Source organism: Lissotriton helveticus, chromosome 10 (genome assembly GCF_964261635.1).
Source record: "Lissotriton helveticus chromosome 10, aLisHel1.1, whole genome shotgun sequence".
In the NCBI taxonomy this organism is placed as follows: Eukaryota; Metazoa; Chordata; class Amphibia; order Caudata; family Salamandridae; genus Lissotriton; species Lissotriton helveticus.
The window spans coordinates 329,307,328-329,379,416 of record NC_136071.1 but is presented as its reverse complement, the minus strand read 5'-3'; positions in this window follow the sequence as shown (position 1 = coordinate 329,379,416).

Here is a 72,089-nt window from a genome sequence, read left to right as displayed (position 1 = left end):
TGAACATCGAGAAAAAGATAGAGAGGCTGATTTTGGGAACTATGCTGTCCTAATCCCGATTTCCTTTACCAAGAAGATTGGTAATATGTCTTTGACTTATTATATTTCTGAACTATTCTGCTAATAAATGTAAGCTGTTTGAATTATTTTTCTCTTTCCTTAAGGTGATTAATAAAATGTTTAACTGAATTCTGAATAAAGAATTTAATAAAAGTAAGGTCATGCTAGGAGATCCTAAACGAAAAATAAAAATTAAAGAAATGGAGAATTAAGCTGGTCTTGTTGTCCATTAGCTAACTTTTACTAGCTGATCCATTGACCAAACAGTGGGGTGTCTTAAATGTTTTCTCGAGAGTTAAAACCATGGTAAGATCTAATAAAATGCATATCTATATAAATGTATAGGATCACTGAAAGAATATCGACTACCAAAATATCGACTACCCAAAATATCGAGGAAAAAATATCTACAGCAAAAATATCGAGTTTGTATGTACAAACAGGTAAGTACAAAAATATCGAGTACAAAATATCGTTTACAAAAATATAGTTGTAAAAAATATCGTATTTACTAAAAACAGTGTTAAATTAAATCAATATTAATAATTAATTACTAAAATATCCTTAAAATTACTTAAAATAACTTATAATAATTAAATAATTAATGAAAGTTAAATAAATATTTTTTTTGTTCATATTTATTAAACATATATATATAGTAATAAAATATAATAAAATAATACCCAAAGACTGAAAACTGACCCTGAACCCTAAAAATACCCCTTTACCCAAAAACAGAAAACTGACTCTGAACCCTAATAATACCCCTTTACCCAAAAACTGAAAACTGACCCTGAACCCTAAAAATACCCCTTTACCCAAAAACTGAAAACTGACCCTGAACCCTAAAAATACCCCTTTACCCAAAAACTGAAAACTGACCCTGAACCCTAAAAATACCCCTTTACCCAAAAACCCAAAACTGACCCTGAACCCTAAAAATACCCCTTTACCCAAAAACCCAAAACTGACCCTGAACCCTAAAAATAAAAACAATTTATTTTACTATCTATAGTATATACTTACATATTTTCACTTTCTATATTATTTACAGTCGATATTACTGCACTTACCTTAAAAACGATATTTTGGCTGTCGATATTCTGTCCTGTCGATATTTTGTCCAAACGATATTTTTTCCTCGATATTCTGTCCAAACGATATTTTGGAGTCGATATTATGTCTGTGCACCAAATGTATACAATGTATATTAAATAGATGAAATAGGACACTCCGCTATCCCAGCAGCTCGTCCTCTGGCTTTCACTGATCTTGGGAACAGTGTGATTTGTGTGAATGAGTGACTCGCGGTGTTATGGGCCCCACCATTGAGTAAAGTGTGATAGCTCCTGGGACATACAGTCATGGTTTGGAGGGTTGGTTTTGAGCAGCCCTGGATCAGTTTTTCATGGTAGCAGGAGTCTGGTTGCTATAGGTTAGCTTGGATAAGCAATGTATAGATTTAGCAGAGTTAATGTATAGAGTTTTGATGTACAGAAATTATGACTAACATTATATGTTGAGTCTGTATTACGTTATGTGTAGTCCGAATTTTGAGGCTTCTGGGAGGTAGGAAGCTTGTTACTCTGTCTGCAGGCAAAAGAAGTGTGGCAAGTGATGTCGCACATTACATAGTCTGTTTCAAAATAGTAATATCGTCGTGTATTACAAGTTATGGACTTTTCCGTATGAAAGTGGTGAATGATAGCGAAGGACACCTGTAAAATCTTGGCTCTAAGGACAGGAGTCGAATGTACTCAAATTAAAATTTAGCCCCAAGAGAGTAGCAGAGTTGTTACCGGAGCGTGAGAGAACGGTAAGGTAGAGGGAAGTACTACTTTATCAGCAAAACTAAAATTCTGTGGAAGAGAAGAGGTAAGCGCTCTTTACTGGAAATACAGAATTTTTGTGAAATTGAGGAAACTATCACTTTGGTCCTAGGAAACAGACGAATGGAAATGTTTTATGTGGTTCCTTACTGGTTTTAGTTGTATTAAGGTGTAAATTCAGTGTGCCGATACATTTTGTAAAGGAGGGGTCAGCCGAAGCTGCAGAAGCCGGAGCAGGGCTGATGTCAGAGGTGTCGTGCTGGGATTGGTCCGCGTGACTAAAATGTAGTGAGCACTGATTGGTGCGTTAGCAAAAGCAGTGTAAGCATTGGTTGAAAGTGATTGTGATGTATTCTATTCTGGTTGGTGCGTTAGTGTGAACTGCGCTGGGATAGGTTGGTGTAGCGAAGCAGTTTGCGGAAGAGTGCAATATTGTTTGAAAGTCAGAAATCAATCGAAAAATTGAGTTATATTATAGAGAAGAAAGGGAAAAACCTACATGGTTTAAGAAATGTAAGAACCTGTTTAAAAAGTTACAAGAGAGGGAAAATTGCTTCCTCTGCCTAAAACGCCTGCATCATACACAATGACAAAATATGGCTATCACACATGCAGATAGTTAGAGAATTGGTGTCAGAAGCTTCCAGCGTCTTCGCAGGAGCAGTATGGATGCTAGTCCCAAATGCCCACCCACCAGTGCACCCGCTTCAAGAGCAGAGTCACCAGTCGGGGGGAAAAGGGGAAGTGGACAGAGAAGAGAAAAACTCCTTGTGAATGGCTGGCTCCCTCTGTGTAGTTGCAAGCTGAAATGGATTCTTCTGCTTACTTTCTTCAGGTAGCCTAATGCACAGAACAGGGAAACATAAGAACACTAATCTCTCTACTCCAATTACTCTATGAAATAATTAAAGCTGGTCCTACCATAACTTCACAAGGAAATGCTTCTCTTCTATTGAGTGAATGCCCTACAGAAAGCAGTGACTGAAATTGAGAAAAGAGTATTTAATATCCAACCAATTTCTCTACCTGACTCTTCTTATTGGTGAATAAGCCTCCTATCTTTACCTGTTGCTCTCCTGCAGGTAACCTTGTAACTGGGGTCTGGTTGCAATTACAGTTCAAGCGCAGTGACGCTGTCCTGGCTCTGGTATCCTCATGTAGCGCGCAAAAAGGTACAGGGAAGGAGAAGAGGGGAAGGAAAGGCAAGGAAAAGCGCAAAGGAAGAGTCAAAGTCAAGGGGACTGAACACTGCACTAACTCGAATGAGACTGTCCTTACTGTCTGCGCTGAAGAATTCTGCGCGCTCGAATATTCTCCTTGGAGTCTGTACTTCACTTTCCTCAGAAGGCTTCCTCTGTGGCTGGCGGTAACTGCGCTCACCGACAGTATTGACTGCTGCCTTTCAAGGTATTGCTCAAGGAACTGCGTGGAGACTGAGTGGAATTCTATCTCACAATTCTCCACACTGAACTCTGGATATACGTGATACTCTGACTGAGCTCACTCGGAAACACCCGTTGCTAACTAACCTACTCTGGAACCAAGTTCGACAATTCCGTTTCCTCCCGTCACGAATTCTTGACGCGGAGAAACGAGAAACTGCGACTCTCCTCAACACGGAACGTTATTGAAGTGCGCAGATAACAACGCGCGAACGTTCCAAGTACGCTAGGCTGCTCTACCTTCTTCTGGAAACAAGACGGCGACAGCGGCGGCCATCTTTGGAGGAATTCTTCAACTGTGAACAGGGGAACCAAATACCTACGCTATGTGGCTTGAACAAAGGACGTCTTCGAGCAGCTAATGTAGGCACGCTAATAGTAGCGATACTAAGGTTCCTGACAGTACCCCCTCTCAAAGACCGATTTATCGGTCCTGGTTTGAGTGGTTTCTGTACATGAAATCGTTTTATCAGCTGCGGGGCATGAATATTAGACACTGGTTCCCAAGATCTCTCCTCAGGTCCATATCCCTTCCAGTCAACTAAATAGAATAGTTTCCCTTTCTTTAACTTAGAATCCAGAATCTCCCTGACCTCATATTCAGTGTGACCTTGGATTTCTAGGGGATCTGGAGGTCTAGTCAATCTCATGTGTGGTTTCGCCTTCTTTATTAAAGACACGTGAAAGACTGGGTGGATACCTATGTTAGCTGGTAATTTTAACTTCACCGTGACTGGCCCCAACACCTTCTCAATGGAATATGGACCCACAAATCTTGGTTGAAACTTTCTATTGCCTTTTAAATGTAGATTCTTAGTGGATAACCACACCTGTTCTCCCACCTGATAAGATGGAGCAGGACGTCGGTGTCTGTCAGCACTCGCTTTATACACTCCCTTTGCTTTAAGTAAGTTTTGCTCTGCGACCTTATGAAGAGAGGCTAACTCAGTCATCAAATTTTGCACTGCAGGCACTTTCAACTCTTCCTGAGTAACGAAGAGGTTAGGATGACGACCGAAGTTCAAGTAAAATGGAGAGTAGCCTGTGGAAACACTCTTAGCATTATTACAAGCAAACTCTGCCATCCATAATCTATCTACCCATTCTCCACCCTGATCAATTAGAAATAAACGGAGGTACTGTTCTAATTCCTGATTAATCCTCTCCGTTTGGCCATCTGATTCTGGGTGATAGCTAGTTGAAAGTCTACTCTCAGCTCCCAACCCTTTTAGGTAAGCCTGCCAAAACTGAGAAATAAACTGAGGGCCTCTATCGGATACCACCACCTTGGGCACTCCATGAATTCTCACTATGTTTTCCCCAAACACTCGTGCTAACTCAGAAGCTGTTGGTGTGCCTGCCAAAGGAATAAAATGACTCATTTTGGTGAATGTATCCACCACTACCAGGATAGTGTCAAAACCTTTACTCAGGGGCAGATCTACAATTAAATCCATAGAAATAGTATGCCATGGATGAGTTGGGGTAGGAAGTGGCTGTAACTAAGCATGGGCGGATTTTGCGGATCCACGATTCGCGGATTAAGCGGATCCACGGATCGTGGATCCGCAAAATCCGCGGATTTAGCGGATTTGCGGATTTGGGGGCGGGGCTTCATCGAGTGTGTGGGCGGGGCCAAACGGACGGGGCTTCCACGCGAGCGCACATGCCTCTTGTGTGTCTAAAAGGTCAGAGACCGATCAGAGCAGCATCACAGCAGACTATCGATGGTATATTTGGGAAGAAGGCACATCTGCCCAGCCTCCCAACGCTCACGATTTTTTTTGGGCTGATGAATGAGTCACTGCATTTGCGCTTCAACTAGTTCCAGCGACCAAGTGTGTGTTACTATGCAATCGCGCCGAAGTGCGCAGGGGTCCCTTGAGTGAAATGTCCATCATAGTGGGTAAATGGCGGGAAGACGGTGCACACCTCGAGTGTGTGGGCGGGGCCAAACGGACGGGGCGTCCATGCGAGCATGCCTCTTGTGTGTATAAAAGGGCAGAGACCGATCAGAGCAGCAGATTAATTTTTGGGCTGATGAATGAGTCACTGAATTTAAGCTTCAACTAGGGCACATGCTTTATTGATATCTGCAAGTGTTTCCTGTTGAGGTTTATTTTTTTGTGCCAGGACCGTCGTGCCCGAATGAACCCTGCCCTTCATATTTATTCAAGAAGAGTAAAGACACCACCGTTGAAATAATTTACGATGGCGCCGGCAAGCTGCCAGCGCCATCCTGCAATAGTTACTTAATTAGCTTCAACAGGAAGCTCCAACTGTTAAAATAAAGCAGGCGCTCGAGCCCCTGCTGTATCTTATCTATTAGAGCTTCCTGTTGAAGCTAATTAAGTAACTATTGCAGGATGGCGCTGGCAGCTTGCCGGCGCCATCGTTAATTAGGCTCGCCTGAACTTTTGACCGCAAAATCCGCTCCGATCGCGGATTGCGGATTTTCGGTAAATCCGCGAGAGTTCGCGGATCGCGGATTCACAGAAAATCCGCAAAATCCGCGATCGGAGCGGATTTTGCACTCATGCTTAGCTGTAACAATCCCTGAGGGGCTTGTCTGGTAGGTTTACTTTTAGCACATAACTCACAAGATTGTACATATTGTTTGACATGAGCAGACAACCCAGGCCACCAAAAATAACGTTGCACCAGATCCAAGGTTTTAGTGATTCCTTTATGTCCGGCCAAGGGATGATCATGACAACTCTTTAAGGCCTTCTGCTGGAGGGTTGAGTTTGGAAGGTACAGGGCTTCCTTGTAGTAAGGTAATTGCTGATGAGTATGTCTCTCTTCACCTTGAAGTACCCACTGCTGGATGTCTTCCTTTGACAAACTCTTCCGAACTTCTTCTTGAAAATTATCTAGAGAGATGGTACAGATAATTTTTTCCTCCGGAATTATAGGTTGCGGATCCACCGTATGTTCAGAATCTTCTGTGTACAGGCGGGATAAAGCATCAGCTTTGCCATTCTTGGTGCCAGGACGATACGTGATTACAAAATTAAAATCTGCAAAATAAAGAGACCATCGTAACTGACGAGGAGTAAGAGTCTTGGCTGACTTTAGAAACTGAAGATTCTTGTGATCTGTGAAAACAGTGACTGTGTGTTTCGCACCCAATAGGTAATGCCTCCAAACTTCAAATGCATCCTTTACAGCCAAAAGTTCCTTTTCGGCAATGGTGTAGTTCAATTCCGCTGCATTCAGTTTCCTGGAATGATAGGCCACCGGATGGAGTTGACCAGTCTTGCCATGCCTCTGTGAAAGAACCCCCCCGATGGCTTGATCGGAAGCATCCGCCTCCACAAACAAAGGTTCCTCGGGGTCAGCATGCAACAAAATGGGCGCTGTCACAAATTGCTCCTTGAGGACGCAAAAGGCTTGTTCCGCCCCTGTAGACCATTCGAACTTAACTCCCTTTTTCAGTAGACGTGTAATTGGTGTAATCAATTGCGAAAACCCTTGGATAAAACGTCGGTAAAAGTTGGCAAATCCCAGGAATCTCTGAATTTCTTTGACATTCTGGGGAGATGGCCAGGTCCTCACTGCTTGCACCTTTCCCGGATCCATGGTGAAACCATTAGGGGAAAGAACAAACCCCAAGAATTCAACAGTAGTTGCATGGAAGACGCACTTTTCCAATTTTACAAACAAGCGATGGGTCTGTAATCTCTCCAACACTTCCCTTACATGCCTGGAATGATCTTGCACATCCTTGGAATAAATTAAGATGTCATCCAGATAGATGATTGCAATCTTGTCAAGCAGGTCGCCCATCACATCATTTATAAAGTGTTGAAACACTGCCGGTGCATTACATAGACCGAATGGCATCACACAATATTCGAAGAGTCCAAACTTTGTGCGGAAGGCGGTCTTCCATTCGTGCCCTTCTTTCATACGGATAAGATGGTAAGCACCACGCAAATCGAGCTTGGTAAAGACTTGAGCTTCCTTAATCTGATCTAATAAAACTGAAATCAAGGGTAGTGGGTACCGGTTCTTGATGGTTGCTTGATTCAATGCACGGTAATCGATACAAGTTCTTAAACTTCCTTCCTGCTTCTTAGGAATAAAAAAGAGTGGCGAAGAGACAGGTGATTGCGAAGGTCGAATGAACCCGTTAGCCAAATAACGGTCCAGATACTCTTTTAAATGCTCATTCTCCGCCTCTGTCAATGCATAAATTCGACTGCACGGAAGGACTGCTCCCGGCTCCAGATCTATTGTAAAATCATAAGCTCGATGGGGTGGCAACACCTCTGCCTCTTGTTCACTGAAAACGGTCGCAAAGTCTTTATATTCTTTAGGAATCTCTCCAGAATGAATGACACCAATTGATTGTCCTCCGAAGGATAACAAAGACGCAACAGAAGGTTCGGATGTATTTCCTTCAAGATGATAGCAATGTTCTCGACAGTAACTGGATTGCATCTTCACTGTCCGATTTTCCCAGTCAATTGTAGGGTTGTGGGTGGCTAACCAAGGCAGTCCCAGAATTAACTGGAACTGTGGCGCATCAATCAAATTAAATTGCAACACCTCTCTGTGACCATCAACTTGAAGCAATTCCAATTGCTCGGTATGACTAGTGATAGGTCCCGATGACAGATTAGTACCGTCCACAGCACGAACCGGCTCTTTCTTTTCCTTACGAATGGCTTGTATGCCCAGTCGATGAGCATATTTTATGTCACAAAAATTGCCGGTAGCTCCGGAATCCAGCATAATGGCAACTCCAGCAATTTGATACTCTCGAAACTTGATGGTCATATGTAAAATCACATGGGGAGTTCGAGTTTGTAAAGTATTCAAGATTAAATGAGGTTCAGGAGCCGTTTTCTCATCCTTCACCACCAGAGCGACTCGGCCTACTGATGGCTCGAATCGTTTCCCTTAAACGGAGTTTTCGGACGTTTGGGACATTCCTTCACAAAATGACCAGAGTCCCCACAATATAGACATAACTTCTTGAGACGTCTTTGTTCCTTCTCCTCCTTACTTAATGGGCCCCTCACCGCTCCAATTTGCATGGGTTCCACATCATTATTGCCTCCCGTACCCTTTTCACTTCTCATCCTGTCAAAGCTAGGAAAATTTATTCTCCAATCTTTTTTCTTTTCTCCTTTACGTTCCGAATTTCTAAAATCCAACTCCAACACCAGATCCACCAATGCTGTCAACTCAGTAGGGCGATTCGGAACTTGTGCTAAAACATCTTTGATTTCATCCCTCAATCCGCGATAAAACAGAGCGGTCCTCTTCTCCTCTTCTCCTCTGGCCAGTTGGTCTCTAAGATGAGTTTGTTGAACTGAGTAAGGTAAGTAATTAAATCTTTTGAACCTTGGCGCAATTCTAATAGCTCATTGTCGGTAGCCTGGGAAATCCTTCTCCTGTCAAAAATCCTAAGGAATTCACTCTTGAATTTAGCAAAATCACAGAGTAAAGGATCATCCCTACTGACCAAGGGCATAGCCCAATTAGCTGCATCTCCACTTAGGTAAGAGAGAATAAAGGCCACTCTAGATTGTGCATCTGGGAAAAGGGTAGGACGGCACATAAAATGGAGGGAACACTGTGTCAAAAAAATCTGTGCCTTCTGAGGGTCTCCTGAAAATCTTTCTGGGGCTGCTAAGGGAATTAACGGAGAAACAGAATGAATAACCTGCGTCACTGCCTTTGGGTCTGTGATTGGGAGACTAGTACTGGGGACTGTGGAATCCTTGACTGGGTTTCCCATAGCTAAATTATCTACCTTCTGGGCTAGCGCTCTTGCCTCTAGACGAGAAGCCACCAACTCTTGTTGAACATTTTTATTTTCATCCCTAACTGCAACTATCTCCCTTTGAATTCCTTCTAAAATCGGACCTAAGGACTTTAAATCCATTCCCTCAGCCATACTACCCAGGCGAAGAATTTAACGTGGGCACTTCAATCTGTCAGAAGCTTCCAGGGTCTTCGCAGGAGCAGTATGGATGCTAGTCCCAAATGCCCACCCACCAGTGCACCCGCTTCAAGAGCAGAGTCACCAGTCGGGGGGAAAAGGAGAAGTGGACAGAGAAGAGAAAAACTCCTTGTGAATGGCTGGCTCCCTCTGTGTAGTTGCAAGCTGAAATGGATTCTTCTGCTTACTTTCTTCAGGTAGCCTAATGCACAGAACAGGGAAACATAAGAACACTAATCTCTCTACTCCAATTACTCTATAAAATAATTAAAGCTGGTCCTACCATAACTTCACAAGGAAATGCTTCTCTTCTATTGAGTGAATGCCCTACAGGAAGCAGTGACTGAAATTGAGAAAAGAGTATTTAATATCCAACCAATTTCTCTACCTGACTCTTCTTATTGGTGAATAAGCCTCCTATCTTTACCTGTTGCTCTCCTGCAGGTAACCTTGTAACTGGGGTCTGGTTGCAATTACAGTTCAAGCGCAGTGACGCTGTCCTGGCTCTGGTATCCTCATGTAGCGCGCAAAAAGGTACAGGGAAGGAGAAGAGGGGAAGGAAAGGCAAGGAAAAGCGCAAAGGAAGAGTCAAAGTCAAGGGGACAGAACACTGCACTAACTCGAATGAGACTGTCCTTACTGTCTGCGCTGAAGAATTCTGCTCGCTCGAATATTCTCCTTGGAGTCTGTACTTCACTTTCCACAGCAGGCTTCCTCTGTGGCTGGCGGTAACTGCGCTCACCAACAGTATTGACTGCTGCATTTCAAGGTATTGCTCAAGGAACTGCGTGGAGACTGAGTGGAATTCTATCTCACAATTCTCCACACTGAACTCTGGATATACGTGATACTCTGACTGAGCTCACTCGGAAACACCCGTTGCTAACTAACCTACTCTAGAACCAAGTTCGACAATTCCGTTTCCTCCCGTCACGAATTCTTGACGCGGAGAAACGAGAAACTGCGACTCTCCTCAACACGGAACGTTATTGAAGTGCGCAGATAACAACGCGCGAACGTTCCAAGTACGCTAGGCTGCTCTACCTTCTTCTGGAAACAAGACGGCCACAGCGGCGGCCATCTTTGGAGGAATTCTTCAACTGTGAACAGGGGAACCAAATACCTACGCTATGTGGCTTGAACAAAGGACGTCTTCGAGCAGCTAATGTAGGCACGCTAATAGTAGCGATACTAAGGTTCCTGACAATTGGGCTAGATACACTAAGAATGATGGAGTGTTGGCATTTCCAGAAGTAGGTTCATTTAGTACCGCTGTATTACGAAATTTGAGAGGGAAAATGATAAAGCTTGAACTGAGACCTAGACCAACTCAATTTGAAGCATTAACAGAGTGGGAAGATGAGATGCATGAATTGGAGCAAGAAAGATTTGTGGAATTCAGAGAACCTAGAGGTAAATTGAGAGGTTTGTGGGGAACGACTCGTGAGAGTAGAATGCGGAGATGGAGAAATGCTGATATGTGTGATGGAATGTATCTGGTAAGAACAGTTGATGAAATGGTAGGACGGAAGTGTACGGAAAAGAGGAATAATGTGGAGCCAGAGAGGAAAAGTTATGGGATCTGTGAGACAGAGGATGAAGTGTTGGAGGAGATAGTAAGTAGAAGACCCCCTACATATAAACCGAGTCTTGTAACAGTGACTCCAAATGTCCCACCAATGGAGACCAGATTTACTGGTACTCCAAGACGATTTTCTGAGAGTAAAGGTAGTACCGAAAGAGAGGAACTGAGATATGATTTGAATGCCCCATCAATGGAGACCAGGCTTACTGGTGCTCCGAGATGAATTTCGGAAAATGAAAGTAATGTTGAGAGAGAAGAATTAAGGTATGACTCGGGGGGCGTGGCTAGCCGGACTGCAAAATGGCCGCCATCTGAGCGAGCTCCGCCGGCCATGGCAGCAAATCCTTGAATAATCCTACAATGAGGCGCCCCTGTGAGCTGAAAACCGGCGCCAACTAATCCTGATACCTTGGGGACTGCAGCGGGCGATTATCGGCTCCCCGGCTGCCCGTGCTGATGAACATTTGGCGGCAGTGGGGACTGACCCGGGACGAGGCCCGCGCTGGAGACCGAGGTGGTGAGCTCCTCCTCCCCGCATAGCCGGAAATATAGCTTGCGGCCTTCTGGGCCCTGCGCCGATCCGGCGGTGAGGTTCGGAGACGACTGGCAGCTCCGCGGGCCTGAGGCGGATGGTGCTAGGGGAGGCCCATATTGCAGCGGTACCAGAGGCGGAGTGGACGGGAGACGCGGTGAGTGCCGGCGGTGATCTGGGACGGCAAGGGGCGCCATCTTTGGTCTTCCGACCTCCGCCCCAAGTGAGACGACGGACCTGATTGTGTTTAAACTCCGCTGGCCGCGATCTGCGAGGACCGTGCTGAACTCGCTGAGCTGCTGCTGCCATTACATGCAGAGGGCCAGAACACACTGACACTGAGAAGCCCGCTCATCAAGACGGCGGTGCATACTCTGCGGGAGAGGTGAACCATGCCGCCATTACAGGTGTCATACAGTCTAAAGTCTAACGATGCCTCTGGTCTGGTTCTCAAAATCTATTTATGAAAGAGCAATATAAATTATCTCCTTCAGCATGCCATTAATCATTTCCAAGAAACTGAATTTTGCCTCATTTATGTACCCATACCCTGTTCCAACTCAAAACACCAATTTCCAACTTCTGCTTTATTTTTGTATTTGATTTGAAAAATTAGAACAATTATGCACCACAACGACTTATTAATTTTCCAAACAATATTTAGGTACAATCACACAATCAACATATATATAAACACAATATTTCAATACAAATATATATATACACATCTATTTTTTCAAAGCATGTTAGCCCACCTATTTTTGAAAATAAAGGATGCTACAAACATGTATAACTAAGCATTCTTGTGCATTAAGATCTAACCAGAAATCAACAAAAGAGCAGACGCGATCTATATTCTTTTGACCTATCTTCTTATTGTACTCTTTTGAAATATATATTTTCACAAAGTAAACTATTTTTAATACTGGTGTCTTTTCATGGGTGTCGACGCGTTTCAGCCCATTCACTACGGGCCTCATCAGGACAAGGGCTAATAATGATCCATCGTAATGAGTGAACTCCAACCGAAATGAAGGCAACACACGGTGCAGTTCCCTTCTCAGTGCACTATTCCAACACTCGAGAAAAAACGGGGGTAGGGGGCTTCTTTATTCCAAAAAGTATGTCCTGTCCGAATATCCTCTACCGTTGTTATAAAGGCCGCTCCCTAGTATATGCTGACCCAACTCCAAATAAATCCGAGGGGGCAATCACTTCTTTTTTCTATTTTCCACGGGTTTTTAGTTATTCCGTCGCTGCTCATTAGTCCAAGTTAGTTCGACATCTCCTCAATCCACCGCCATGGTCGATCTGTGGCCATTACAGGTGTCAGCCCCTGGACCCAGCGTGGAGACTCCCCTCCAGGCGCACCCTACCAGCCCCTGCAAATAATGCTACCGCCCTACGGGAAACACCGCCGCCCTGCCTAGGGACATCAGGGGGCTGAGTGCGATAGGGAGGGGTGAGTGATAATACTGCCTGGGAGCAGTAGGCCATTGACGTCAGGAATCCTCTGCCCCTGCAGACAGCCCGGGTGGGATAACACTGCCGTACGCACCGGACGCAGATGGTGGGAAGCAGACAGACGGTGAGAGGCGCACCGATCCCGCCCTTACTGGATTCGGATCGTCTTTGTGCCGGGCGCTGGGCTGCACTGCTCCCACGTGGGGTGCCGGGTGGTGATCCATACTGTTGGTACTGCCGACGGGTGCACTCATTTGGTGGTCGTCATGGGGAGAAACGACGCTAGGCAGGCAAAAATATCATTTGACAACGCCCGACCCGCGAAGCCCAAAGATACACCGCCGACGGGGACTGGTGCGGCCGGAGGCGAGGATAATGGGACAGACCGGGAGGAGGATCTTCACACCCTGATGCTGGACGTGCGCTCCAGCCTACGAAATATTGATGCGAAGCTGGACATGCTGACCACTCAGATGGACCAGGTGAAATCGCAAGTAGCAACTCACGAAACCAGACTTGATGGGTTGGAAAACCGGCACACTGAGTGCGTGGAATTTCAACGCGAAAGAAGGGAACAACTCCTACACAAGGACAAGCTGTTAATGGTAATCAAAGCAAAGAACGATGATTTGGAGGCGCATTCCCGAAGGAACACCCTCCGCATCATGGGGATTCCAGAAACAACTAACATAGGGAAGATGGAGGTATTTATTACAGACCTGCTCCGTGAACTCTTTAACCCAGACTTGTCCCCAGTGTTTGCGGTGGAGCACGCACACCGAGCGCTAGGCCCGAAACTGCCAGTGGGTGGAAGGCCGAGGCCCATTCTCGCGAAGATCCTCAATTACCAAGATGGAGACCTGATTCTAAAGCTGGCACGCGAGAAGGGCCAAATAAACCACAAAGGAAATAACTCCTTCTACCCAGATTTTTCGCCTACGGTACAAGCGGCGAGACGGGAGTTCTTACCTGCAAAACGGCTGTTACTGCAAGCACAAGTGCCATACGCGCTCCTATTCCCAGCCAAACTGAAGGTCACACATGAAGGGTCGGCTCATTTCTTTGTGGACGCAAAGTCTGCCTTAAAATTCGCTAAACATCTGTCTGTGGCACGAAAAGGAAAACCCCGAGCTCGCAGCATGGCACAGGAGTGGATAAGCTAAGTGATAATGATTGACTTAGTTTGCTGTGTTGAAGCTATAGCATGTGGGGGTTGGCTCCGGGGTTGGCCGGGGAGGATTGGACAATTTGGACGAAGCTGGGAGTATACCTTTGTAGTTCAATGCTGCCTAGTTGCCATATGTTAAATGATTTCCTTAAGCTGGAAGAACTTTTCTAGGGGAAAAGATATAAGTATTTAAACTGCTGGTGGGCGCCGGGGGGGAGACACAGGTGACGCCTACATGGACTCCATGGCCACCCTGTGTGAACAGGGTAGTATGTCCGGCGATCCTCGCCCTCCTGGGGTGCATCCCAATGTTCAGTTACTCACACGCTTTGCGTGTCGATGGGGGATTATCACACAACCTGATGGGGGGGTTGGAGTGGGTGGGGGGAGGGGAGGGGTAGTTGAGGGTTTGTTTAATTTGGTTTGGAATAGGTTGCTGAATTGCCGAGTTTTATTCACATTGCACATACATGTGTCTGGCAGTCCAAGGGAGTATGTACGAGTGATGTTGTTACAAGCACCATGGGTGCGCCTAAGGAAGTAATTAACATTATCACATGGAACATTAGGGGAGTGAATGATGGCAGAAAGGCGTGGCTGATGCATGCTTACCTACAGAGACACAAGGTCGATATCTGCCTTTTGCAGGAAACTCATTTACATTCACAGACTTCGGTGAGGCTGAAACACAGCAGGTGGGGCATAATTCACTCCGCGATATATTCAAACTATGCCTGGGGGGTTGCCATATTGATTAGGAGGGGACTGGACTGAAGGGGGTATGCGTGCATACTGACCCGGGGGGGAGATACATCGTGGCTCAAGGCCAGCTGTGTGGCAGTATAGTGGTGCTGGTTAATGTCTATGGCCCGAACACAGATACACCTGACTTTTTCAGAGAGGTCTGGGCCCGAGTCGCAGCTGCGGGGTGTTCCACAGTCATCTGGGGGGGGACTTCAATGTGGTATTGAATGACTCACTTGATCACAAGGGGATATCTAAACAACTGCACCCTCATGCAAACCTTGCATTCCGAGACATTATGGCCGAAGGGAACTTGATAGACGTCTGGAGAGTGCGCAATCCTACCGCCCAAGAAGGCACATGCATTTCCACATAACACGCGGCATGATCTCGATTAGATTTTTGGTTAGTATCACCAGATGTGGCTGCTTGGGCCACGAGGGTGAGTCACCTTGCCAGGTCCTTTTCAGATCATTCCCCGTGCCTTTTGGAGTCATCTCCCCCGAGCACTGACACGCGGGCATTTAGCTGGCGACTCCCCCCACACTCTCTACTGGATATCGCCTTTAAAGAGGAGATACGGGGTGACATTGCTGACTACTTCACTCTGAACTCGGGCTCAGTGTCCACGGAGTCGACCCTGTGGGAGGCATTTAAGGTGGTGATTCGGGGGCAGTGTATTGCAAGGCAAGCCGGCGTACTGAAGGCCATTAGGGGTACTCTGAGCGCGATGGAGGGGCAAATAAGTGACCTTGAAATGGGATTCTGTACCGCCCCTAACCCGGAGACTGCATCTGCAATCAAAGAGAAACTAATGGAATTTGCAGAGGAGGCGCAACGTGAACTCAAATTCTTAGGTAAACACGCGGAGGCCAGAAGGTACGGGGAAGGGGACAGACCAAGTTGCACACTGGCAGGACTCATCAATAAACAGAAAGCTGCCCACTTTGTTCACATGATCCGAACTCCAGAGGGGGGCGTCGTGACAGGTCAGGAACAGGTGCTGCGGGAATTTGGAAGCGTTTCTTGAATCCATTGCGTTAGTTTGGTTCAACGATGCCCACCGCCAATACATGGCAATCCCAGTGACAGTGGAGGATATCAAAAAGACGATTCAGAGTATGCCACTGAACAAAGCCCCCGGCCCTGATGGCCTGACGATGGCCTTCTACAAGGCCTACTCGGAAGAGCTGGCGCTGAGGCTACATGCGGTTTACGCGGAATGCCTGGAAACTGGGATACTACCGGCATCTATGCGGGAGGCCTTGATCATTACGCTACTCAAGCCAGACAAGGACGAACACTCCCTTGACTCCTACAGGCCGCTCTCATTGATCAATGTAGATGTAAAAATATACGCGAAAATTGCGGCGGAACGTCTTCACCCCCTCCTTCCGATAATGGCCCTCCCGGACCACTCAGGTTTTATACCTGGGCGCTCGACTTCCCACAACCTAAGGACACTGTTCTCGGTGCTGCACTATCTACATCCGTCAGTGCATGCTGCAGCAGTTTTCTCAGACGCCACAAAGGCGTTTGACTCCCTCAAATGGCCCTATTTATTCCGGATACTGGAGCGCATAGGCTTTAGTCCGTTATTTATAGCCCAGATCCGGCTTCTCTACAAGGGCCCAACGGCGAGAGTGTGCGTAAACAGAATGATCTGTGAGCCATTCGCAGTGACTAGGGGCACGAGGCAGGGCTGCCCTCTGTCGCCCCTCCTATTCGCCATCGCAATGGAACCTCTTGCGGCGAGAATTAGGCAGCATCACACTGCTAGGGGGATTGGGTTCAGTTCCCGTAGCCTGCTGATCTCTATTTATGCTGATGATGTCACCCTATATGTCCTGAACCCCTCAGCTAATTTGGACCCCCTGCTGAGAGAGTTTGTAAAATTCAGAGGCCTTTCGGCCATATCGATTAACTGGTCTAAATCGGTAATATTCCCATTGACAGATAGCACCCCTGTGGTGCGGTCTGAGTTCCCCTTGTGTTGGACTGCAGATGAGGTCAAGTACCTGGGGGTCTGGGTGAGCCGCAATCTCCAAGCCATCTGGACGCTAAACTTTGGGCAAGCAATTGCCTGGCTTGAATCTAAAGTAGCGATATGGTCTAAGTTGCCACTGTCTATTGCTGGTAAAGTGGCCCTGTCCAAAATGGTAGTCTTGCCGAAATTCCTTTACTTGTTCACAAATATTCCTATACCGCTCACAGCGCATTTCTTTCGGTGTCTTAGATCCCACCTGCTCTCTCTGGTGTGGTCGGGCGGCCAGGCCCGGGTGTCTTGGGCCTTACTGACTTTGCCGCTGAAGCAGGGAGGACTGGCAGCTCCAGATATGCACCTGTATGCCCTATGTGCGCAGGCTCAATTTTTGCATTTCTGGTCATACCCCACTCCCTATCAACCGCATGTGGCGGTCGAAGTGGACTCACTATCACCATTGTCCCTGGCGGTCTCCCTTTACCAGAAAAGTCCTCGCCCAATGACTGATGTCGACACGGCAAACACGCTGCGCTGGGCATGGCACGAACTGCAAATGCGAGCGCGGCTACCTTTATTATTTGCACCTGCCCTACCACTGAAAAACAACCCTATGCTGGCGTGTCTGGAGCACTGCGGGGGACAGCTGGTCCTAGGTGGCACCCAGATGCACACCTACGCTGACTTATACCCGGATGGGAAGTTTCGAGACCCGCGGACTGCTGAAGAAGGGGCGACAATCTCGTTTGGCGAGATATTTGCATATCACCAGCCGAAAACGGCATGTAGATCCCTTTGGCCCCGCCCACACTCAATGGACTACAGAACATCTTGCCTTGCGCCACCCCAAAGAAACTGGTGACCAGATTATATAATGAAATGCAGGAGCAGGCCCCAATAGTGACACCTAGGTCCCTGGTCCTCTGGAATGAGGAGGACCAATGGTCCTTCTGCTGCAAACAACTTCTGGAATTGTCCCCAAATTACAAGCTACGGCTAGTGCATTTTAAATTCCAACATCGCTATTATCGTACTCCGGTGAGTCTCCATAGAATGAACTTGCGGGATGACGCTAGATGTTGGAGATGTGGGAGTGATAATGCTGCCTTCTTACGTATGGCCTGGAGCTGTCACACACTCGCTGGTTATTGGCTGGAAATATTAGAGGCAGTTAACCAAATTGTTGGTAGACTAGATGACCCCTCTCCACATTTGGGCCTGTTGGGTATGGTAGTGGACACCGCACCTGGCAGTAGGAAATTGCATGCTTTGTTATTATTATATGCGAGGTGACAGATTGCTCTCAGATGGGGACAGAAGAGACTGTCAATGTTCGATGCTTGGCTGACAGCGGTCACATACGGCCACACACAACTGGGCACCTATTGGGAGCTGATGCCGGCTGCCTCCAGACCCTGAGACATTTGGGAACCCTTTATCCAATGGACTAGAGCTAGAGCGACGACCCCCACTTCGGTTGTGGAAGCGACATCAATAGACAATGATTCTATGCCTACACTACATTGAAGTCGCGCTTTCCAGCACTAGAAGGACTCGTCTGGTCCTCCACTCCCCCCCCTCGCTGCCCCTCCCCCTCTGTACACCCCTCCCCCCACTTCCTCTCCCCCCTCTCTCACCTCAGCATACAGGACATTCAGGTAGAGGGTGTCCTTATCTGCCGTCACTAGAGCTACTCCCCTTCAGTATCAGGCTATCCCACTGCGGATGGCTCAAGACATGTTGTGCTATGTTCCAGGGTGTCTGCCAGACTATATATGTTGGTTGTATGGATGCTCTTGAGAAGGGCTCTCCAATGCTATATCCGCTTAAGAGGACAATTGTTATTGTGACCTATGTTGTTCCTGGTTAGAGTTATGTAACGTTATACCTGTTCTTGCCTTCACGAGTCTGACACACCTACACCAGATCTTCTTCGTCATGCTTACTGGGTGGTGTATCGTTTGGTGGGAACATCTCCTCCCTGCTCAGCTCATTTGAGGTTATTGCTTCGAACTGGCATATATTTGCAATTGCACTCACGTCACGGTATATGGGTATGCAATGTTAATCAGTTTTGAGACGCGGTCGGCCCGCAGTGGTTGTAGGCGACATGCTGTGTATAAGTAAATAATTGATATGCCTCATTAACGGATTGAGGGATGTTACATCTATGGAGCTGCCGGCCAAAGTTATATTTGGTTGTAGGCAATGAGCTGTGTAAACTGCATTAAATGATAATAAAGGTTTAAAAAAAAAAAAAAAAAAAGGTATGACTCTCAAATGTTCCGCTAACAGAGACTGAGTTTACTGGCACTCCAAGGCGATTTACTGAGACTAGAAGTAGTGTTGAGAGAGGAGAGCAGAGGTTTGAATTGAATGCTCCGCCAATGGAGACTAGGTTAACTGGTACTCCAAGACAATTTTGCGAAGTTAGAAGCAGCACAGATAGAGCAGAGCGAAGATTTGAAGAAAACCCAAGCACCTCTGAATATGTGCGATCTACTAATGAATTGACTGAAATGATACAGGAACTCACTAAAAATATAGAAGCTGTGACTGTCCCAGTAACAATAGGTCCCGTAATCCCGGTATTTGAAAATCAGAAAATAAAAGAACCATCGTTAACTATCCCTTTGAATCAGAGTTTACAAAAAGTAAGAGAGACGATTTATCCAAATTTATCTGAAGGTAGGAATACGAGTCATATGACACCGCCTGATTTGACCTTTAATCAAAGTCTCCCATATAAGTTTCTCATGGGTGCAGAATCAGATTCTGCAACACCTGAAAGAAGTGTGGAGAAAATTGATTTAACGCAAACTCCTGTAGGACCAACTGAAAAGAATTAAGTGATTGGGTCAAAACGTTGAAATTAAAAGATCAAGAACCTAAAACATTAGATGTGGTCAGATTAAAAATCGATATGAAAGAATTAATAATTAGAACAATTGGAACAGGTAGGTTAAAAGCATACCAAGATGATGAATTAATGTTCATGAGTAAAAGTATTACATGGAGAGCGAAAAATCTGCAGGACCGATTAGAGGGATTGGCAAATGAACTTGATGTAGACTTTGCAAAGATCAGGACATTACAAAAGCCCTACAGAGTAGATTTTACCGAAAAGGATATAGACAATCTCAATACTGCAGGAAGATTGACTCAGATAAAAGAATTGATTGTATTGTTGAGAAAGCGGGAAGATGTGGAACGGTGGAAAAGTAAGTTAATAAAATTGTTGTCCCATGTTGTCCTGTTGTGCCAAATCCAGCCGTAATCCTATATCAAATTCCACATGATGCAGAATGGTATACAGTCATTGATCTGTGTAATGCATTCTTTACAGTTCCATTACACCCTGATAGCCAGCCAATATGTGCATTCCGGTTTGGAGATCGTATTTTGGCATGGTGCCGAATTCCTCAGGGGTATACTTCCTCTCTTCCATCTTTAATCCGTTGATAAAGAACTCATTGGAAACTTTGAACATGCCTGGAAATTCAGTACTGGTTCGATATATTGATTACCTATTGGTTGCATCAAGAACCAAAGATGCATGTGTTTCAGATACTATTGCATTACTGAACCATTTGGCAGAAGGAGGACATAAGGTGTCCCCATCAAAATTACAATTCTGTCAGAAAGAAGTGCAGTATCTAGGTCTCAAAATTGCCAAACGAGTCAGACAAGTCACCATAGAAAGAATCAGAATAATACAGGGAATAAAACCTCCTAAAACTCAGAAACAGGTGAGAATGTTCCAAGGAATGGTAGGTTACTGACGACAATGGATCAGTGGAATTTCCCTGATAGCGAAGCCATTGCAAAGATTAACAAGAGCAGATGTAAAAGACCTATTATTGCTAAACAAGGCAGAAATGGAAGACTTTGAACGACTAAAAAACAGTGTGTGTGAAGCACCAGCATTGGGTATGCCTGACTATGAGAAAGAGTTTGAACTGTATTGCAGTGAACGAGAGGGATGTGCATTATCAGTTCAAATTCAGAGACATGGGAAATTGAGAAAGTCAATTGCATATTTTTCAGCTGTATTGGATCCAGTTGCTAAGGCATTGCCAGGATGTCTGAAAGCAGTAGCTGCTACAAGTGTGAGTTTGGAACAAAGTGAAGGTATAGTGATGGGATCCCCGGTAAAGGTATATGTACCTCATTCAGTGGAGATGCTCCTCACTAGGAGCAAAATACAGTTCCTTACAAATAACAGGATGACAAAGTATAAAAAGGTAATCCTGGGTGCAGATAATGTGACAGTGATACGATGTGTAAATATGAACCCTTCTACATTGCTACCTGGCACCATGAATGTGGAAGTGAAAAATGAGGTTGATCATAAGTGTTTGGATGTACTTGAATATTGTACCAAGCCAAGACCTGACATTAAGGATGAGCCATTGTCTGAATCTGATTATGTGATGTTTGTAGATGGTTCATGCTTAAGAACAGATGAAGGTGTTCTGAGTGCCTCATATGTTGTATGTACAGTAGCAGATGTTCTAGAAGCATCGTGTCTGAAAGGAATTTGTTCTACTCAAGTAGCGGAGCTGATTGCTTTGATTCGAGCATGTGAACTGGGAAAAGAGATCAGAGTTACCATAGTGACTGACAGTCGGTATGGCTTTGGGGTTGTCTATGACTATGGTCAACTCTGGTCCAAAAGAGGTTATTGAACTTCTGCAGGATCCCCCATCAGAAATGCTGAGTTTGTGAAAAATGTAATTGATGCAATTCAGTTACCTGAGAAAATTGCTGTTGTAAAATGTGCAGCTCACAAGAAAGGAGATGATTATGTTACCAGAGGCAACCATTTTGTTGACTCTATTGCTAAATACTGTGCTAAAAATCTTGCATCTATAAATCGGGACAGGAAAGAAGAACATGTTTCAAGTCCTTTAATGCTAACAACAGTGGTTGAGACTTGGCAGGAGGTAAAACAAATGCAGAAAGAAGCAAGTGAGGAAGAAAAAGACATTTGGTTAAAGGCAGGATGTAGACAAAGAGAGGAGGATGAAATTTGGGTTTACAAAGATGAAAGACCAGTAATGCCTGATAGCGTAACCTCTAACATGGTCCGAATGTACCATGGTCAAGCCCATATCAGCAGAGACACCATGATACGTCTGTTTAGGCAAACTTGGTATAATCCCAAGTTCAGGATGATCGCTGAGAGCCTTTGTCAGCGATGTCTTGTATGCCAGCAGATAAAACCTAGAAAAAAACAGATGTGAGTTTGGGAACCATAGGACGGGAGGGACGTCCTTTTACAAGAATGCAGTTGGACTTTATTGAATTGCCACCATATTATCGGCTTCGATATGTACTTGTGATCATTTGCCTGTTTTCACGGTGGGTGGATGCCTTCCCTACCAGACGAAATGATGGAGTGACTGTTGCAAAACTTTTGCTAAGAGAGATTATTCCACGTTTTGGTTTCCCAATAACAATTGAGTATGACTGAGGAACTCATTTTCAGAATGAGTTAATACAGATGGTTTGTGAGGCACTGGACAATAGTCAGAAATTACATTGTGCCTACAGACCAGAGGCTTCTGGGATAGTTGAGCAGGTAAATGGAAGAATAAAGGACAGAATTGCAAAAATGTGTTTGGCCACTGGACTGAAATGGCCTGATGCTTTGCCACTTGTTCTGATGACCCTAAGGAGTATACCTGATAGAAAGACAGGATTGAGTCCTCATGAGATTCTGATGGGAAGAGTGATGAGACAAGCATTTGTGCCTGTTGATAAACTGTTGACTAATAATAATGATATCATACTGGATTACTGCAAGAACCTGTCTGACGTGGTAACTTCTGTGTTCCATCAGGTGGTAATGAGGCAAACTCAAAAGAGAAACATCCAGCTCATGAGCTAGTCCCTGTAGATTGGGTTCGGATGAAAGTGCACAGGGGAAGAAAATGTCTAGTTCCTCATTGGCAGAAACCAAGAAAAGTCATTCCGGTTAGTCAAATCAAATCAAATTATCTTTGTTCGGTATTCCATTATTTTCGAAAGACCATAAAAGTTCATAAAAAAATACATCAATTTCGTATTCATATATAAAACACATTAAAAACATGATAGAAGTTCACACATTTTTTTCTTAAATTTCAAGTAAAATACTATATATTTTTTCTTTTCTGCCAATATTCATTTACAGGTAAAACAATTTGAACCACTTATCACAGGTTAGTACGATGTCTGATGCAAAATTTAAGAAATTGTACTATAGATTTTGCCATAGATTCATTTTCCAGAAACTGTAAGGCCAGGTAAGCTGGACGACACTGACGCAATTTCTGGACTTTCAAAAGTGGTACTATCCACCGCCTGCGTGGTGAAACATAAAATTTACAGAAAAAAAGTACATGTATAGTAGATTGTAAAGAAATAAAATCGCAAGGACAGAGGGAAAGATTAGCAGACCAATCATTTTGGGAAGGAAAGGAAATCATACGATGAAACATGTTAAACCTAAAACGGGTCAACAAAAATTTACCATATTGATTTAAATTAAACTGTAGGTATGGCTGAATAGTGGGAACAAGTTGTATTAATAGACATTGCAGTACAGTTGGTTTCCCTATTTCGCTTAGCAAACGCATTTGAGATAAATGCGACAGACATGCTGTTTTCAGATCTTTTTTTGAGAGGTCCGTTACTGATGGGGGGTCATCGAAGAATCTTACATATCCAATGTCCGTCAGGAATGTTTTAACGTAAACCAGCCATCTGATCTTTCCCATATTGTGAAGTTTCATACAGTCTTGGACAAGTGTTCTCGTGAGATGACATTGTTCCGTTGCCCAAATCCTTCTCCACAGCATGACTGGTTGGATTTTAATGATGTCTGAAATATAATCCAAACCAAGTTCAAGATGACAACCATATGTTGTGGTGGTTTTTGGGACGGCCAACAGGAACCTTAGAAAAGAGTTTTCAATTTTTTGAAGCTGATCAACATTTGCCACACCCCAGACCCCTGCTCCATAGGTCGCAATACTGAGACATTTTGCTTTATATATTTTAAGCATTTTAGTCGGGGGTCTTTTGCCTAACCGAAGTGAAAAAGCCTTCCGTGCACCAACGGCCCTTAAAAAAGCCAATTTACGGGAATTGACAGCTTCCCTCCATTTAAAGGCCTCATCAATCAAAATCCTTAGATAGGGATATGTCTCCGTTCTTTCAAGGGGGGATTTATCCACATAAATTTTCTTGGGTTTTTTACGCTTTATGCCAGCTTGCATCACGTACGTCTTTTTTATATTTACTCTGAGATTCAAGCTGGCCATAAACGAGCAATACTTGTTCAAGACCCGTTGGAGCTGGACTGGGGTTCTCGCTAGAATCACTGCGTCGTCGGCATAAAGTAAAGCTGGTATCTGCCGACGACCGGCTGCTGGAAGATCTTCAGCGCCCTCTAACATTGTAGCCTCTAGCCCGTTAGTATACAGGGTGAATAAGAAAGGGGCCAGCACACATCCTTGTCTGACCCCCTTCTCTATAAGAAAACTATCAGTTAGCTGGCCTCCAGTCCCGAATCTCACTCTTCCCGTTGCCCCTGAATATAGTTCTCGAAGAAAGTCAACTATTGGGGGTCAATTCCTATTTGCAGCATGATCGTCCATAGTCTTGAGTGTACAACACAGTCGAACGCGGCTGTTAGGTCCACATATACCATGTGTAGAGAAGAGTTTTTTGCATCTACATACTTTCCGGGCAGTAGTGTCAAATTTAAGGCCTGGTCCACCGTACTCAATCCTGACCTGAACCCGTATTGCAGGTCCAAAATTGCCTCGTGGTCGTTTGTCCACTCCTGGAGACGGTTGAGAAGAATGCGTCCTGCCATCTTCCCAAGCGAATCCAGGAGTGAGATGGGACGATAACAGGCAGGACTATCTCTATCTCCCTTCTTAAATATGGGAACCAGTATTGAGTTCGACCGCATTCATCACGTTAGTAAGTAATGGGGACCACAGATCTGGAATATATCTAAAAAGGTCCATAGGGACTGAATCAGGTCCTGGTGCCTTTCCGGGTTTAGCAGTTTTTATTGCCTTCGCCGTCTCATTCAGAGTAAAGTGGAGGGCAAGTGGGTATTTCACTGGTGTCAGCGAATCCAGGTGTTCTGATTCGGGGACTTTTTTCCCGCTAAAAACCTCGGAGAAGTGTTGTATCCATTCCCCTGCGTTGATAGCGACGTCTAGAGATGGTCCATCTGCTTTATCTGTCAAGAAGGGAGATTTCACTATTTGCCAAAAGGCTGTACTGTCCTTTAGGATGCTACTTCTCTCTAGTTGTGCCCATAAATTAACTTGTAAGTCCTTTTTTGTAGTTCGAATTGCTACCACATAAGCCTTCCTTAATTTTATAATCTCCTCTCTGTCTCTCTCTTCTTTGGCTAGTGCCTTCTTTAAGTTAGTGTAAGCTTTTGTACATTCGGTACTAAACATCCCTTTCTAGTGTTTTTATTTTGTTTACAGGGCCTGGTTAGTTCTTTCCTAATGTTTTCTACAATGTCATCATAGCTGGCCAAAATTTCAGTTGGAATTGTAGCGGGATCTAGACATCTTTCTATCTCGTTTCTGCATGATTTCACTATTTTTGTGGTTATGGCATCCTGATCTAATTTGCCCCATTTTAACGTAAAGCCATTTAACCTGTCCAATGTTAATGTCTGTTGGTGTAACAAGCTTAACTGGGCCATGTCTCCTCTGTTCTGGTATTTAAGTTCCTGGAGTATCATACTGATGGGAGAATGGTCACTTAGTGCGTTGTTAAGCACTTCAAAGGTCTTAATATTTGGAGCTTTGTTTGCAGAGATTAGAACATAATCTATCAGGCTTTTAAAGCCCCTCTCATGAAAGGTTGGCACAAATTCAGTTATAGGTGTTTTTAATTTATTGGCAAACCCCAAGTCCAATTCGATCATCGTCATTTGCAAGTTGTTACCCTCAGATGTATGTGTAAAGTGGGTTAGACAGTTTCCGTCTTCATCAGTGATCCCGCAGTTAGGGGTATTGCTCTTGTTACATAAATGGAGATTAAAATCTCCTCCCCAGATTACTGTGTGGAAATCCTTTACATATTTTATTGCGAGATCTTGTACCAGATGGGAAATCCCGTTTAAAATCCTGTTTAACTCGGGTGGGGTCATGTTGTTATAAAAATTAATGATGGTGTAGACCTCTTGCCTAGTTCTGCGCAGGTTGATAAGCTGGTAGTTCTGCTCTAACTTTAAGAGAGTTATTTCACAACAGGACCAAAGATTTGAGACGTATATTACTAGCCCTCCTTTACTCCTGCCTGCATTAGATCTTATTGCTGGAGAAAAGTATGTTTTGAAGCCCAGGAGATGTATGGGGTCATTAAGCCAAGTTTCCTGGAGGCAGATTACGTTATTTAAATTTGCCAAATGAAGGAAACTTTTTTCAGAGTGTTTGGAGGCTAGACCTGCCACGTTCCAGAATAATAGACTTAATTCAGAGTTGGGACCTGTGGCGTTTGATGCCCTGCTCTGAGCGCTATTTTCTTCGGGGTGACTTGTCTGCAGGTCGCAGTTCGATTTTAGAACGCTTCCCCGTGTCTCTAAGCTATTTTGTGTAGAGGAACCAGTTCCAGTGGAATCCTCAGGGGAGGGAAGGAGCTTGTGTGTTAGATCTAGCATGGTTGGATGTACAATTGACTTACTTAATCCATTTGGCCCTTTAGCTGATATACGAATTCCCTTATTGAGACAGTTATTTATAGGATGTTCTAGTGTGTTTGTGGCTATGTCTCCGTTGTTTGTTGGGCAGATCATATCGTACTCCCTTTGTGATAGTAGTCAATCAACCATCTCTAGACAGCTGTAGCTATTATCGGTTGGAATTCCACCCCAAAGGTCCCTCTGTGATTGTGACTGTACTCTTCTACCATTGGTTTTCCAGTCGGCCCACTCTCTGTTTTCATAACCCCATCCTCCCTGGTTCCAACCCCTTTGGCCGTTATCTGGCTGGTTCCAAGGCCAATTTGTGGACTAATTTGAGCCTTCAGGATAGTGGCATATCGGGGGGTAGAAAAAGGATAGACGCTTGATGTTTATGCCTCCATTCCTGCCCACTGTATCCCAGGAGCAAATATAGTCGACTGCCCGAGGGTTTTCAAAATTAACTATGACACAATCGCCCGGGATTGTTTTTTGTTGATGTCCTATCCATGAAACCCTTCGTACTGTGCTAATTCTAGTGGCATGGTTTTGCCGGTTTGGTCTGTTGGCATTCAACCAATGCCGAACTTTGTTTAATAAGGACCAAGTTGGTTCATCTGTGTCATGACTCAGTTCAGGGACCCCTGTCAGAATGGCTACAAACGGGGTTGCCTCAGGGGGAAGGTTTATGGGTTTATTCCATCCCTTCTTTGTCCGTTCTGGTTGAGTATTATACCTCTGTGGCTGTTCATGATGTGGGGTATTTGGTAGGAGTCGCTTAGGAGGGATGTTTGTTGGGGGTGGGTTTGTCTGTAAGGCCGGAACTTTCTTAGGCGGCTTTTGGGAGGACTTAGTTTTTGGAGTTGCGGGTCGGTTAGTTGAATTTTTGGCAGTTTCTCCTACCTTAGTGGTAGGGGTATTAATGGCAATCGTGCCATTGTTGGAAGATTGTCCTGAGTTGGTGTTGACGGCTTTATTTTTTGGTCCTCCTATATTAGTCAGCCCTTGATTCCCTAGATTTGCAGGATTTTTTAAGATGGCAGCTAAAACTGCTATTTGCTTCTCTATTACTTCCAGGCTCCTTTGAATGGGCTGTAGTTGGTGTTTTATTAGTTCAGCTATCCGTAGCATCAGATGCTGGTCTGTTTCGCTTATTTTATATCCTTTATCCGAGTGAGGATCTAGATCTTTCTTGTGGACACTGTCATTATTACTTTCAATCGCGCTATGGTCTAGAACAATAAGATGAGAATTAATGGCACTATTGTCTGCTGTTACTTCATTAGAGATGTTATTTTTCTGACTTTGCTCATTTGATTTGTTTCTCTCTCTCTGATTCTTAGAATGTGCAGTATGTTGTGACTTGTTTGTCTTTGAAATGTTAGTATTTTTAGTTTTTTTTTTTTACTATGCTCTTTTGTTTCGGGATTGCTCCCTCTCTTAGCCCCCTTTGTTCATTCTGGTCGATGTTATTGTTTTCCTGCAGAGGCGGGCTCGCAAAAATATCAGGCGTTTGTTCGAGCGCCTGGGTCAGTTGCGAGTCTAGCAGTGACAGAGACGCGGACAGATCAACCAGATTTGGGATACCGTGGATGTCCGCCCGCGTTTCCAGGGCAGCTATCTTCTCCGATTGGGTTAAAGGTGTTTGCGCTGATGTCAAGGGTCCCAGTGACGATCGTCATGCTTGTGCCAGTTCATATGATACTCGATGATCTAATAATATTATAGTCTGATCAATAGTTTGGGTTGGCTTTAGTGATAAATTGATCAATGGGGCCGACAGTTTTAGCCATGTTTTGGAGTGTTTTACTTCTGGTACCTCTCGGTGACATTTGATTGGAAGGGGATAATCTGACAATCGTAGAAAGACAGGGGGTGACCAACTCCAGACTTATATATTTGTATGTTACGATAGCAAACTGTCTAGGCACGGTGAGTACATAAAATAGGTATCAGACAGGATGAGGGAGTTACCTTGTATACACTGTTAGAGGGGGGGCCCAGTCCAGTCTTCTCCGGTCTGTGACGGGATAGGACGGGCCCGCCCTTGGCCCGGGCTTCGCCCGGCGTCCCGCGAGACGGGTCTGATGCCGTTTTAAAGCGCCGCCTGGCGCTCCCAGGTGACACGGATTACCGCAAGGGCTTCTGGGGGATGTAGTTCGCCCCTTGCCGGTCTCCTCTCGGCGGCCCCGCTCTAGCTGGAACAAGAGCAGCCGGGCAGCGGGAGACAGGCGGGCGGGTCCGTGGTAGCAGCTAGTGGTCGCAGAAGGATTCGTGGCCAAAATGAGCAGCAGCAACAGGGCAGTAAATGTTCCCCCACTCGATGGGGCTGATGCCATTTTAAAGCGCTGCCTGGCGCTCCCAGGTGACACGGATTACCGCAAGGGCTTCTGGGGGATGTAGTTCGCACCTCGCCGGTCTCCTCTCGGCGGCCCCGCTCTAGCTGGAACAAGAGCAGCCGGGCAGCGGGAGACAGGCGGGCGGGTCCGTGGTAGCAGCTAGGGGTCGGCAGAAGGATTCGTGGCCAAAATGAGCAGCAGCAACAGGGCAGTAAATGTTCGGTTAGTCACCACTGCAGTCCAGTGTGCAGGAGTAAAGAGATGGGCCCACGCCAGTCATACAATCCGTGTGCCTGAGCCTGAGAATCCAAAAGACGAAGCAGAAAGCACTAATTACTCAGACGCTGAAGGTGAACCAGATAAAAATTCAGATACTGAAGCTCGACCTGTTCTGCGACATCTGGAAATTTTAGATACTAGCTCTGCATCTGAAGGAGAAAGTGAAGTAATTGAAGTACCAGATTCTAAAAATCGACCTGAAAGTCGAGATATGGCAAGGCCTGATACCAGTGTGGACACCGATCAAAGTAAAGAGAAAACTGGTAATCAGACAAGTACTGAGGACAGTTTGAAAACTCTGGAAGCAGGAACATAAATCTTGAAACTGGTGAAAAGGAAAAAAACTCACGATAAGGATGAGCTTCCAAGTACCAGCTATGGAGAGGTTCCTAACAGAGGAAAAGAACTGACAAAAGAAAGCACAGATTCAGTGAATGAAACAGACATTATAAAGTTCACCATAAAAGAAACTGATGAAAAATCTGAAACTGCGTCTGATGACAGTGTATAGCCTGAAAGCAAAAGACCACGTAAAGGAGATAATTAGCCTAAGAGAAATGATGGACTGAAATTCAAACTGGTTAACAAAGCTAAAAATTAAGAGGATCAAGTGAATGAAATAACCAGTCAGAAGGATTTGTTGGGAGAAAAGAAAGAGATTTTGCAAAAGGCCAAAAAGAGTAAGGAGACCAAATCAAAAATACAAGTCACCTGAATGGTCATTGCCTCCAATAGAGGAAGTCTATAGCAGTCAAGAACATTTGAATCATCAAAGTGAGGAAAAAGAAAGTGAGTGAATTGAAACTTAAAAGTAACAAAAGGAGTACCTAAACTGGGAAACCAAAAGAGAGCTATAAAAAGTGAAGGAACAGGATTGTTGATTTTTGTTTATGATAAGGACACTTCTGTAAGTGCAAAGGATTTGAAAGAGACAATATAAGGTCAGAAAAGATTGTGATAAAGTTAGTGTAAAAAGAAATGGCTACTAATGACGTACATAGATCAAAATGTACTATTTTTAGAAAATGGTGTAGCATGTGGTAAATATGTACAGGGTTATTAATGTTGGTATGGTTGATATTAGCAATTGTGATTCCTTTTTGGCCTGATTTTGAAAAAGCAAAGGCAAACAAGAGTATAAAAGAAAAGGCCTATAAGTCAAAGGGTTAAATGAAACATGTATATAACCCAGAGGTACACAAAGATAATTCCATTAGTGATTTCTCTAGAAATACCTTTTCAAAGTTATTGTCTGAATATGTGAGAACAATGGATGCCAGTGATTGCTATGTTTGTGTGAAATTACCTGCATCTGTATTGGAGGGTGTGACCTATCACCATCTTCCATTAACGTATGGGGTTACATGTAGTGTGTTAGCTAGTTTGTTTTACAAAACAGGTAAACTGGAGTAATATTATTCAAATTCTGATGATGTTTTTGCACAATTGAAAGTCGTATCTGAACTGAACAAAATCAAACCTGAAAAAGTTTTTGGAGAATATATTTTGGAAACATAAGAACTGACCTATGATTATGTGTTCAAACATAATTTGACTTGTAAAATGAGAAATGAAGAAAAAGCCTTTTTGGATATGGTAGAGGAAAGGAGAATTCAATACAAAAGAAAAGAAAATGCAAAGAAATCGAAATCTACAATGTGGACATTTGAGGATGACAATCTTGAGGGACATAATGTGAATGTGGCCATAAGTATAGATACACCACTATTAGGGAAATTATGTATTCGAAGAGACAACACTGTGTATGACAATTATTTTGTGGGAGCGAGTCAATGTGAGGATACCTATATTATAAAAGGGGGTTGGGGATTTAAAGGAGGTAATGATCCAGTTTTTCCTGGTATATATTTCCTTTGTGGAAACAAAGCTTATTATAGATTGCCTGATCATTGGTACGGGTCCTGCTATATAGGTCTGGTATTTCCTAAAATTTTCCATGTAGATAGAGGAACTAATGGAATTCATGAGATAGGAAAACCCCTTACCCGTACAAGAAGGGAAAGTGTGGTGGAAATAATAGGTGATGTTTTTGGAGCATTCATACCAGCAGTGGGCATATATTTTAATGCAAACAAAATTTGGAAGTTGTCAACGATAGTAGATCAACCGACACTGCGGGAGGACTTTTAATGGTAAATACAGAAATGGTTGCTATGAGAGCTATAATTGTGGCAAAAGAGGGAGTCTGTGGAATTTTAAAGGTACAGCACTGTTGTACCTATATTTCTGACAAAAGTCAAAACATTGAAAGGTATATTACAAATATTACAGAATTACATAAAGAAGTTGTACCACTGGAGGTTGATGGTGTTCTGGAGAAACTTGGTAAGAGTTTTTCAGCTGTTAAGAAATGGTTTTATGAAATAGGTAGGTCAATAATAGGGAAAGTATTAATTCCAGTAACAATAATGATAGTAATAATTTTAGTCTTAAGATTAGGTTGTAAACTTAGAAAGAGAAGAAACTTTAAAAAGTCTATAAAAAAGAAAATTAAAGAAAGCACAGGAAGAGAACGTGAAATGGGAGACATTGAGATGGAAGAGTTTAAAGCGAAACTGTATCATGATAGAAAGAAAATAGAAGATACCAAAATGTGAATCATATTAACTGAAAAGAACCTGAAACATGTTTTTGAAAAGTTTATGATATCTTTCGGTGTTATTTGGTGATAAATCACCAAAGGGGGAAGTTGATGGAGCAAGGGTGAAAACAAAAAGTTTTGTACACCCCTCTCGAAGTTACTTTCCCATAACTGTAATATGTATTAATCGTGTGGTTTTAAAATTAACCAACGTAGAATAGAAAGCACACACACAAATACACGTGGGATACTAATTTGCTTGTGACGTAAATTGTAATACATTCATTTTGTGAAACTGTCTTACTAATATATGCGGAAATGCTTTAATCTAATAAAAGGCTATGCATGTCTGCTTCTTAAAAGTATAATTGTGGCCGAAATGACGGAGAATGCTAGGAAAACAAGGCAAATATGTTGCTTATATGCTGGCTAACCACTTACAGGGTGAACTTTGAATGGGGGAGGTAAACAGAGGGGCTTTACTTCGAAATCTAACGTTTAATTGTGTTTGTTTCTATGATAGTTCCCGTTATAGCCTATGTGGCCTAGTAAAACATGGAGGTTTTGCGAGACTCCGAGAAAGTGTGTTTCTACGCATGCGCGACTGTACTCGAGAGATGTGCAAGCAGTTTGTGCCTGTGCGGCTGATGCCAAGGTCAGCGTGGCCTGAAGAGCGGAATGGTGCCAAGTTAAGATGTCAGTGTTGTGAGCCTGGGAAAGTTCAGCAAAGTGGCAAGTTAAAGGACAAGAATGAAAGAATGCAACAACAAACAATCAGAACTTGTTTGTGCTTAAGGATATGACTAGACGAAAACTGGACAATGAGGAGATGAAGTTATCTTCATCCACCCCTTGAATGGACCAATGAGAATTGAGTGTGGACCCTAACGTTTCACATTTTAGTTAGATAGGGAAAAAGGGTATAAAAGAGGTTGTTTGGAGGAGAGAAAAAAGCTTGCTTTTAAATTACTTTTCGCACCACGACATGCTGTCGGACTAATTGATTTTTCCCTGGTGCAAAGATTTTGAAATTTTGCCTGACTTTAACTTTTGATGGGGCCTGAGACCTGATGGGTGGTGAACATCGAGAAAGACAGAGAGGCTGATTCTGGGAACTATGCTGTCCTAATCCCGATTTCCATTACCGAGAAGATTGGTAATATGTCTTTGACTTATTTTATTTCTGAACTATTCTGCTAATAAATGTAAACTGTTTGAATTAATTTTCTCTTTCCTTAAGGTGATTCATAAAATGTTTAACTGAATTTTGAATAAAGAATTTAATAAAAGTAAGGTTATGCTAGGAGAGCCTAAACAAAAAATAAAAATTAAATACATGGAGAATTAATCTGGTCTTGTTGTCCATTAGTTAACTTTTACTAGCTGATCCATTGACCAAACAGTGGGGTGTCTTAAATGTTTTCTCGAGAGTTAAAACCGTGGATCTAATAAAATGCATATCTATATAAATGTAGAGAATTTATATTAAATAGATGAAATAGGACACTCCGCTATTCCAGCAGCTCGTTGAGTAAAGTGTGATAGCTCCTGGGATATACAGTGATGGTTTGGAGGGTTCGTTTTGAGCAGCGCTGGATCAACACAATGACACTCTACTACACACCAGACAATGTCACTGCAATTAATGCCAAACAATGCCAGCCCACTCTACTCCATACCACACAATGCCACTCTACTTCATGCCACACAATGCCACTACACACAGTACCATGCGACTCCACACAGTGCTATTCCATTCTACTCTTCACATAATGCCACATCCTTCCATATCACACAATGCAACTCCACCCCAATCCACCCAATGCCAATACACGCAGTGCCATTTGAGTCTACTCCACTCCACACATTGCCACTCCATGCCACACAATGCCACTTTACTCTACACTGAGCCACTGAACACCACCCAAAGCCACTCCATGCCACTAAACTCCACTCATACAGTGCTACTCCACTTTATGCCACTCCTCCACTCCAAACAATGGCACAACACTAGATCCCACACAATGCCACTCCATGATATTACAATGTCATGCCACTCTACACAAGGCCACTCAACTCCACTCCAGACAATGCTACTGCACACACTGTCACTGCTCACTGCATGCCACGCAATCCCACTCCACTCTGCACAAGGCCACTCCATGCCACTTAATGCCACTCAACTCCACTCCAGACAATGCCACTCCACTCCAGACAATGCCACTCCACACAATATCATTCCGCTCAATAGTACTCCACTCCATGCGTGTAGTAATTGTGTAGCTCTTTGATCCCTCGCAGCACAGCACCCAGGATGAAGTGCTGCATGACTTAACACTTAATACTTATAAGGTCCAAAGGCAAGACCGCTTGGATATGCCAATGCTTGTTTTTCATTTCTGTTGCAGTATCCTACTTTAGATTTGTTGATAGGCTTTGCCACCTTACGACAGATTGCATGGGTACATCACTGCATAAATGAATCACACTTAGTGAATTGTTTGAGTTTGGAACTAATTCCATCATACCAAAAATTACTACCTTTCAAGGTTTGATGGCAAGCGTTACATGTGTACCAAAAACAAGAGGGGGGACTAGGAGCTCGTTGTGTTCCAGTACCCGTGCTCCCTATGCTAGTCACAAACCAAACAGGGAGTAACTGTTCCAGGTGTGCAGGCATATAGGCACCCGCAAACAAGAGAAAGAAGGGGAAAAAGGAAAAGGGAAAAGAGTGAGATGTTAGGTCTGAATCTCACATACTGTAGGCAAGCACAAGTCTTGTCTTTTGATGCCCTCACACACCCCGAAGATGTCATACTTCATCATCAGGCATTTGCTCCTCGTCAGGCCGGCGCTGCAATGCCCTATGGGTCCCCCGAACGGTCACTTTAGCTGGAATCTTTTGTTTGTACTGCCTTATAAGTGTGGGTGTGAAGAAGAGGGTTCTAAGAGAACAGTGGGTGGGTGAGTGATTGATAAAACTGGATAAGGGACACCAGAGTGAGTCAAATTTAATGTGTAGATTCCCTTGTCAGGTTAAAAAATCCGTAGATTGTGAGTTACTGATAGGGGGTAATGTGCCTTAGTGGCTAGAGGTCGGTCAACATGTTTCGCGCTGTCTAGGTGGTCAGAACGATACCTGGCGCTTCTTTCGGACCAAATAGTGTGAGTAAAAAAGTGAGTGGAAGTGGTTGCGTCTAGAACCCTGCTCAATTGGAGCGGTCCAACCATGTGTGCAACTACAAGGTTGTAATAGCTTAATTGTATGGCCGCTCCTGTCACAACCTAGTCTATGATATTAGGTTGCTCCATAGGCTAGGGCGTGTGGAAGCCCACACCGTAACAGGAGTTTGCCGCCAGGTGCACTGTCTGTCAGCACCTACCCCTTACCCTCCTGCATGCATATTGCGTTACATGTACCATATCTACTGTGACATGTAATGCGAAGGAGGCCTACTTGGAAAAGTGTAACTATTGTGTATGTGCGCGTGCACGCTGTGAGTGTGTACCCCATTGTTAGACCTGGCCCTATCTTCAGGGTCAATCCCAAACGTTTTGCTTTCACATCTCCTGTTTTGCTGCATTTGTTTTTGTTGGCTTTGGGACTCTGTGCACGTTACCACTGCTAACCAGTGCTAAAGTGCTTGTGGTCTCTCCTTTAAACATGGTACAACTGGCTAAACCCAATTGGTATATTTACTTAGAAGTCCCTAGTAAAGTGGAACAACAAGTGCTCTGGGACTGTAAATTGAATGCTACTAGCAGGCCTGCAGGACTTGTGCCAATCAGCACCTGCCATTTCCTGCACCAGAGCCGGGGTGGGAGAGTACTGCCCCTAGGCTCCTATGCTTTACCGCACTCAGTTTTCGCACCAGGAGGCGCATTTACCTAGATGCGAGGCCCCGCTGCGTGGGACCCAGCACCACCATTTCTTGCATCAGAGCCGTGGCTGGAGACTACAGACCCCAGGATCCTACGCTTTGGCGCACGCAGTTTTCGTGCCAGAGGTGCATTTACCCAGACGCGATGCCTCACTGTGCGGGACCCAGCACAAGCCTTTTACTGCATGAGAGCCGGGGTGAGAGACTACTGCCCCCAGGCTTCTACGCTTTACTGCACGCAGTTTTCGCACCAGGAGGCATATTTACCAAGACGCGAGGCCTCGCTGCGCGAGACCCAGCACAAGCCATTTCCTGCATCAGAGCCAGGGTGGGAGACTACAGCCCCCAGGCTTGTATGCTTTACCGCACACTGTTTTTGCAGCAGAAGGTGCATTTACCCAAATGCGAGGCCCGCTGCGCGGGACCCAGCACCAGCTGTATCCTGCTTCAGAGCCAGCGCAGGAGACTACGGCCCCCAGGCTGCCTTGCTTTACCACACGTAGTTTCCACACCAGGAGGCGCATTTACCCAGATGCGAGGACACACTCCACGGGACCCAGCACCAACTGTTTCTTGCATCACAGCCAAGGCGGGATACTACAGCCCCCAGGCTTCTAGGCTTTACCACACACAGTTTTCGTGCCATGATGTGCATTTACACAGACGTGAGGCCCAGCTGAGCGTGACGTACCCTGGCCAAGGGTGGGTCTGTCTGCACCTGGCCGAGGCTGGGCTAGGCCTAATCTTTTGATCGGCTCCTCGGGTCACAGCTGGGTCTTTGTGAAAGCTCTCACCAATGCTTGCCAAACGGAGGGGCTGCTCCAGGACATAGGATTAATTGTGGGTACCCTTTTCGTTTGGCTAGTTATCCAGGGTACCTTTGCAGAACTTGAGCAGAATTTTTATGATCTCTCTTGGTGCCCCCTTGGCTTTATTGGGTAATTGGACTTTTTGTCATCGGGCCCTGTTTGACTTAGGAAATGGGAAAAAGGAAGGCTCAGCCAGCAACCCCTATGGGACAGCCGCACCGCACATTGACACATTCCTGGCTAAGGCTGTGGGAGCTATTAATAAGGAGATAGATCGGGTGTAGAGACGGCTTCCCGTAGACATAGGAAGTTCAAGATTTTGTCTTTTACCTACTTTACCACTGATCCTCAAGGCCTAGGCCTTGGCCGCCCCTCCCCTAGCTCCTTCTCTGTTGTCCTCAAATATGGCACTAGTTGAGTCGACTACTCCCAAGCCTTCACCCCAAGACTAGAGCCTTCCCCTCCCCTCTCCGCCCCACCCACCAATCTGGCGAGTTTTACTGTTCCTAAACGGAAACTGAAGGCCAAAATGACCATGGAAGCCCCTGAGACAACTCGCCAGGGACAGGGGAATGTGACAACATGGCTAAATGAGGAGGAATTGCTGAACCACCTGGTGCCAGCTTTACATAAATTCACGGTGACTCTTACGAACCTTTTATCTCCGCTTTTGAATAGATTGGATAAGCTGGAGATAGTTTCCAGGGACTTGGCTAGTAAAATTTTTTTTTTTTTTACTTCAGTGGTAAGCACCCACTTCATCCACTGCCAACATGTCCCTCATTAGCCGATACCATGTCCCTTGCTAATCCCCCGAGTAGCAGTGGTACTCCACACGCTAATGGCCCCCCAAAGCCTAAGGGAGCTATGGTTCAGCATACACTGCTAGGACCTAGCAGATCTTGCATTGTGGGAGATGGCGTGCCCCATGCTGCTTGGTCTAATGAGACCTTAGGCTTTGCAGACGTCCCTTATTCAGGGGTGCAACTACTCAAGGAGTTCCAGCTCCCAGTGATTGACCTTCCCCCAGTATGCGCTCCTTATTCCGTGGTTTTGTAGGGGGTCCCCGGCCTATCTGATCACAAAGAGGAATCTACGGTCCAATTGATTAATAAAGCCACCCATTGGTTATCCCTGCACTCTTGGTATTTTCTCAGGAACCATAGTGATATCTTGATGGCGCGCAGGGTGGCGTGGATAGGTCAATCAAGGAAAATTTTTGAGGGAGACTGTATCATTATCTCGGTACGATACCCAGAGTTATCATGAAAAATCCACTTTGGAGCATCTAAATCATTTTCTGCTGCCTCATGCAAAACATGTACTCCCTTTTTCTATAAACCTCCGCTGGGTAACTCAGGGGAGAGATCTCACACAAGGGGCAAGCTTAATGAAGGAGACATGGGGCAGCCGTTGCCACTCTCGAACTCTTATGTCCCCTTTGTGGATCTGAATGAGTTGGATTGACTTCAGGAGTTAGAGGAGACATGCCTATTCACCCCAACAACAAGGCTCTTTGAGCCAAAGTGTAGAGGAAGTTAGCGCCCCATTAATATTGACTCGAAACAAGATTTTATCCGTTTCCCTCCCCTCTGCGCATCCCGTAATTAACTACATGCCCCAGGTGAGGCTTTACGCACCCCTTTCTCCATTAGCCCCTCTTGGTAACATCAACTTCAACCCTGTTAGAGAATTTAGTCTTATCTCCTGGAACTTGACAGGTCTGGCTTCCAAGTTTATGGATGACAGATGGCTACTATATGTTAGGTCACATAAAAGCATATGCTTACAGGACCTGAGAGACTAAGAATTTTATGGGCGGGTATAAGATTATCTTCTGCCCAGCGACAGACTCGATTAGGGGATAGCTAGTGGGGGCCTCATTATATTTGTGGATATAGAAGTATGTAAAGATGTAAAGATTTTAAAGTGGGATTCTTAGGTATTCCAGGGTATAAAATTGCATATGGGGAGAGCACTTACACTTGGTATAATCAATTTTTATAATGCCAAAGGGGGGGGGGGCAGTTCCTCCAATTTGAATGCCTTAAATTGTGCCCTAGACTCCCTAAAGGAGGAGGGCCGTGGCTATACAAATTTTCTTTTAGTGGGGGATTTTAATTGTCATTTGAGCCCTTTATTGTGAAGAATCAGTCAGTTGTTCAGCCTTGCCCACTTTCAGACGAACTCTACATGGAACACACCATGGAAGGGAAGGAGTTAAATAACATTTTACTCACTCATAACCTGGTTTACACCATTGGTACTCTGGGCCTACTTCTCAATTCCCCCGTCCTATAAAGGAACGGGTTTTGCCACAATCATAGATTTTATATTTGTGACAGCACCTTTGGGGGTGGTTCCCGGTTCATTTAACATAGAGCACAATGCTTTTAGCTATCATAATCCATTGACACTTGTGCTGACAGGGCTGGGCTACTCTCAAATAGGTCCCCGAAAGCTCCAGGCACTTCTATCCCTCACTGATCAGAGCAGGCTCGTTTGTTGGGTGAGTATAGATGTTAAGGCCTTCAACCATAGCCTTTTCTCTTCGTGTCAGAAAGAGATAAGTGTATGTCTAAATCTTCACACATCATGCGAAGAAATTTGAAGTTTGTTTTCCTCCATCGCCTAGGTATTTTCTGGTCTTTTAACCACACAGGCAGCGGGGCACGCCCTGGCTTTCCTCCTCTAGGGAAAAGCTAACAGGGGAGACCGCCAGAATGGGAGGCCTGGTAGCTTTTCCCTAGAGGAGGTATAGTCTATAGCCTCTAGCCCTGACGGTATATCTCCAGACCTCTTCCTCGATAACATCGAGGTTTGGAACCCTATATTGACCCAAGTCTTAAATGCGGCAGCCTCAAAGGGGACTGCTATTATAGTACTGATTTTTAAAAAAGGAGATAAGGATAAGCCGCAATCTTACCATCCAATCTCCCTCATCGGTGCCGTAGTCAAGGCTTTGGGCCGGGTAGTTTTATCCAGATTGTCTTTGTAATCAGATTTTACCGGAGGTCCAATATGGCTTCCGGGAAGGCTTGTCAACTATGGACCAATGTCTTAACCTTTAACTCCTGATATCTAAAAACACAGTGGCTCAACTGGGCGCTCTGTAGCTTTTTTGCACCTTACGTCCTCTTTCCACTAACCTAAGTTGTGGGACATACTATAGTATCCTCAGGTTTTACATATGTCCATCTACTCCTCTGCATCTATCTGCTCAGCCAGTGTGAGTGTTCTGGTTAGAATGTTAGTGTGATATTGTCTACATCGAACTGCGTTTTGAAGAATGTGATACCCCTGGTGAGCGCTGGGGTCTGTGTGAGCTTGGAAGTAGATGTGCGACATCGTTTATCTGTTTGCTGCCGGTTTTAAAATCTATTTTCAAGTCTCTCTGCTGGATGAAGATGTCACTTTCATTGTGAGCACAGAGATATTTAAAGACATATAAAAGTGAGCATACAGAGTTTTAAAGACATATAAAATTGTTTTGAAGATGTGGTGTCAGTTTCTAAAGACAGTTGCGGCATTTAAAAGTTCAAAATTGGCTCGCGCTTACCTGTGATCAATGCCTCGTGGTGCCACTTTTCAAGCTTCGATGACAACCTAAGCAGTTCTGCTGTTTGATGCTGCTTGTTGACATTTGGGAGCAGGAGTGCGCTGTTAGCCACCCGGCTTGCATCTCAGTACGTCCCGTCCATCTTTGAATTGGAAGATCAAGGCTATCGTTATCCCTTGTTGCTGAAGGTGTTCGGTATCCTGCCAACCATGTGTTCACCTGATCACTCAATAAAGTTTTTTTTTCTCCAGTGTCGCAACGTTGGGTTTCTTCCTCAAGTGCCCGGTATCTTCACAAGTCAGTGGAATACTCCAAGTCACCGGGCACTCCATAACTGCTTCTGTTTTCATCACAAATTTACAAACACAACGTTTGTGGAAAATTATCTTTTATTCTCAAGGGACATTTTACACCGGTTTGGGCCTCTGATTCTTGCGGTGAGTTTGATGTGCCAAGTTTTCATCCAGATCGTCTGAGAATGATGTCTGCTACTCAGCGTTTAGATGTGCTTCAAAGTACTGTGTAAATCTGCCAAGTACTTTGTTTTATACAAGAAACTGTTATCGTTTGAAGAATACCATCTTTTGGCAGTATGACATTTGGAAATATCGAATTAGGAAAAGGAATAGTTTTAAGGCTTCAGTGGAAAGACGAGTATTAATTCTTTTAAACCATGAACAGTTTTACAATGCACTGAACAAGGTTACACTGCAATCTAGTGTCTTAAATTTGAATTTTTGCTTCATATTTGTGACAAACCATCTTTCAAAAGTATTTTGGTGTATTTCTACTGCATTTGCTGCTGAAATGTTTTCTCTCACAGGTAAAAGAAGGCTATGTAGTGTCTTGTTTTTGCAGTATGCCAACTTTCTTGATTTTCATTTCACATGTGATGTTTTGTTGGCATGGGAGTGGGTTCTTAGTCCCATGACCCATTAATTCAATATTGTTATCCCTGCATAGGGATGGGAGTGGGTTTTCAGTCCCATGACCTCATGTTCACACCTTTTGATATTGTTATCCCTATGTAGGGGATAGGAGTGGGTTTTAGTCACGTTTCCTTTAAAAATATTTTTTCCTTTTAAAATATTTTATCCCTTACTAGGTATGTGAGTGGGTTTTTAGTCCCATCACCCCAATTTTAAGATATTATATCCCTGCCTAGGGATGGGAGTGGGTTTTTAGTCCCATGACCCTGTTCACATATTTTATCCCTGTCTAGGGATGGGAGTGGGTTTAAGTCCCATTACCCCACGTTCACAGTTATTTACCTCTGGGATGGGTTTTGGCCCCATTTCTCTGTTTAAAGGGGGTTTCAGTCCCACCCTTGTTGTGTTGGTGTTGGGTGCCAGTCCCTTCACTTTAGTACATTTGGGTTTAAGTCCCAAACAACGTTTGTTTTTCACTTGGGTCTTAGTCCCAATAGTGTCCCTCACATGAGGGGTGGCGTATTGGGTTTTCGCCACAGTCTTCTCACGTGAGAAGTACTTCCTGGGGTGTCGTTCCACCCATTGTAGTTTAGTCTGGGGTATTTTTTACCCTCACTTCTGTCATGTTTTTCTTGCTCATTTGTAGTATGTGAGCTCTTCATTCACTACTTACTTATTTTATTTGTTCATTATTAAAGGAGGAGGATAGTGTTAGTGTTTTTCTATCTCTATCGCTTTCTTCCTTCTTTCTTTTCTTGGTTGTCTGTTTTCCCTCTCGTGATGTGATTTCACACTCATCCTTGGGTTTACAGATTTCTTGCTACAATTGTATATTTTTACTCTGTATAGTTTTTCCATTCATTGTTATTTTCTCCCTTGTTTTTCATTTCGAGAGGAAGAGGATAATGTAGTATCCTCAAGTTGTACATATGTCCATTTACTCCTCTGCATCTAGCTCCTCAGCCAGTGTGAATGTTCTGGTTAGAATGTTAGTGTGAGTGGAATGTTTGGGTGCATGAGTGTTGTCAGTTGAGGATGGGCTGAGCCGCGAGGAGGCTGCTCCTGGTGGAGCTCATTGTATCTACATCTTAATAAACTACATTTACTTCTACCTGACTTGGTCTACAGTGTCTACTTGTGACACATGGACATGTGGGACCAGCCCACTACACATACTAACCTCTTTGGGAGTGGATCCCTGCATTGTCCACCTACTCATAACACTCCATGCCCAAACAACGGCGGCAGTGATATTCTCCCATGAGGGAGACCTTACTAATCATCTTAATTGCATGCGGGGAGTGTGCCAAGGCTGTATCTTAGCTCCTTTTGTATTCTCGGTTTATATTAATGGCCTCGAGGTTGCCCTTTTGGCACTCCAGTCAGACTCCCCTAGAATAGGTAGGAGACCTTTGCCAGGACTACGTTATGCCGACAACGCAGTGCTTATGGCACGTACGGGCTGGGCGATGCAGGTTTTAATTGATGATTTTGTGGCATTTATGGACAGTCTGGACCTGTCTGTTAATTTTACCAAGTCCTATGTTTTAGTGGCGGGTTCCCGGGGGCTCGGGACAAACAGTTTTAAAACTGGTAACCATACCCTTGTTAAGGTTCCACCTTTTCCCTACCTGGAAGTGTTATTTGATGACCAATTACAGTGAAAACCCCTCTTAGAAGGGAAACTGAGCAAGCTGAATAAATCCTTGGGAGACATCACTAGCTTTGCAATTAGATTGGGGTCATGGGACCCGGAGACTATTTTAAAATTGTATAAGTCTAAAGACATTTCTAGAGATCTATACGGTAGCGACATTTGGGGGTATGTGCCCGCCCACAGATTATAGGTGGCGGGAAATATCATTTGTCTGCTGGATCTTGCGAGTCCCCCAAGGTATGCCAGCTTGGTTTGTGCATGAAGAGGTAGGGGTTGGTTACCTGGCAAATCAAGTGGCAATCAAACCTTTAGTGTGCTGGATAAAGATATGGATATGTGAGCATTAGGGTTTAAACTGCGCGATCCTATTGTATTGTCTGGCATTGGAACATGGTAATAAAATTCTTTGGATACGATACCTAAAGTAGTCTTTCCAGGCTATAGGAAGGCCAGACATTTTCTTTGCACACAACACTTTAGGTTTTGGGGACGTTAAAATCATAAAAGACTTGCATCTTAAATTTTTTACTCTGAATCGTGAAAACAATGAGCATAGTAAGCCCTCAGTGATGGCCTATGTAATGCTAAAGTCGCTTCTGGGTATTGAACCATACTTTTTGGTCCTTACTAGTGCTCATAATAAATCTTAAACACACGTTTCAGATTCAATCAGCGTCATAATTTTTTTGCATTTCCGGCTGGATCCTTTTTCCATCAGACAAAAGAAGTCCCTGTTGCTGCGTTCTTCGATCCCCTCAGGACACGTTACATTTTGTACTACTGTACACATTTTTATCATTGCCAAGAAAATGCTCCCTCAGGCCCTTGTTAAAAAGTCTGAAGTTTAGGTAGGCTAAAGTGGCACTCTTGCACTTAAAGTTGTTACCTAACCCCTTTACACTGAATGCAGTGATAAGTTTTTTATGGGCCACTTACAGGTCTAGGCTTTCTAGACCTGACTGAACCCGTGTGGCCTGTGTTGGTAAAGTTCTTTAAGCACAAGGGTTACAGTTTGTCCCTCAGAGTTTTATCAATTTGAACAGTTTTTATAATGTTATGGTGTCTTAGCTGCATGAAATGCTTTTTTATATATTATGTGGTGTATTTTACTTTTTATCACATGAATAACTGACTGTATCTTTTATGGATGCTTTGCACCTGAATAAAGAAGGAAAATTAACCAAACTAACCCACTTAAGTATCTGTTTTAGACATGTCTCAGGCTTGTCATTGCAGCCTTGTGTGCAGGTTTGAACTGTCATTTCAACCTGGCATAATAAACCTTTTGCTAGATCTAAACCTATTTAAGGCATGTAGATCGACCCTAGGATAGGCCTTAAACAGTCCAAAGCTGCAAGGTGCATTGTATATAAGCAAGCAATTGCAATGCAATCAGTCTCGCATTTGTGAAAGTTAGAGCAATTGGCATTGTATTTATTTATTTATTTATTTTTTTTTTTTTTTGTTTTATCCCATGGTGGTGGGAAACAGGTTGAACAGACAAACATAAATCTTACTTAGTTTATACATGAGAAATTATACAATAGCAATTAAAAGACATTATTAATTTGCCAGCCATTTTTCAAATGGTGCCCAATTCTTCGAAGCAGTTAAACGCTTTTTCTTTCCTCTGAGCGCCTGGACAGAAGTCTCTAGTTTAAACCAGGCCAGCATCCTGGCCTTCCAATGACAAAAAGTAGGAGGTTCAGGATTTATCCAAAGCGATGTAATACAGAGTCTAACCATGGCGGTTGCAATAAGCAGAAAAGCTTGCAAATATCTTGTTCTTTCGGGGGCCATAGAATATTCATAACCAGTAATTACCATTTCTGCAGAAATTTTAACTGAAGTTTGGGTTATCTGAGTATGAAAAATTTCAATTTGATTAATAAAGGAGAATAACTCCGGGCAGTCGTAGAACATATGGACAGAGTCTGCAGACGGAAATTTACATCTAGCACAAAACGATCCTTTGCCCCCACTAACAACCCCCCATCTAACAAGTTTTGCAGGCGTATAATACAGGTCAAACATAGACATATAACTTTGCGAGCGAAGGGTACCTGAAACCAGAACAGACCTTGCTAAAACCAGCGGCAATTTTAAATCAACACAAGGTACTCCGAATTTAGTCCCTCACTTATTGTTCTGAACATCCAGATCGTCTGGAAGTTGAGATAAAAAGGGCTGATATAGACAACCAATTTTTACTTTCCTTCTTATTAATTCAACAATAGTAATTTTATTAAACATTGTTAGATTTACAGGGAGTTTCTTATCGAGAAAACTTCTAAATTGTAAGTATTTAAAAAAGTGATTGGACTGCAGATGAAATTTCTCCTTCGAAAAGGAAAAGAGGCTATTTGCCCAAGGTCGGCCAAGTCACCAATCTCCTTCAAACCAAGAGATGTCCAAGTAGTAGCCACCCCCTCTAGAAATATTGATGGAAGTAACCCAGAGGTGTTTAGTGGGGTATAATAATTAAGTTTAGGAATATGAAAAAAACGACAAACTTTTTGCCAGACCGAGAATAGCGCCCAAGATACCTTAAATTTGTTTTATTTTAAATAACTCGGTTCTAGGAAACGAGTTATTACACCTTTTGTGGCATCTCTAAGTGATATTGAATATATTGATGGTGACAGATGTACAGGAAGCTCAGCAGAATCTCCTAGCAGAGGAAAGGCGAAGTGTTGCATCATAACTGCCCAATAGTAGTAAATTAGATTCGGAACTGTCCAACCCCCACGACGGCATTGTAAATGATAATGAAATGATAATGTTTTTAGCTATGTTTTGAAGTGGAATGTCATAACTCGTAAAGCAGCTGAGTTTGGAATGGTGAACTAAGTTTGAGTTTTAAGATTGATTAACCACCCTGTGCTTTATGTAAATTAATTGTTTTTTTCCTATAAACAAGTATTGCTCAGGAGGTTCATAAAACCAAAAAAAGAAATAAAGAAGCAAAACAGAGAAACACTGATGCAGATGTCGACAGACAGCTTGCTGGGCGCACAGTGCGCGCCAGAGTATTGTAAGGATGATAACGCCAGACCTAAATAGGCACCTAATTCTTATGAAATGTCCCAAAAGTGCACACATAGAATATGTCCTTGCATTCGTGCAGATTTACGGGTTTCATGAATTCACAAGAACTTAAACAAGAAGGCCAGGCAATCATACACATATAAAATATTTGTGAACTGCATTTTAGCACAATCAAATATGCATGTGTAGATATGCTCATGCGAAAATCTATTGAGTGGTAACATGTTCACTTTCCCACCAATCACTTTTTTCACTCAACCATGGAAGACGTTTACTTCTGCCCTTGTCAGGAGTACATTTCCAACATTTCTATGTATGGGAAAATAATAAAAAAGAGCTAATGAAAGCCCATAAAACATGCAAGTTAGTAGGTTTGCACAGATTCCAAAGGGCATTCCAACCATGAGGAACTATTGCTCACCACTACCTCCAGCCCCAGTGTGTAGATCTGCGGAAACGTGGCAAAATAAGGAAATTGCTAGTATTCAAACCCTACTATGGTATGATCTCTGGCATAATCTGAAAGGCTATTATCAGCGCTCCTATATAATGAGATTGCTGCCATAATTTGTCGCCGTACTACATGCCACCGAATGGACAAGTTTACTTTGTTATATGACAAGTAGATCAATGAAGCAACTTGTTCCACAGCAAGTAGATATGTTATTAAATTCCACACCCCTGTGTATGTGTCGGCACCATTTTACGAAATACACATGTAAAAAGCCTTCTGTAAAAAAGGCATTTCAGAAAATTAAATCTCAAGTCACTTTTCATCTCCATCTTTGTTCACGTCTACATGTCCCTCCTTTCATTTATCTGCCCTGCCTCTTCCAAGTACACTTTGTGTCATATCTTTTAATTGAAGCTCTATTTGGAATGGGCAAAGTAGGTGAAAAATGTGTTTATAATCTCAGGCTGAACAGATTTTACTGGTTCGCACGTTGTTGCTAAATTTCAAGTTATAGTAACCTTACAGGTATCCACAGGCAGATTACACAAATTTTACAATCTCATAGACCAATGTTAAACACACATTTTGCTTACAATACATGCTTTTAGAATTGAAGATAGAAACTTATTTCCACAAAAAATAAACATATTATTGTGACCTAAAACAACGTTTTCACACAGTGATACCAAATTGACATTTTTAGTAAATACATATTGGGTGGTTAAACATCATTTCATCACTTTCAAGATGCTGCATGAACTACTGCTAAGCACGGATAGCATGTGGCCAGTATTTCCATACACCACAGTCTCATTACATGGATATCCAAAATAAAAGCAATATCCAAATGATGACATGATCTGAATTATACCAGGAGTTGGCACAGTCATGCCAAAGATGTCCGCAACATATAAATAATTAGTACCATTATAGCAGGCCTAGTATTATGCCATCACTTTTCTTCCTTCTAAAACGGCTATTACCCTGCAAGTGTAACCCAGTACCCCCTCATTGGGTATAGATCGGATGAATAGTTGAATAGTGCTCATTTGGAAAGCTGTGACTACAGACAATGACTCTTCACAAATTCAGTGAATTTTCCTGTCACTTTGAGTGTCTGGAACTATGTGGCAGAGGCACCACTGCAAACCTTTACACCCTCAGGGTGTAATGTAAAATGTATCAAAGGGCACCATCCAAACACAATCCTTGGAGTGCCAGATCTCCCTTCAAAGACATCAGGTTTGGGTGGTGGAGACATGAGGATTGAACTCCAGAGACTTCGGGTATGCCAGGTTCAGGTCAGCAGACTGGAAAGACACAATGAATGCCAGTAACTGACATGAATGTGGGCCTTAGGCACTTAGCTGACAAATGACCCTATTTTTTTAAAGTGTCGTCAATTACACTAGAACTTTTTTCCTTATAATGGGACGAGCCAAACTAGGCGCAATACGGGCATGGGCGAAGGTCACAAAGACAAGGATGAAGTAGACTCACATATCGGGGGTCAGTCTGTTCAGAAGTGAATGGTGAAAAGAAATGGGAGAGAGAAACAGATATATGGGCTGGGGCAAAGGGAAGAGCAGGTTGCAAGAAGCGGTTGGGGCACTGGAACTTATCAACGAAAGGCACAGACTAAGAACAGATTAGTTAATGAAAAGGAGCATGATTAATAAATGGCACATGGCTGAGGAGGGGACAGAGAAAAGTAGGAGTCAAGGCATGAAGCATACGCCCCGTCGCTCCCTATATTTTTATATATATTTTTTTTTTAACTTTGTCAAAATTTGGTAGCTTTTTTCATTCTAACATTCCTGTTTGTTTGCTTGAGGACCGTACTGCTTGCTTCTTCTCTTTCGGTCTCAGAATCTCCCATGTGTGATCGTAAATGTTGCATGTGGAGTAAGGGGTGCATTTGGTGGCTGAAAAAGAAGCTGTTTGCGACACTCCAGGTGCTAGGGATTCTTACTGGGAAGTGCAGCAGCTCTGTTTCTGGCTCCTGACTGCAGCTTATTTACACTTGCTGTCAAACCGCAGCCCTCGGCCACCTCTTTGACCTTCTGCTCACAGCCGACTGAACCCTCAGCGGGAGTATCCCTAGCGTACTCCGCCCCAGCCATTTTCAATGCCATTGACCACCTTACCCGACCCAGACAGATGCAGGCACAGAAGGCATCGGAGAATGTTGTAGTAGTGGGTGATCGAAACCAATTATCTTGCACATGTCTGTCTCTTCAAAGGCGGCTGCTTGTCCCAAGCGGCGGCCTTATTAGAAATAGGCAATGTGATTACTGGAATAAAAAAAAATATTTGCGATGCTATAGGTCTCGCAAGACCTATGGCATTGCAAACAAACGACCACATTGTCCCGGTTGCGTTGAAAGTGAAAGCGCGCATGGTGCGCTGAATGTAAACTCAATAAAGAAAATAGTGCCTACAAGACACGTTCCTTATAACAACCGAAGTAAAGGGGCCAGTAGCCATGGGAGGTTACAAATGACGACATGGCCGTACTAAGGAGGGACTAACAAGCTAATTATAGAATCAGAAGCCAGCATTTACAAACTACAAAGACACAAGCCAATAAAAAATATGGGCGGAGAGTGGGGTGAACTTCTTTTCCATAGTCTACTACAGCAAAGCGCCAGAGTAGCGCATGAGTGCTGGCTTAGGCTCGACCTAAAGAGGTGAACATTTACTTTTAAGTTTTACATGTCTTAGTAGTAATAAAAAAATGTTTTCATTACTGTGAAGCCTACCTCTCCAAAAGGATAACATTGGGTTACCTTATTACATTTAATAAGTAATAACATTTATTCAGGAGCAGGGAGGAATGTCATTTTTGTTGTCTGAGAAATAATCATCTAAAACTCTCTTGCATAGTAAGTGGGATTTTAAGTCACAATTATGACAATGTGACTTTTAGAAAGTCGGCATTTTCTTCTTCTAACCGTCTGGTACCTGGTACCTGGTACCTGCAGCCTGTATCCTGTGTCACATGACTAGGTATAGTTGGAACTTAGCCTTTGTGCATTCCTCTCAGACATTATCACAATTGAGGGTCTGAGAGTTGGCAGGGGGGCATCCTCACTTGATGTGGGGACAGAGCTGTCACCTACCACATTTGCACGTCAAGGCACTTGCCCAGCACACTCACAAACAACCTCACACTAGCCTATTGTGCCCCAGGCAGACTGCGACCAGGGCAGGTAGGCAGGAAATTCCAGACACTTCTGTATGTGGAAAATGTCAGAGGTTTCTTCCACAGGGGCACCAGATATAAAAAGGAGACCCTCAGACTCACTCTTCAGTGCCTGCAGGACTTGTGTATACTACAAAAGAAGGACTGCCCTGCTGCTGAGGCCTGCTCGGCTGTCTGATAAGGAAGACTGGACCTTCACCCTTCGTTCCACGTTGAATGGACTCCAAGGGTCATCTGACGAACCTCCTGTTCTGAGCTACAGGGACACAACAAGCTCCAGAGGTCTCCCTGCAATGGTCCAGTGGACCTGCTGCATTCGACTTGACTGGACCTGCAACTTCACCTGCCTAATCCCTCCTGGATTTCCTGGTCCTCAAGATGAGCCTACGAGGATCGATGCCCCTGGCTTTACTCCCTTGTAGTCTCTCGCGCTCTTAGTTGGTTAACACACTGGGCTTCTTTTCCAGGATAGACACTCTTCATGTATGGCATACACACTCCTTTCCTCTCTTTCCAGGCCAGTTTCTAGTCACTATACCACCCTCGCCTCATACCGCAGAAAATTCAGACTTCAGGGAATGCCCCTTCATATCTGGGAGACGGACTATCATGCATACACCAGTCCTTTGAGTACTCTGCTGAGCTCTCTTTCCTTGGGTATCAAGAAATAAAAATTGGAAACAAGAGGTTGGTTGCAATCCCACTCTTCAGCACATATTCCATATGCCATTTAAATAATGTCAGTCAAAATGTCATTTTTGGCTTTTCCACTGATACAGCTACTGCTATCACAGCAGCTATCAATGTTGTTGGCTCCAAACCAGGAGCATCCAAAACAAGAGAACATTGAAGTGGGAGATCTTCACACCTGTCTGTCATTAGCCATTCTGAAGCAGTAATCCGGGATATACAAATGAATGGCCCATGCCTACAAACTTCCTCAGCTTGAACAACAACTGAAGTACCACCCTATTAGACCTGTCAGCCTTAGGGTGGTTTTCCTCATTATTTCGGATCTCGTTATTGCTGGCCTTTGGAGTCTGTGAACTTTTCCGCTGTTAACCGGTGCTAACGTGCATGTGCTCACTCTTTAAACCATGGTAACATTGGCTTATCCCAATCGGCATGTTTAAGTTACTTATAAGTCCCTGATAAAGTGGTACTGCATATTCGTATGGCCTTTAAATTAAGTGGTACAAGTAGGCCTCTAGCACTTATTGTGTCACCTACTTAAGTAGCCCTTCAAATTTATCTCAGGGCTGTGTGTGCAGCTTTAAACTGCCATTTTGTCCCAGTAAAAAAAGTTTTGCCATGATTAAAACTATCCTGTTTAATACATATAAGTCATCCAAAGGGTATTATCTGGACAGTACAGAGGGCAGGGTGCAGTGTATTCAAAAAGTAGGACACATATGTTTAAGTTTTACATGTCCTGGTAGTGAAAATCTCTTAAATTTGCATATACTACTGCATTGCATACCTCTCCCACAGGTGTCCCCTAAACTCTGTGATAGTGATGGTCATTAACTGCATCAAAATGTCTGGAAATATCAAGCACTGTGCAAGTCCGAACTCCTTACTGGGAGACTTGTGCCTCTGCTAATTTGACAGTATGAAAATTCCTTCGAGAGCAACGTTTGATCCCTCGTGGGCCCAGAGGCAGAATCCTCTAAATAACTACACAACTTCAGACCAGCCTGGAGGTTGTGCCTGCCCTAACAACATCCTGTGTGCAGCCGGCCTATGGAGGCAGTAACTGCCGAAGATGAGGGCTGCTGCAGGAGCTACACTACTATGAAATGACAAGTCATCAATATCTAAGTGAGTCCAGAGCTGTGGCCCCAACAGTTCAGGAGACATCACAGAAGCAGGACTACTGCATGTGTCTGTCCCAAAAAGATCTTGTAAAGCAGCATCATTAGGGTGGTACCCACAGAAATCGAAGACAATCAGAGAACAAGAGACTGTACCACAGATCGAGGTCTGCACAATGAACTGAAAAATTTGAGTGAGAAACCACAATGTGTGAATTCAAACTAAACTGTTGGCCGCATCTATGTTTTTTTGGATGATTCGCGAATACTGCACCTGTGCCTACTCTGTGTCTCTTCTCACATTATTCATGGTTCATTCCAGATGCAGGGGAACTTTCACTGGAGGGAAGGAAACAAAGAGTGTAGCTCCTCAAGGAATATTGCAAATAGGGTTACAGCTCTGTGTCCAATTACATTATGTTCTGTGATTAAAGTACCTTTGTTTTAATTCAAAAGATATGCCCATCCTGGAAAATTCACTATTGTGTGTGTTGGTTAAATGTTGAGGTCCGAACTCTTGTCCCCTATTTTTACTGCCTGAGAAGCCTTTGACTGCCGCCTTTGCTATTCAGAGTCAAGTGCAGTATGGGCGTACTGAGCCAAGTTTGCAGTTGGATCAACTGTGTTATGATACACCAATGACAAAATACATCAACCACTGCATGTGGGGCATAGGATCCCCGCTCTGCCCTGTGGCCTCCCGAATAGGGTCGGACAGAGATGCATTACAAACTCCTCTCTCATTCTACAATTAAGTTTGCAAAAGTACAAGCATCTGTGCTCTAACAGAATCTTTGTATGGCTCAAAACTATGGAAAGCAAATTAACTTGAACAAAATATCGTGCCACCCTAAATGCCATGCCAAATGCAATTGTGTAAAGCAAAATGTGCATTCTTGTATGCCAGAAAATGCGCTAATCCATTCTTAAATGTACTGGAGGAACTAAATATTGTAAAAGCATAATGAACTAAAATCCTACAAAATTGGTAAATATATCTGGTTGCTATAAGGTAGTTTGTTGACTGTAAAAATATGAATTTGGGCTATGTCATGAGTTAGAAATTCACCTGTCCCTTCTCTATTTATGGTGGAAAGGATCGCATACAGAATGGCATGCTTCCCCCAATGGGATATGTCTGGGGTCTGACTCATCAGCCTCACAGCTATAATCAACTGCTACGTCATAAGCAGGCATGTGATGTCCAAGCAATTGGGTCTTTTGATTACAGGCTCATTCCAGACTCTCCACAATGGCCAACAGTTGTTATAGAATGCCAGCGGTTTTGACTTCCCACATTATTGCAATGTGGGCAAAATGTTCCTATCTTATAAAAACAGTTGAAAACAAATCATCATTGTTTATGTTGTGCAAGATAAAAGGCAGACCTAAATATCACTGATAAAAAAGAACCTGCATGTGTGTTCTAGACCCATCTGCTTAATACATCAAAGATCTAGTAGTGTGAAGAAGTATTGAGCGTATGCCGAGAAGGGTCTAGACACATGATTAAAGAGCAGGTAGCTGATAGACCAGATGAGGCAACAGAATGTAGGAGCCTTATTGAGGAATGAGATCCAAACACAGAAGAGAAACTGCACTTGAGAATCTGTGGGTTCATCTACCCAAAATAATGGATGAGGTGATACAGCATAATTCTGGTGCTAGACATATGATCACCATTTTATACAGTATACCACAAAATTCTACACCACATAGGTCAAACCATGATGGCTAAGCCATTCAAACTGCCTGATGGCTAAAATAATTCCTAGAAAAACTGACAGGAATAACATCCTACCTGCAAACAAGGTTGTGTGGCAAGCTCTATAGGGATCCACTTTATCCCCAAACAATTTAGAGCAAAAAATCTAAAGTTTCACAAGTAATGAAGAGTGGATGGGAAATAACAGCCTGAAATTGAAGCAACCAAAAACTCAAACGTTGAAGCCTATATCACTTGTCAAATATTATTGGCACTGCACCCCCCACCCACTTCTGCACATCAAAATCAAAGCACAAAACCTGGGGTTGATGAAAGATAAAAGGTAGATCTAAATATCACTGATAAAAAAGAACCTGCATGTGTGTTCTAGACCCATCTGCCTAATACATCAAAGATCTAGTAGTGTGAAGAAGTATTGAGCGTATGCCCAGAAGGGTCTAGACACATGATTAAAGAGCAGGTAGCTGATAGACCAGATGACCCAACAGAATGTAGGAGCCTTATTGAGGAATGAGATCCAAACACAGAAAAGAAACTGCACTTGAGAATCTGTGGGTTCATCTACCCAAAATAATGGATGAGGTGATACAGCTTAATTCTGGTGCTGGACATATGATCACCATTTTATACAGTATACCACAAAATTCTACACCACATAAGTCAAACCATGATGGCTAAGCCATTCAAACTGCCTGATGGCTAAAATAATTCATTGAAAAACTGACAGGGATAACATCCTACCTGCAAACAAGGTTATGTGGGAAGCTCTATAGGGATCCACTTTATCCCCAAACAATTTAGAGCAAAAAATCAAAAGTTTCACAAGTAATGAAGAATGGATGAGAAATAACAGCCTGAAATTGAAGCAACCAAAAACTCAAACGTTGGAGCCTATGGGCCCGATGTAGGTCGGTCGGTAACAGCCGAAAATCGGTATTTTCTGTCGTTACCGACCGGTATTTTAGAAATGGTATGTAGGGCCACATATTTTACAGAATCGGTAAATTTACCGATCGGTAAATTTACCGATTCTGTAAAATACCGAATCGGTATTTCTACCGATTAGGTCAATTTGGTATGTAGGTGGGACTCTTCTGAGTCCCACAAGCCTTACCGATTCGGTATTTTAGCATCAAATTCAATTTGATGTTAAAATACCGAATCAGGTGTGCATGCACATGTGTGCATGCACACCTGTGCCATATGACAGGCAGACCTGCCCTTAGGGCAGGTATGCCTGCCACATGGCCCCCGAACCTTTTTTGGGGGTGCTAGAGGGTGTCAAAGTGACACTCCCTGCAGCCTTGTCAAAATCGGTATTTACCGATTCGGTAAATACCGACCGGTAATGCCCCATTCATTCCTATGGGCTTCAAAGCCCATAGGAATGAATGGAGCATTACCGGTCGGTATTTACCGAATCGGTAAATACAGATATTTACCGATTCGGTAAATGGAACATCTGGATGTTCCTACATACCCCCCCTTCTTATTTACCGATTCTTAATTACCGAATCGGTAAAATTCGGTAATTAAAAATCGGTAAATAAGTCCTACCTAAATCGGGCCCTATATCCCCTGTTAAAAATTATTGACACTGCACCCCCCACCCATTCTTCTCATCAAAATCAAAGCACAAAACCTGGGGTTGATGAAAGATAATAACCTTAGACTAAACTCACAGATAAGAGCAGTTGTAGAAACATCCTTCTACCAAATCAAACTTCTAAGAACAATTCTACCATTCATCCCCACTTAGTACCATCCTGTGGGGGTTGGATGCCTACTCAACTCAAGGCTAAATCATTGTAATGCCTTCCATTGTCGATTGGCAGCCAACCATATTAAAAGGCATCACAACGTGAAAATCGTTACTTGGAAACTTATTGTTGCAGCAGCACACCTCTAAATCCCACATCTCCAGTGAAATAAGGAATCAGTCAAGATTGTTTCTCTCGTGTACAGATGTATTGGAGGGGTAGCACCAAATAGCTAGAGGAAAAAAATGAGCATCTTAACATGCATCCTATTTTCAGCAGATGAAGGTTTTCTGGACACATAGTCACAAAAGCAAACATTGGATCAACGGATTATGCTCAGTGCTGGCAACCTGCAGCATCAAGAACAATTTACCTTGGCCAATCAATCGCACCTGATCATTGATGAATGTGAAACCTGAACTACAAGGTCCATGTGTTCTAACCATGATAAAAACTTTTCATCTCATCCATAGCCCCCTACACATAGTGCTCCCAAAATCCTTCATCCAGGTTATATGTTATGCAGATAAGCTTATGCTTTCATGTGTCAGCATAATATGACTAACAATAGCCCAATGAACTTTGTCTCGCTACCCATAAATGCCTACTATTGAACCTCAGAGACATGGCCTGCCCTCTCGAACACTGCAAGAACAGCACAATGCTATGTCAGCTCCTCACCTCTGGTCCAGCAGAATTTAGGGCCATATTATCAAGAAAGGGCGATACATTATCGCCGCTTTTATCTGCAGGAAACTGCCACTAAAGCGGCGATAATGGGCTTGATAATATGCCCTTGTGAATTCCCATAGAAGCCCAGGTTCTGGTGTTAACCTGGGCTTCTATGGGAATTCACAATGGCATAATATCAAGCCCATTATCGCCGCTTTAGCCGCAGTTTCCTGCCGATAAAAGCGGTGATAATGTATCACCCTTTCTTGATAATATGGCCCTTAGTGTTCTACACTCTTGCGCGCTATACACGTTATACGATAATCATATTACTCTATGCATTGTATGAATTTATAAATACCTTTATTTTTACAAAAGGTCACACATAATTTTGAAATATGATCATTATATTTACTCATGCTAACAGTAGTTGTTTGGAACCATTTTGATACAAGCTAGCTTAACATTTAACCTAGCCCAAGTAACATGATTTTTGTTTTAGTAAATGCTTTGGGAGTGTCTTGTTTTGTCTCTCCTCTGCATGTGTCTTATTGCATTTAAGTTAGAATAGGCTCATTGTTTCATGCACTAGACTGGTTGGTAATTGAACTTTAATTAGAACGAAGTTGGCCTCTATATGGAGACAGATGGTGAGAGATTCTCTTGTACCAGGCAGGCAGGACTGTTGTTACATCCATGGTTGCCCAGAAAGTTATTCCTGTGCTGCAATCTGGGATACTTGGGAGTCTACCTGCTACCAGAAAACACTTTGGATTAGTCTGAATGGTGGGAATTGATAGGGAGTAGCCTTCTAGAACCTTCTTTCATGCTTTAATTATTTTAGCTTTAGAATATTTAAGCAGACTCTGTCCTAGCTTTGCTGAGAAGAAGGCTCCTTCTCGACTCTGCTTATTTTCCCCTGCACAGAAATTGGAGCTTCATGCTTGAGCACTCATACTTTCCCCATGAATCTTAAACTTGGTTCACCCGATGCAAACACCTTCCTCATAGAATTCCCCTTTGCCACTTTCGATGCGTTATTTAGCATAGGCACGGTCCTTTATGGAGCCCGCTTAGTTGATATTTTGCTTGCAGTATTTGATTCAATTTTGCATCTTTTCCTTATAATAAACCAATTCAGTCTGCATGATCATTTAACTTTATTTACGCTTGCAATATTTCTTTCTTCAGTTTTGCTTATTGATTTAACTTACAACCTGAACTAAATTGCTAATAAATCTCTTAAGGTTTGCACACCATCCATTGCCATTCTTGTTGAGCCATATTGGTTTCACTCTACTTGAAATGTGTTGCCGATGTTAAAAGGACCAGGGAGAATTTTCCATGTACTAAGAAATCGATCTTGAAGCGATGCAATTTAACCAACTAGTCACCTCCCCCACCCACATAGGAGGACATATACTAGACCCCTTCTTTACAACCTTAGCCCGGGCTAGAACATCTGTCCCGTTGGCGGTGGGGTGGACTGACCATATGTTGGTTAAAGTGGCATGCCCCCTAGATAATCCACAATCGAAACCTGTGGATAAACTGATCCTCAAGCGCAACTGGCGTAAACTTAAGCTGGAGGAGTTTATTAGGATACTGGAGGTTCAGCCCTTAGGCATACTGCAGAATGTGGAACAGGGATATGAACAGTTTTGCAACTGGGTTCTTAAGGCCCTCGATTCCCTTATACCCCTGCGTTGGTCTAAATGTCACGCTAAGACCCGCAGTCCTTGGTATAATGAGAATCTTGCCGAGCTTAAAAGAACTTGCCGGCAAGCTGAGAGGGCCTGGAGGAAGTCCTTTGATCCCGTGTTAAAATCTCTGGGGCAGATTTATGAGGCACTTGCGCCACGTTTACGCCGCTGTTGCGTCACGCAAGGCGGCGTAAACGTGGCGCATCCCTACGAACGATTTACAACGTGACGCATCTAGGCAGATGCGTCACGTTGTAAAGCCCTGCGCCGCTTGTGGGCGTTCCGGCGCAGGGTGGGCGTTCCGGGGCAGGTGCGCCTCGCAAAAGTGGCTGAGTGAAATCTATAAGATTTCACTCAGTCACTTTCAGGCCAATGCTGCGTCAAAAGCCTGCGCCTGCTTGAAGCAGGCGTAGGTCTTGACGCAGCATTGTGGAGATGGGGCACCCCATAGCCTTGCTGGAGCTGCGTCGCGCTTGCGACACAACTCCAGCAATGCGTCACCTTTACGGCACAGATGCGTCACGCATCTGTGCCGTTTTTGCCCCATGGTGCGCCGCATCATAAATGCGGCGCACCATGGGTGGCGGAGCTGTGGCGCACTGTGGCGCATGTTAACTGGCGCATCCCTGGGGATGCGCCAGTTAACATAAATCTGCCCCTAAGTACTTTGCCCAGCTCAAGAACTATCATAGAGCCATCTGTCAAACTCGGGCTGCTTATTATGCAACTGAGTTCTCCAATAGTCCTAATCCTTCCAAACTTGTCTTCAAAGTACTTAAAGATCTGATGGGGAAACGGACTACCTCGGTAGAAATCTGCACGGACTCACATTGTGAGAGTTTGGCATCCTTCTTCGTGGAGAAGGTGCAGGCAATCTACCGAGGTTTTACATCTTCCGTTCCCGAGGAGGCCCCTAGTGCTGTGAAGACTCGGATTGTGGAAACCCTGTCCTCCTTGCCGGCTATGTCTACTGAGGTATTTGATACTCTGAGCCTCAAAGTCAAATCGGGTTCTCCCCTAGACCCGCTGAAGCCGGAGCTATTTATGTTACTCCCGCCTACGTGCCGTGAGCCCATCCTGGATCTTATCAATCTTTCCCTCACTGAGGGCGTGGTTCCCTCCTCCTGGAAGCAAGCTGTGGTCAGCCCTATCTTGAAGAAGCCCAATCTTGACCCCTTGCTCCCGGAAAATTATCGGCCCATTTCCCTCCTGCCTTGGACCGCTAAGGTCACTGAGGCATACGTGAATACCATCCTGTCTACCCATCTCTCTCGTAATAACATTCTTGACGAGAGTCAAAATGGGTTCCGCCCTCAACACAGCACTGAAACAGCCTTGCTCTTTATGATCGAGCATTTGCGGTCAGTGCTGGATGCGGGGCAGACTGCGGCGCTCCTAATGTTAGATCTGAGCGCCGCATTCGACACGGTGTCTCATGACATTCTGCTGCGTCGGTTGGAGGAGGTGGGTATTAGAGGGAAAGCCCTTGAGTGGTTCCGCTCCTTCCTTTCGGACCGGTTTTTTAAAGTAGCCATTCCACCAGGCCAGTCCTCGTTCCACTCTCTGGGTCTGGGAGTCCCTCAGGGCTCCGCTTTAAGCCCTACTTTGTTCAAACTGTATGTGGAACCGCTGGCTGCTGTCGTCAGGGAATCTGGCCTTACCATGACATCGTACGCCGACGACACGCAGCTGGCGGTGACACTAAGCGGGGACCCTGAGGTAAATGCTCCCAGATTCCGGGCAGGACTTATTGCTGTAGCTAAGTGGATGCGTTCCAACTGCTTGCAGCTTAACGCAAAAAAAAACGAGGTTCTGATTTTAGGGAGGCAGACGGAACTTTGGGGTGACCAGTGGTGGCCTCCCGAATTGGGCACTTCTCCTACTCCAGCGGCTGAAGTTAAAAATCTGGGGGTCTGGCTGGATTCCCATCTTTCTTTTGCCAGTCATACAAAGAAGACTGCAGCTACCTGTTTTGGTATCCTGCGAGGACTGCGACCTGTCCTGAAGTTCTTCGACCCCCCCACGCGGCAACTGGTGGTCCAGGCCTCCATCTTGTCGCGATTGGACTACGGGAGCGCTCTGCTACTTGGAGTGAACCAGGCTGAGGCCTCAAGGCTTCAGATTGTGCAGAACGCTGCGGCACGTGCCATCGTGGGCCTTCCGAGACGATGTTCTGTCTCCTCGGTCCTGACCTCCCTTCATTGGCTTCCGGTCAGACAGAGAATCAAATTTAAGGCTCTCTGTCTGACATTTAAGATTCTGAAGCTTTCCTCCCCCCCTGCCCTTGTGGGCCTTATTTCTCCGTATCTTCCTACACGGTCCCTCAGGTCTGAATCTCTCCATCTGGCGATTAAGCCCAGGTTCAGACTGAGTAGGATGGGTGGGCGCTCTTTTCATGTCCTGGCGGCTGATCTATGGAACTCCCTCCCGGTACACATCCGTGCCCTGGACAGCCTTACTCTTTTTAGACGCGCCATTAAAACCCACCTGTTTAGTTGCGGTTAATTGATCCTTTTCTTCTCAGTTTTGACCTGTTGTGTTGTGGTATCTGATCAGGCGCCAGGACGCCCCTTCGCTGGGGCAGCTGTGCGCCTAATAAAAGTTATTAACATAACATAACATAACATTAATTAAACCCTGCTTTAACACCTCCTAATTTCTGGTCCCTCACTTTATCATTTGTTCTGTTCAGTCTCGCTTTAAGCTATTATGTCTAATGTCGCTATGTATGCCACCTTCATACGTGAGTGCCACGAAGCAATTTAGGCCTAGATGTATCAAGCCGTTTGTGAATTGCAAAGGCTGAAAATCGCAGAATTTCGGCCTTTGCGAATCACAAACGGTCTATTTGCAAGTTTCGGCATGCATCAAAAATTCGCAAATTAAGGAATCTAAAAAATTCGTGATTCCTTATTTTGCCATAGCATTTAAGGAATCGCAATTTTGCGATACCTTAAATGCTATGTATGTAGAATTTTTGAATTGCGATTTTTGGTTAAGAAATCGCAAATTACCACCAACTTGTAGTTGATGGTAATTTGCGAATTCTTTAAAAAATTCCCAATTTGGCATTTTTGAAGGTGGCATGTGACGCACACACATGCCCATAGGGCATGTATGTGAGCCATATGCACACACATGTACATTTCAGGGGTGCAGCAGGGTGTCCTTGAGACACCCCTGCACCCTTGAAATTATTCTAAATTTGCGATTCACAAATTGCAAATCGCAAATTGAGATTAATTTCACAATCATTCCTATGGGCCTCCTGGCCCATAGGAATGCATGGGAAATTATTCCTTTTTTGCGAATTCGCAAATAAGGAAGATAAAGAAATCGCTAAAAATTTGCAATTTTCTACATACATTCCATTTTGCGATTTCTAAATAGCGATTCCTTAAAAATCGCTATTTAGAAATCGCAAAATTGAATGTTGATACATCTGCCCCATAGTTCTGTACTGCATGCAATACAAGCAAAATAAAAATAAACTTTAAGAGCCACCAAGCTAAATCTACACATGCAAATTCACACAGCGGTCATACATATCCAGCTGACACCTAAATACATGAAAACACATTTTAACAGCTCATAGAAGTTAAGCAGGAGGATTTTCTGCAAAGCCTTTAAAGGGTTTGTCAGATTTGTATTGAGTATATTTTAAGCTATAAAAAGATAACATTCGTTCTTTGATGGTTTGAACTTTGATTTCCACCTGGTCGGTGCAAATATTGAACATAAACATGATTCAATATCTGCAAAATGCCATGTTTGCTTCGGATGTCACCAGCTGAGAATGTTTCGTGAATTATTGGTAAGGTTTACTGTGGGGTAGAATGAGAGGGTGGAAACCCACGTTCATGGGGATATTTTAAACCAGGTCATCTCAAAACGAGGCTGGAAATATAAACTAACGGAATGAATAAAGGGTAACGTGTAGGCTTTTTGCGAACAAGCCTTGTTTCAAAACATCATAAATTAAGGAAGGAAAAAGCCAATGTGAAAGAGATTTGTTGACAGCATAGGAGATGTTTTAACCTTTTGCCGAACGGGTGGATGGGTAGGGAGTCATTGGTGTTATTTATGCCTGTATGCGGCCCCGGAGGCTGTTGATGGGAGAACATCAGGGCCGGACTGGGAACCAAAACCGGCCCTGGCAAAGTGCTCGCCCCCCTCCCCCCCACCCCCGGGGGGTTGTGGGTCCCGCCGAGCTCTTTGCCAGGGCCGGTTTTTGGCCGATTTTGTTACAGGGCCGTTTTTGCAGCATAGCCCTGTAACAAAAACGGCCCCTGGGGGCCCCAAACCGGCCCCACACCCATGCTGCGCACCAGGTGATTGCCCGGTGCCCGCTACGGCCAGTCCGGGCCTGGAGACCATTCCACTCCACACGCAGAAAGGATTAGACTGTCCTGGAAGACTAGCCAGTACAGAGACTAGGGACAACATATCTTGCAGCCAGCACCAGTGCAGTAAAGAAGCATCTACGAGAGGATGAAAACTGAGGGATATATTTACAAAGAAATGGCGCAGCATGGCGCGGCAAGCAATTTAGCTGTACCATGCTGCGTCATTTAAAAAACACAGGGATGTGCCGTATTTACAAGAATGCGGCGCACCCGTGTGCTTTCCCTTGCACAGGCGCTGAATAAAGATGTCTAGCGCCAACTCAGACACCCTTGCACCATGGTACAAGAGTGAATGCTTTGCAAGGATGATTTACAGTAACTCAGGCCTTCTTGCACCAGGGTACAAGGATGTCTGTGTGGCAGGGATGATTGTTTATGTGCAGGAAGGAATACCTTCCTGCACATAAACAATCTTTAAACACAAGTTGCTCCTTCTATATGTGCTGCAGAATGCAGCACACATACAAAGAGAAAAGAAATGAGGAGGAAAGAAAGTACTCCTTGTTGTGCCAATCTAACACCTGCTAATTAGTGGTGTTCGTTTTTGGTGCTGCCTCAGATTTACACATCCTTGTAAATCGGGCGCAGCTTCAAAAAGCAGTGGCTGTTGCAGGGGAAAGCCCACAGCAACACCAATTGCATGCCCCTTTCATGCAGATACCTGCATAAAAGGGTTCCATATTTACAAAGTGGTGTTCAGTCATGCAAAGTGGCTTAACGCTGCTTTGTAAATAGGGAGCAGGGCATTGCGCCACCGGAACATCCTAAAAAGTGACGCTCTGATGGCGACAATGCCCTTGTAAACATGCTAAAGCTTACACAGCCGTACAAGAGTGCAGTGAGTCATCTTAACTCTGCCTGTACAATATATAGGAATTTGTAAAAATTCAAACTAATGCAACTGAAAAATCGCAAAGGTGCTATGTGTTTTCAAATGAAGATTCACATACAACAGTTACTTTCAGCATGTTAAATGTAGCTATCTCTTTGGTTCAGAAGTTAAAGAAGTCTTACTTTAATAGAGGACCTCACACAGTCTTTGTTAGATAGAGCGTTGCATTGTTTAGTATCGTCTACATATAATAAGATAATATGAGAGGTCATTTTCTTCTCTGGGTCTGGCACATAACCAAAATATGATTTAAAAAATAATTGTATGGGTTGATTAAGGTTTACGCAAACATCAAACGTATATTTTTCCCAGTATTATGTGTACCCTCTTCCTCGGTCTATCAGCGCGCTGTGAGTTGTCAGCTAGCACAGCACATCATCTAGTCTGTGCATGAGGATGAACGGAAGTGATAGAGCACAACCGTGAGCGAGAGAGGAAGTAGGAATGTGAATTATATCAGTTGTCCTTTCTTAGTCATTCCCCTATACCTTGCTCCCAATCACATCCCACTAGAAAGGGCTGCTGAGATACTGTTGGAGGCGGCCCTTTTTGCAGGGTTATCCCCAAACTTTTTGCTTCTTCCTCCTGTTTTTTCCTGACCTGCTGTTGTTGGTTTTAAGACTCTGGGCACTTTACCACTGCTATTCAGTGCTAAAGTGCATTGGCTCTCTGTGAAATTTGTATTATGGATTGGTGTTTCCATGATTGGCATATTTCATTTACTAGTCAGTCCTTAATACAGTGCACTGTGTGTGCCCATGGTCTGTAAATCAAATGCTACTAGTGGGCCTGCAGCACTGATTGTGCCACCCACATGAGTAGCACTGAAAAAGTAACTCAGACCTCCCACTGTAGAGTCTGCACGCAGTTTGTAACTGCCATGTCAACTTGGCAAGTGGACCCAGTTGCCAGGCCCTACCCTTCCCTTTTCTTACATGTAAGTCACCCCTAAGGTAGGCCCAAGGTTCACCTGTGGGCAGGGTGAATTGTATGTGAAAGGTAGGACATGCCCTCGTGTGTGTGGCATGTCCTGATAGTGAAATACTGCCAATTTCGTTTTTCACTATTGAAAGGATATCTAGCCCTTAGGAAAGCATGGTAGTTAATTCATAACATCTTACAAATATAACTTCCCATAGGGACCAGATATGAAAATAAAGTTTAGCATGCCTGAACTCAGAGTCTAAAGATGCATCTTTAAGTAAAGGTGATTTTTACATTCTGTGTTTGAAAATACTACTTTTAGAAAGTAGGTATTTTCTTGCTTAGCCATTTCATGTGACTCTGCTAGGATGTGTATTGACTGTCTGGCTTTGAAGTGACAGGGGTTGGGGAGGTGCATTCTCTCAGACGGCCACTGGGGGTTGACGTGTGTGCTGCCTTTCCTGAATGAGTTAGGGCTGGGCTGAATAGACCTGGGCTGCATTGAGTAGTGGGAGGAGTTGTCACTAGCACCTGAATAAGCCCAGTCTGCATTTATAGTGGTGGGAGGAGATTCCCCTTGCACCTGAATAGGCCCTGTCTGCCTTGGACAATTCTGTCTCCATCCCCTGCCAGGAAGCTGGGCCACAGAGGACATAACTGGTTTGAACTAAGCACAGACACTCTCTACCTGAGAGGACAAAGGATTTTGGGGTCTAAATATTTGGGCCTAGACCCCAGAACTTTAGAACTCTTTTAGAGCCAGGAAGACTGCCACGAAGAAGAGCTGGAGAAGCTGTGAGGAGAGACTACCACTTTGCTGTGTGCTTTGCTGTGTTGGCCTGCAGTGGCTGCTTCTGTCTTAACAATGCCACTGTCAAGTCCGTGTCCTGAAGGCACCACAGACGGCACCGCTACACTTTGCACCGCAAGTCTGGTCTCACTAACAACTGCACCTGATGCCACCACTGAGCCGCTGCATGTACTGAGACCTGTGGGCACCGCACTCTGCATTGCCTTGCTTCACGCTGTCACCCTGGTATCCCCGGTGTTGCCGCTTCACGCCGACAACAACGTTCCTGCTTACACAATGGTTTGAGGGCACAGCTCGTACGTTACATGATAACCCATCCTCATCCTGCACTGCAGCCTTGGCCTACCGATGCTGGCACCATCGACTCCAGTTCGACACCCGACGACAGCGCTTCTGCAGCGACGATGCTGCTGCTGGAACGGTGACCTGTCAGCACCACGACGAGCACCACATCACTTTGCACCGCAGCCCTGGTTGCACCAACACTGCTGGACGACTGTCACCGAGGCTCTTCCTGCACCGCGACCTGAGGGCACAGCACGCCGCACCACTGCACTTCGCACTGCAGCACCCGAGGCTTTCCGACACCAACGCTCCCGACTTCAACCATGAGGAGTTTGATCTGCAACGCGTGTGACTTCAAGGGGCTGACGACTTCTGCACCGGCCTCCAGAACCGACACCTGCGGACGCCGTGCTTTTGGAGCCCAACGAGAGGTCGCCGACACCCTGCATTTCTAAAGGTACTGTTTTGAGGGTCTACCCAACACCGTAGTTATCCCAAGACGCTGCTGTCAGCCAGAACTGTTTGGATTTGTGGTTCACAACGCGGTAATAGCCTCAGATGGAGCTATCGACTTCAGAGGAACTATATTTCAAGTTTATTTTGATAACTGGATACTTCTAAGTACTGTATTGTGGATTTTTGATAGGGGTTTACGTATATAAAATATTGGATATTTTTCTAAACTGGAGTGGTGTCCTTTTGTAGTGCTTTCACTGTGTGGTTGGTTATGTGCAAATGCTTTACATACTGCCTCTAAGATAAGCCTGACTGCTCCTGCCAAGCTACCAAGGGGGCGAGCAGGGGTTATTTTAGGAGTGTAACTACTTTATCCTGACTAGAAGGAAGGGTCCCTACTTGGACAAAGGTGCACATTCTTGCCAACTAGAGACCCCATTTATAACTGATACCATGAGCTCTTATATTGGCAAAGTGAAGAAGGATCAATGTGTTTCTCCAGGTTGGCCTCTACCTGGTGGTGGATCATCTAAAAAATGGCTTCTCTTCAAGAATTTATGCTGGCACGTCTTTTGGTTGCTGGTTTTAACCACCAGTTCAATGAGACCTGAACATTTGGAAGCAGTGTTTCTCCAATCGTTTCTTGGGTGCTAGCTCTTAAATATTAGAGAGTGTGGGACATGGGCAGTTGGTTTCTATTGCTAGTGGGATCATGGGCAGTAGGTTTCTATTGCCAGTGGGCATTGAAGAGACCTGGGTTTGCATCCTTTTCTTAACCCAATGGGTCAAGATTGTATGCAAGGGCTGTTTTCTCACATGGTGAGAAGACTCTTAAGTGAAGCTAAACTGAGGGACTGGGACTGCACTAAACACACATTGTTTTCAACACTCTGGGTAAGCTCTCTGTGATGAAGAAACTGTGAACATTCTTGTTTTGCCTTGAAGGATATATGGGCCAGGAATATTTTTTTAAGTACTTGGCAACAGATAATCAGGAAAGGGCTTTTGTGAGCCCCACCAATCAATGACTACTTTGAGAGCTTGCATCCATTTCCAAAGGTAACAATGTATGTTCCCTTCTCAACACTCATTGGCTAGAGGGCTTCTGTAGCTGTCTAGATAGTTTGAACCTAATAGAACACATTAAAGAGTGCTTTCACGTTCACAGAAGAGATTGCCCCTTCAATGTACTATTGTCTTCCATTACAAAATATTTGGTTGTTATACAATAGGTGATCCTGGTTAACCAGTTTGTGAATCCAAATCACGTCTATAATCCAAGTGTAAGGCCCACATGCATCAAGCTAATTTGCGATTGGAAACATTGCGAATCAGTAAAAAAATGCTGTTTCCAATCGCAAAATAGCTAGTCCTGATGCTTGAAGCAAATTCACATAAACTAGTAGTTTTCGCAATTTTAGCAATTCAAAAAATTCAGAATCAGAAATACCGGTTGTGTATTTTATGAAGCGCAATTAAGAAATTGCAAAATGGGATGCATCATGTTTTCGCAAATACAGAACTAGCCAAAAATTGCTATTTGCATTCCTTGAACTAGAAGAAATCAAATAAGGTGGTAAAAATTACACATAAGCAAAACAGGTGGAAATCATCAGCAAACTACTTATGCAGTCCTAGAATGCATAAAAATGACCCAATATGGCAGTGCTCTACGTCATGGCGAGGAGGGTGAGGCTAAGAGCAGCAGCACAGAGAAGGAGGATCCAGGAGAGAATATTTAGAGTGCGCGTCACATTGCTAGGGAAGATGGAGGAGGAGATCTTTGATAAATATAGGCTGAATGCTGCAGCTATTTTAGATCTAATTGCTGAGTTAGACCCTATACTGCAGCTGCAGACCCGCGGGACACATGCCATACCCACTCATGTGCAGGTCCTGTGTTCCCTGCTTCTCCTAGCTTCAGGGACCTTCCAGGGAATAATTGCAGCAGCTGGAACGGACTCCCAAAGTGCCATATTGCGCTTTTTTTAAGTTTCCTAAATGCCATGTTGCAGAGGATACGCCACCACATCAAGTTCCCCATGACACCACAGGAATTGATGCAAATCAAATTAGATTTTTATCAGGTTGCACAGTTCCCACATGTGATTGGTTGTATCGATGGGACGCATGTACCCATATGTCCCCCTGCAGTGAATGAGTATATCTACCGCAATCGGAAATCTTACCATTCACTCAACATACAGGTAACATGCAACTCCAAAACACTAATCACTGACCTAGTGGCAAGTTACCCTGGCAGTGCACATGACGCCTACATCTTCCGGCACAGTGGTAAACACAGACGTCTACTTGCGGGGGAGTTTGGAGAAGGATATCTTCTGGGTAAATCTGTATAATACTGTATTTCAAAACTGTTCACCATGGTGACACATAGCAGTGACTAATGTATGTTTATCTCTCACATTCTGTAGGTGATAGCGCATACCCTGTGAGGTCTTACATACTCATCCCATATCTGAATCCTGCCACACAAAGGGAGCGACGTTACAATCGTGCGCACATAGCGACGCGCAATGTGATAGAAAGGACATTTGGGGTACTAAAATCACCATTCCGCATACTACACAAGACCAGTGGTGCATTACAGTATAGTCTGGAGAAATGCTGTAAGATTTTGGCAACGCGTGCTATGTTGCACAACATAGCCACTAATAGAGGCATACCCTTGGTAGAGGTTGACAGCGAGCCAGAACAGGACATAAAGTCGACACAACCACCCCATGCAGCAGGCGGACCAAATGCAGCAGAGGACAGACAAAGAAGATCAGAAATCACGCAACATTACTTCTAAGGTGAGTAAGCACATGACAACACAGTATTTGCTTAAAGGTTTAATGTGACAGTTGTGTGGTTGAGTTAATGCACACATACCATGTACAGACAATTACTTTCCAGTGCCTTGGGACTGCAACTACGGTGTGGTTACCTCACCAGATTGCTTGATTGTCCAACCGTCTAACTCTTCCTGTGACATCCTCCTGTGGCCCTTGTAGTAGGCCCAGCTACATCTGACATGGTGCCTTCTGTGCCTGCCTGACTCCTGCTCCTGCGCCTCCTGCTATGTGCCACAGGCTCCAGTAGCCTGCTAAGGCTGGAGGTCTCCTCACTGTCCCCCCCTCCATGCATGAGGTTCCCACTGGCTCCTGATGTCTGTAGCCCTTCCACAGCAGTGGTGACCTGGATTAAGCCCCTGGCCACATCCTCACAGCAGTGGGTCATCTCAACCTGCATGCCGACTGTACATCTGTAAAGCTGAGCTGTTGTAGTACTCAGCCTAATGATGTCCCTGATGTATCTGTGCATGCGCCCCATAGAATGATGTTGCCTCCTGGCATTAGAGACATGCTCAGCCTGGATGACTCTGCACATCTGTTTAATGGCTGTTGCTACATGGCCAAGTTTCTCACCGTGTGCCCTGAGCCCCTCAACAACTGCTGTTGTCTGCTCCTTCATGCAGTCACGTACACCACCCATGTGCGTGACCATTGTTCTCAGTTGCTCCTGCATAATACTCATGTTCTTTTGTTGCGGGCGCTGGACCCTCAGCATCTTGAACTCCAGCACACTGCAGGCAGCTTCACCATCGTACCCAGCAGACCGTAGAAATGCACTTGGCCTTCGCCTGCGGAACGGACTGTGACGTTGCGGGATTGTTTCCTCTGGTGGTGGGGGTAGTGGTGTATGGGCAGGTCCCTGTGGGTGCGCTTCTGTTTGGGTGTCCTCTTCACTATCCAAATCAGGCAGTCGTTGGACGATTCTCCTGCGATGAGTGGGAACAGGTAGGGGTGAGGATGCTGGCATCTCTTGTTCTTCATCTGGCTGTTCTGTATGTCCCTCAGAATCGTGGACGTCTGGCACGTCACTCTCCTGTGATGCATCTGTGAGGGAAACAGAGCAAGATAAATTTTTTTAGAAAAATGACATTTATTTGTTTTGCACATGTTTGTGACATTGCGGTTACAGGGGTCTAATACATTGACTGCTGTGATGTAGGAAGTCTACTGTTGTCATTGCCTTGCTATACTCTGATGCAGTCGAGCTGTGCTACTCCCTCCATGCTTTGCCATTATAATTGTATGCATACAACTCCCACAATGCATTAGAGGGTTGCAAGTAAGAGGTGGACTGGACTCATGTGTGCTACACTACTCAGGGTCTGCATTTGTGGCAGTTTGGGTTACATTTCTATGGAAATATGTTTGGTCGTGCTCTTACCTTAGGAGGTCCCCGCATATCCTGAGGTGTCAATCTGCGTGATCCTCACAAATGTCTCTGGCTGCAGAGTGGATTCCACCAAGTCGTCCAGTGGGGTGTTTGCAGACCTCCTCCTGTTTTTCTTGCAGAGGCCAGCCTTTGAGCCATTCTCTCTTTTGCCCGGGTACGGAGGTCATACCAACTCTTCTGTAGGTTGGTGATGTCACGGTGTGTTACCCCCACACAATTGACCCTGGTTTGTATCCCAAGCCAGATCTTACTCTTCACTGACTCTGCAACATGCAGGGATAGTTTTCCAAACAGCTGGTCATGTTGTTGAACAACTTCCTCAGTAAGTATTTCCAATTCCCTCTTGCTGAATTCAATCTTCCTCTTCCTGCCTTCTCCTTTTTGCTGTTTTTTTGCGGTGTCCATGGTGTTTGTTTGTCTCAACTTCTGCTGGGAAAAGTGTTTTCCAGGCTGAGCACCAACAGTCTTCCTCCTCCTCAATCTCTCCCTGTGCACAGGTGTGTGGTATCTGGGAATCACTTCCTGCTTGTGATGTCATCTCCATGAGACAATGGCACTTTCGCAATTACAGATTCTGTATTTGCGGATTCGCAAATACAGATTCGGTAAATAAGTAATCGGTAAATATTTTAGTGATTTTTAAGGAATCGCAAATATTTACAGATTTCTTTTGTGCATTCGGTATAACGAATCTGTAATAGTGATTCCTTATTTCTCGCTATTTTAGAATCACTAAATCTTTCTTTGATGCATGTGGGCCTAGGTTCAATGCTTCTTGTGGGTAAATTACCCCCAAAAACAGAAATGTTTACTATTTATTAAAATTAATTTTAATATAAGACAGCAGAATCTGCAATTCAAGAAATACAGCAACAATTGATTACAATAAGGGCACTGCAGACTTAATTTAAATAGAAACCTGAGATTGAGAAATTCATCAATCACATATAGTCTATTTCATCCTCGGTTTCTGATAAAGTGGGCAGAAGGAAGTACACCTCAGTCTCAGCAGTTTGTTCACAATGGGAGCAATATTTCGAAAGCAACTGGTTTCTAGTCCACATAACTGTAAATACACAATCTAAAATGTGAGTACAATAAGTTAGAAAAATGTGATTCAATGCTATTTAAATATAATTCCAATTGGGGAAAGTATTTAGGACTTAAAAAACCTCTGTGAAGATGTCTTGAGTAGTTTGCAACAGTCAGCTTTGTTCAGTTGATTCAAAATATATTTGTAGGACTGGACAGGCCTAACTGACAATTATAGAATCCAGGTTGTTCGCATATTGACTGATACTCAATCTTTCATATGTGTGTATCTAGGAAAAGCACTAAGCAAGATGTGTGTGCTGCTAATATTCAAAACCTTAATAGGGCTCCAGTGTAAAGTTCCTCCAGAATCTAAGTCAGCACAATAACAGTCAAAGTATTGCAGAATGCTCATTGTTCCTGAGTCCCAAATTAATAGCCATTGGAATTGATGGCGTGCTTGATGATAACCGTAATACATTATTCCAATACTTTTCTGAATTGTGGTGTCTTTCTCCAATCCCTTGGACACAACGGCACTTAAGACTCCATGATTGCATGTTGGCTGTAGAAGACTGGATGGGCAGAAACTGTATAAACTGAATTCCAGCAAGAAAGAGGTTCTCCTTTTTGGCAAAGAAGCCAGCTGCTGGACACCCTCTTGCTGGCCGCAGAATCTAGGGTCGTTACCAGCTTCTGTCATAAAAGTTAGAAATCTGGGTATCCTGATGAACAATAAAGATACCTTTTGTGACCAGGTCAATGCCACTATTTCGACGACTTTCTATAGTATCAAGTTAATCAAAAAGATTTTTCCATATATTCCACCTTCTCTACAAGGAACAATAATAACATCATTAATACTGTCTAAATGAGATTACTGCAATGGGATGCATTTAAACTTACAGGTGCAGTACCTAAATTCATTGCAATCTCTACAGAATGCTGCTGCTAGGCTCTTGTTTGGCTTTACTGGTGCTTTATTTGCTCCCGGTCAAACAAAGAGTCAGTTTCAAAGCCCCATGCATCACCTTTAGAGCTTTGGAGGATCTTGGTCCAAATTACCTTAAGGACAAGCTTAAATGGTATCTACCAGAGAGGCCCCTCCATTCAAGCGAAGCAAGAAATATTAGGATCCTTAAGTTTAGGATCACCTCCTAGGGCAGCAGATGTTTCTTGACAGGGGCTTCTAAACTTTGAAACTCAATGCCACTGCATAATAAATCTCAGACAAACTTACTTTCCTTCCATAAGTCACTGGAAACATGGCTTTTCACCTATTAAATGTGCTCAAACACTCTGACACTCAGTAGAACCTCTTCCGGGTAGCTGTTCACGTTTTATAAAATTAATTAACATAACATATTCAGCTGTGGCAAGTTCACGAAAACCAGCGTTCCATAGTTTAGGATCCGTGATCACAGCAGCGGATTTAGAGAGAGTGAGCATGGCAAGTGCCTCCAAGAAAAGCCATTACTTGCAGATTCACAACATTCATGTGAGGCGGGCAGTTATTTAACTCGGATAGACTCGTCCCCAGTGATTCGAATAGCTCTGACTTACTGTGAAGAGAAAAAGACAGTTTTCTGTGTGCATAGTATGTTGTTGTTTTTTTTTTTTTTATCCCTAAGTGGCATTCCTAAACCGAAAGCACCTGCTGGCACCACCTTGCAGCTTTCATAGCAACTGGTGCATACACTGAGTGCAACTTACACTTGTCTGGAGTCCAGGTTCCTGTTGAGATGTTTCTAGGAAGGAGGAAAAGAGAATTAGGAAAATCTGATCATTTATTATCGTTAATGTCTGGCTGCTGTTTTTATTTTTCATAAAAATGGAAATGTACATTTCGCACGACATAAAGAATGACTGTGTGATGGTTTTGAAACGATGTGACTAGATCCTGGGGGAATCGGACAGCACCTGTAAAACTTCCAGAAAACACATCTGGGTGGTAGGAGAATGAACTATTGAACGTCTGCAAAGTCAATAACACGTTTGGAAAATTATTTCCAGTAACAATTTGTTTATTCAATTAATCGCAGTGCATTTGTGGAGGAAAAGTCTGCAACGCTTCTACATGTTAGTTCTTACAAGAATTCTACTCTTTGTTGCTTTAGATGGCGAGGAAGGA